Source organism: Carassius gibelio, chromosome B13 (genome assembly GCF_023724105.1).
Source record: "Carassius gibelio isolate Cgi1373 ecotype wild population from Czech Republic chromosome B13, carGib1.2-hapl.c, whole genome shotgun sequence".
Lineage (NCBI taxonomy): Eukaryota > Metazoa > Chordata > Actinopteri > Cypriniformes > Cyprinidae > Carassius > Carassius gibelio.
The window spans coordinates 12309788-12365709 of record NC_068408.1 but is presented as its reverse complement, the minus strand read 5'-3'; the positions used below and the strand labels follow the sequence as shown (position 1 = coordinate 12365709).

General features: G+C 36.8%; 2 protein-coding genes and 1 long non-coding RNA gene across 5 annotated transcripts in view; 1 reads left to right on the top strand and 2 right to left on the bottom strand.

Moving 5' to 3' along the window:
* The window catches only part of LOC127969905 (fibroblast growth factor 8), a 5727-nt gene extending 4597 nt beyond the window's left edge, over positions 1-1130 (bottom strand). The window contains exons 1-2 of one of the 2 annotated variants that reach the window (XM_052572057.1): positions 482-1130; positions 359-395 (exon numbers count right to left, since the gene is read on the bottom strand). In XM_052572057.1, coding sequence (XP_052428017.1) covers positions 359-395; positions 482-513 — 69 coding nt within the window. In that variant the 5' untranslated portion in view covers positions 514-1130. The remainder of the gene's footprint in view (positions 1-358; positions 396-481) is intronic. The other variant, XM_052572056.1, reaches the window with a different exon arrangement.
* A 27353-nt stretch (positions 1131-28483) lies between these two features.
* Positions 28484-42217, bottom strand: LOC127969873 (solute carrier family 2, facilitated glucose transporter member 5). 2 transcript variants are annotated; one of them, XM_052572000.1, is made up of 12 exons: positions 41988-42217; positions 40892-40990; positions 39214-39374; positions 37405-37529; positions 37169-37314; positions 36911-37043; positions 36144-36331; positions 32806-32916; positions 31924-32025; positions 31698-31773; positions 29964-30091; positions 28484-29802 (listed from the first exon to the last, which is right to left on the bottom strand). In XM_052572000.1, the coding sequence occupies exons 1-12, from the start codon at positions 42030-42032 to the stop codon at positions 29548-29550; spliced, it is 1569 nt and encodes a 522-aa protein (XP_052427960.1). In that variant the 5' UTR covers positions 42033-42217; the 3' UTR covers positions 28484-29547. The 2 variants fall into 2 exon arrangements, with proteins under 2 accessions (XP_052427960.1, XP_052427961.1); XM_052572001.1 differs by lacking the exon at positions 41988-42217 and having other exon boundaries at positions 39214-39262; positions 39345-39374; positions 40892-40975.
* Positions 42218-42258: 41 nt separating this feature from the next.
* LOC127969874 (uncharacterized) lies at positions 42259-52939 on the top strand. The gene is made up of 3 exons (XR_008156382.1): positions 42259-42407; positions 52464-52644; positions 52734-52939. It is a non-coding gene; the product is annotated as an uncharacterized LOC127969874 (long non-coding RNA).
* The last annotated feature ends 2983 nt before the right edge of the window (positions 52940-55922 follow it).

Sequence of the window (55922 nt, the reverse complement as noted above, 5' to 3'; positions counted from 1 at the left end):
CTCATGCCCACGCGCCTGTGCCAGTATGTTAGTGTTACCTGCCAGGTTACGGCGCCCACTGTGATACCCATCTGATAAGAACATCCTCTCCCATCGCATCCTATACCTTTTAGTGCCTTTTAATTTAACGGCTATACGTGCATTTCTATGCAAAACAACTGTATATTTAAATAGAATACTATATATCTTAATTTAGGAGAGCGGCGCACTCTGTAGCTATATTATTTAGGCTTAGTATGAACTTGATATATTAGAGTAATAGTGCTTTACAGATTCTCTAACAAAATGTGTAATCAAATGAAAATAAGAAAGATTAAAAAATAACAGTTAAAAGCATATTTAAAGATGTTGAACATACCTGAGCATAGTAGCAGAGCGCAAAGAGGTGAAGGAATCTGCAAGAAGAGACAAAATCTCACATTAGACTCTGAAAGCGAAGCTGTTAATGTGTGAAAACAAATATTAAAGGAAATATACTTACAGATAACTCAATCGTGATGGTATGAGCCTCATGTTGCTGGAATGGAAGGGCCTCACAGAAGAAAAAAATGTGTGTAGCCTTATTTGCAAACATAAAAAAAAAAAAAAAAAATCAAGTTTTCCCGTTTAAATGTATAAAGTCCTGCGCTGGTATCCAAACTGTGACTCGCAACATATGATGAACAGATTAACTGGCAAATTACGAGATCTGCTGCTCAGAGGCAGAAAAAATATCCAGGATTGTTTCCAGACCGACACCGGTGACAAGTATAAGCACTTACTGGATTTCCTTCATAAGAACGAAAATAACAAATAAGTGCACTTAACGCAAAACTCACAGCATGTAAACGATTTACTTTTTAAGTTTTAGCGAAAAAGCTTCTGATGCACCTAATCATAGAGACTCAAGTCCCGTGCTCCATGAAGGTGAGGAGCGCTGCAGAAATAGATCCTTTGACGTTTGATCCAGTCTGACTCCTGCGTGAATGTCAGTCAGAGGAGGAAGGACAGTGCATCTGATGAGCTTTCTTCAAGAAGCAGTGCAGCTGGACTCTCTTATCCCCTCCTCTTCTTCCATTGCCAGTATGTCTCCAATGTCAACCCCGCTCGCGCTGACACCCCTGGTTAAAATGGTAGGGTTGGTCCTGGAGGAACAAGCCCCCTTTTTCAATAGAACAAAAGCAGGGGGGTCTCACCCAAACCCCCGTCCCGAACCCATTTTTAAATAGGCTATGCCTTCACCTGAGTCCATAAGCACTAGGAGGAGTTTAGAGGAGCGCGCTTTCATCGGTTAATAATAAAACGTCAAGTTATTTACAACCATTCATTTAGGACTTTACTGAACAAGCTATGACAAATAAAACATATAGGCTATATAAACAACAACATAATAATAAAATATATATTCTCATCCAAACCTACAATAATCAAACATCAAGTAGTTAAAATTTGTGAATTCTGATTTCAAAACTGAAACCAAGGCTATTGTGCAAGGCAGTAGAACTGGTTTGCCACTGACTTGTGTATTGCAAAAGGAAAGTGTGAGACATATTAAAAGGATTACAGACGATTAGCGTTTTTTTTTCTTCTCAGAAGAAAAATCCCTAAAACATCAGAAGGATAACACAGGTGTGAAGTGTCCCATTTCTCGTCAAGCACTGACAATGCACTTTAAACTCACATAAAAGTCTGCAAGAATCTGTAATTAAATGGCATAGGCTCTGATATGTTATTTCATGTTAGGCTACATTATATTATAAATCAGACACAATACTTACTAACAACTGATCTGAAATGTAATTTAAATGCATTTAATGTGTCCTAAATATATAGGCTACTTCAAATTATAGTCTAAATAAAAAAAATCAGTAGCAAACAATTAGTAAAACAAATAATAATAAAAACATTATAATTAAATAATTAAAAAAATAATTAAAAAAGCATCAAGTCGATCAATTTTTCTAATCTGAACCAATTAAACGTCAAAATAAATCAGCCCCACCCTCCATTATGTTACTTTTCAAAACCCAACATCAGGGTTCATTCTGATGGCCCACCATCACTCAAGAGAGGTCGCCCCTTAATCGCAGGTTTTTAAACGGTTAAATGCCTTATTGCCCACGCCCGTCAAATGAAATGTTGAAGATGAAAGGGGAAATATCTACAAGTGAAACTTATTTCATCAGCAATTACTTAAAATGTCATCAAAAATGCCATAATCGTAATAATTATTTTTTTTGCGCGTGCTGTCACCACAAACACCTCCTCTTTGTGTGAATACTAAATGGACTACGAGAATCTATACTAAGCATTAATATGAGGAATATGAGCTGTGGAATATCCCATGCAACAATACTTTGTTCCACAAGAGGGCGAAACTCAAAACTGTTGCAGGTGTTAGGTACAATCTATAGCCTATATATTTTCATAAATTGAGGTCGGAAATTACAACGTTTTATGTATTTCTATATTTGTTTCCAAATATATTTTCTTTTTAGTTATTATTTCAAATGTTTAAAGTGTGTTTTTGAAATATTTTGAAGAAAAATTGATTAGCGTACTTCAATGAATTCAAGCAGAAAATGTAAAACTATTGTTTTCTATTGGTCTTAAAAGCAGTCAAATTAATAAGGAAAAAGCAACACTCTTTGTATTTGACCTTAATCTACACAATTTAGAGATTAATAATGGATTTTTAAACTAATTTGTGGCAGATAATGCAATATTACTATTTGAAAGTTTGAGTTACAGATGTTGAAACAAAATGTTACAACACAACAGTTCTTCCTATTCTACATGACTAATGAGATTCAATAAGGGATTCTAATTATATTTATATAAATCATATTAAAGTGGTCATATGATGCGATTTCAAGTTTTCCTTTCTCTTTGGAGTGTTACAAGTTGTTCATGCATAGATAAGATCGCTAAAGTTGCAAAGACTAAAGTCTCAAACTCAAAGAGATATTCCCTATCAAAATTAAGACTTGTCCACGCCCCCCTAAAACAGCATGTTTTAACACGCCCCCACATGTCTACATCATTGTGTGGGAAGATTTGCTTAATGCAGCCCAAATGTTCATGCAAAGAAAGCAGGCATAACTTTGATTCTCGCTGTTGCCGCCGGCGCCATGTTGTGGAGACGCTGTTTCTTTGTAAAAGCAAAAATACTTTGTTTTGCTTTTTCAAAAGAGGACACAATTAGAAATTAGTGATTAAGTTGTATCTACAACACTATTCCAGATCAGTTCAACCCAAATATTCAGTGTGCAGCACATTTTATGGAGGACTGTTTCCTGATCCTTGGAGAGAGGATTCATTTCCGGCTGTTCTGACCTACTGTAAGTACGTTTACATTTTGAAAGAATATGCCACTGACAATTCAAACGCAAGTTTTAAGCAGTGTAGAGTAGCGCTTGTTTGTTGTTTCTGTAATCGCAACTGCAAACATGGTTTTATGTTTACGCGCCACGATGCAATGGAAAAGACAGTATAAATCATTATAATCCGTAATTATGTCCCCACTGGATGCAACAAATGTCTCGTTTGTAATGGGTGTTACTGTTTTTGTCTTGTTACGCCAGTGTTCTGACCAGGACACGCATCACAGTATAGTTATAGCATTTCGGCCAATCAAAACACACTGGATAGCTGGCCAATCAGTGCACACCTCGCTTTTCAGACCGATGAGCTTTGTAAAAAATGACGCACTAAAAAAAGTGGAGCATAGAGGAGAAACAATATGTACAGTATGTGGAAAATAATGCGTTTTTTTAACCATAAACCGCATAAACATTTCATTACACCAAATTCACAAAAACATGTTATTTTTAGCAACATCATATTACACCTTTGAACATACCTTTGAATAAATAGACAAACAGCAAAATGTTGTTCCATAAACGATGCATTTATTTGACAAACTATAATGTCTTATTAGAACAAATATAGCCTTATGTCATATGTGCATGTCCATTTTGCCAATCAACAATTCTCTGAAGTGTTGTTTTAATGTTAATTTGTGAGCAATTGTGATGAGCAATTGATCTGTGCAGTAGAACACGGTGATATCTCTGCTTTTAAAGGAAATACTTCCTCTTGCTTTCTTCTGGTACTGTCTCGGGACATGACATGTTTTCGTTCTTTCTTTTTTGTATACATTGGGCTTGGTGTTTAAGTGGAGCGATATTAATGGAGCATTGAAAAGTCAACCATCTCATTCCATGGCTGAGTACTTCAGCACAGCCTGAGGCAGAACTGGGCTCCTGGTTAACTTTGTGTCTAACTGTCTGTTGCTCATTGCCTAATCAACTGCAGGATGACTAATCTGCAGATGAGCTGCTGTCAACCTGCTGCACACATTTGCACAAAAACATAAACACCTGAATACAAAAGAACAAACCTGAAGGAGAAAAAAATGAATTTTTGCTGAAGGATTTACTATAAATATCTCATAATATCTCTCTTTAGTGTAACATGGATTTCATTTGAGACTTTTCAATGCAGTAATCACTATTAAACAAGCACAAGATAATGCTAATTCATTCTAAATTGGATTTAAATGTCCCTAATGCAATGCTTCTGCCAACAATTTGGTCGATAGCTATCTTCTGGTTTTAAATATTCAATGGAAATTACAGTTTTGATTAGTTTTATATGACCAAACATTTCTAAAAGTGATTCAGCCCTTAAAAAATGTATCTCTTTTGATGGATTGGATCTGTAAAGAGAGAAAGACAAGAGAGAAAGGCAGATATGTGGAGGATGGAATGGCGCTCCTGGAAAGCACATAGCTCTCCTGAAGTGTTGACAACCATGTCTGATGTGGGCAAGGTGCCAGAGTGGAATTACTGGAATAACTGACATTTTTTCAGACCTGATGGCAGTCGTACATTCTTTTCTGTCATTGTTACTTGTGTATTTCCACGCATTAAATGCATTTTTTAAACACTGAGAAAATAAGTAAAAAGAAATATAGAAGTATAAAGAGAATAGTAAAGTTAGGAAATATAGTGATAGGGACAGTTCACACTGAAAATTATATCATTATTTACTCATCCTCATGTTGTTCCAAACCTGTATGACTTTCTTCATTCTGTGGATTATAAAACATTATATTTTGAGAAATCTCTCTGTTTTTTTCTTTAATACATATTTATACATTTCATTGTAAAATTAAAAACTAATCAAAAATATATTAAAAATATCAAATATATTTAACTTTTTTCTTGTCTTTTAAGTGTTTCTTTTTAAATTTGAGGAGTGACATTACTAGTTCAAGTTTTTTATTAACTTCCAGTATTATTAATTCTACAAATAGATATATTCTTTGTTGATAATTAAGATAATTGTTGATAAAGAATTTGTTGATAATGTCTATTATATACACATATTTTTATGTATATGTATTATGTATCTTTTTTTATTTATTACATGTTCTGTGTATAACATTTTCACAATATTGCATGTGAAAACAATCATGCCAATAAAGTACTTTTAAATTGGAATTGAATGAGAGAGAAAAAATGAGAGCACTGGGGGTCTGGGAGACAGAGAACAAGTGTCAGAGCTTTAGTTAAGTAGAAAAAACGATAAGTCGAAGAAAGAGGGAAAGAAAAAGCAGAGAAGAGAGAGGGAGAAGAGCAGGGGGCTGGGCTAGAGGACCCCTGCGGTGGTTGGGATGGCTGTCGATGCTCCTGGGGTTAAGAGGAGGGCAGGCAGGCCCTGTGCCTGGCTGCAGGGAGTAGGCTGCCTGCTGGGTGCCTCTGGGGCCTGATGGCTCTTCCAGAGGGCCCAGAGAAAAGTGCAGGAGGGGCAGAGTGGTGGATGAGAGACTCCCTGTACTGGAACCCCGCGCTTGTCAATCCACATCACTGATGACGCCTGTCTCGCCTCAGCCCTCGCCACGGTAACGCACGACAGCCCTGCTTACATTTAAGATTCATCACAGAGCAGGCCAAGAAACCCAGCAAGACAAAACACACCCCAGGGAAGAACACTCATTTAAGTACCAATACCACTCAGCTGTGATTGAGAGGTGGCAGCATTGTTCTCACTTTTAAAGTGTCCTTTCAGAGGGACTCAGGGTGATGGACAGGCGTCACAGCAACACACACTGGCAGAGCAAACCCAGAATGAGGGACATGTTAATTGGAGGGAGGGAAGGAAATGGATAAGCAAACACACTAATGGTGAGGAACCTCGACAGCAAAGCCACAGATTAGTTCAGTATGCAAAGAATGTAATTGGCCCAACACCAGCTAATGATCTCCAAAGAGTAATGTCATAGTGATCGCATGCGACACAGGCCGTCACATATGTTTGCATTTGTGTCGATGGGTTCGAACCGCACAAGGTGGGTTAAAGCGCAAATACGCAATCACCCCCTGCCCCAGAATATATCGATGGCTCATTATCTTATCATACCACCATGAAGGCTCTTTAAACAGTCCTGCTGAAAAGGGAGGAGAAGTCTATATGTCATATGATTGATGCAAAAACAAATCATGAATAATGTAAAATTTGTGTAACGTTTAATGAGATTAAAACTTGTTGAGGAAAATCACAAGTTATTTAGAAATCAACCGAAGCTGCCCACCACTAGAATCCAAAAAGGTCAAACTGAACCGGGTGCGATTTTTTTTTTTTTTTAAACAGAAGCATTAATTATCTAATATTCCATATACTACTGCAATTCCATTTAAATATTCATTGAAGATGTTCTTCAGTTTCTCGTATCAATTTGAATGTTTTAATGTCTCTTAGGCTCATCAAGGATGCATTTATTGGATCAAAAATACAGAAAATACTAATATTGTGAAATATTATTTGCAATTTTAAATAACAGTTTTCTGTTTTAATAGACTAGTCAACATTTAAAGTGGATAAAAACCTTTCATCAAAGTTGTCCTTAAACCTAAAAGCGTTCTTGTCTTAGGACAACTTTGATTAACTGTTTTCATCCACTACAGATGTTGACTACTATATATCTTGAAATACCTTTTTGAAGATATATCCATATGGAAGAAAGAATTTCACTGGCATCTGCTTATGAAAATCTGTACCTACACATACTACAGCAGTTTACTCCCATACTTACAGTCTGTGGTTGTTTCACAGTCCCGTTGAGTTTGACCTGATATAAGTCTTTTCTCATTGAACATATGTTACTAATACATATTCCATATGAGCATTCTGAAAAATATGGTATCAACATCTAACACTCTGCCCACTCATACTGATCGTGCGCCAGCTGTTTGTATTGAGGCACATAAGGTCTGATCTGCTGCCTGGATTGAGCAAAATAATATTTTACCTTTTGAATTTCTCCAACGTCTACTTCTTTCTTTGCATGTCACTTTAACTGTTTGGTGTGTGCGTGACAGAGCTGTACCGTGGGGTGGTGTGGGGTCCTGGGGCTCGTGTCTGGGGTGATTGGAGGTTGGCGGCTGCACTCAGATCCATCAGCCACGCTGAGCTGCAGGCAGCCTTGGGTCCTGGGTGGTAACTTAAAGAGCCGCGTCACGCCTTGTTTAAGAGACTTGGTTGGTAAAGAGGTGAAGGTCAACAGTCATCCAAAAACCAGGTTTGGGTTGTCACTGGACACACCACACACATGCAGACTGGCCTCCCAGATCACGACCGAAGAAAAGCTGTTGCACATTTTACTCCCTAGATAGTAATAGATGAACACAAACAGAACTTTTAGACATGATTTTCAGAGAATGAAAAATAAGTTAGATAAATACATTACTGTTCAACGTTTGGGGTTGGTAAGATTTTATAATGTTTTTGGAAAAAGTCTCTTGAATTGATTCCTGTAATGCCAAAACTGTTATCAGCCATTACTAGCCTACTCCAGTTCTTCAGAAAACATAATAATATGTTGTTTTTGTGTTTAGAAAACATTTCTTATTTTTAACAGTGGATAGGCCACATTTGAAACACATCTACCAAATATATTCCTAGTTATTCCTCCGCTTTCACCTTAAGTCATGTGACTGAAATACCATCAGACCAGTATCATCACATAAATGTTCTTCTTCTGATTCTCTCAAATTCATGGCACAGAAATGCTACTTTATCCTTAAACTGCTTTTGTGATATCACAATTGTTCACCATTTTCAACCTCGTCAGAAACAGTTAATAGCATTAACTGCAGTTCTGTTTATAAAACACACATCAACCTACCTTTTTTTTTTTTTTTTACAGTTTAAGGATGAGTTATAAAATTTAACTACTTTTATAACCTAAATCTGTGATTCGGCTGCTTTGATCACAGCCATGCAGAGCAAAGCTGTGCTTCCCATTGTTACTGTTTCATTATTTTTCACACGCCTGGTGCTGGTGTCTGGCCTCCATTTGTGAGAAAGTAACGTTGGACTCATGCCAAACATTGCCCTGCTCCCAGCATATTTATGTGTTCCATCTACCATCCATTCCCCCTGCCCTCTTCACCGACTGCTTTTTACATCTTTGTTCTGCTATTACAATACATGACCAGCACACACACACACACACACACACACAACATAGAGGCATGAGGGTCACTGCTGCTTGATATTAGCTGAGAGAAGTGACTGAATGTCTGAAATGGATAAATTTATGGCGGCATAACTGCTCAGGCTTAAGCTAGACATAAAACGACACACGCTGCCACAGGAGAGCGAGGATTCAGGAAGGCTGTTCAGGCACAGCCAACAGCCGCTCCTTCTGTCGGCGAAGAGAGGTAAAAGCGTGGGAAATTGTTCCTGGCTGGCTGGCAAATGCCATTGCAGAGCCTTGCGTGGGTTTAAAGCCACAGAGTGAAGGAAGTTTTTCACTTTTCCAAATGTATTTTAGGCTAGCACAGGCCTCCAATATGAGGTAGTGCTGGAGGCATTTCATTGATTAAAATCACAAATGTGTCTGAAGAGATTCAGTCTATCGCTTGCTCTGTAACTTTTCTAAAAGTCTGGTTAGAAACCTGGTTAGAAATATGTTAGGGCTCAACAATTAAAGTGTAGAGCAGACTTTTTGCGTGTAGACTTTTGACTCTGACTGCAGACTAAATCAGTGTTTTTGTTGCCGTATTGTTAAAGCTGCCACCAGCTACCACAGCATAAAGTTCAGCACAATGAAACAGAGGAACCGTGTAAGTTTTGAATGCAGAATGACAGTGTGGCCTGCCTGTGTGGTTTGCCGAGTTTGTCCGTAAGATCCGGTGAAGGGGGCGGCGGCTGTGATCGTGGACATCCGGAAGGAAACTTGGTCATGATGTTTGGGATTTCAGTTCCGTAGCTTTTTCCGGGTTTTAACTCCAGAGGACAGTTATAGAGTGTTTTTGGATCAGGAATCATTTGTTGACCACAAACAGGATTCTTAGTGGAATCCATCACTTAAAACGGCCTCAAAGAATGCTGAAAGGGAGAGATGGACAAACCTCAGCAAGTTTTATCAGCAAACATTCTTCTTGAATGTTTAATAAGCAGGACTCCAGACTGAACAAATTTCAAATTTGATAAAATTACAGTTGATACTGATTGTATATGTGCATTCTGTCACTCTTTTTAAAGGCAGGAATACACTATACAACTTCTGGCCAGATTTACAGTCTGGAGAAGTTGAGGCTAGTTGCCGAAAGTCAGAGCTCGTCTGCAGATCTGAGTTGATTTAATAATAATTAAAATATCATGTAGTGTATGATGGTCACAGATTCTGTTTTTTTTAGCTTCAGACTTTGATTTAATCCAGTCGAAGGATTTCCAATTTAAGGCTGGAATACACTACACAATTTTTTCCCAGATTTGTAGTCTGGAGAATTTGAGGCTAGTTGTCTTAGGCCAGAGCTGGTCTGCAGATTTGAGTTGATAGATTTAATAGAAAATAGCATAGTGTATGTTGGTCACAGACTCAGATTTTTTTTTTTTTTGGCTTTAGACCATTACTCCATCTAGCTGGAAGATATCAAACATATTTGATACTTTCAGATGATTTTAGAACACATACTTTGTTTTCATTTGATATGCTTTTCCTAGCAACAAGTAGCATATTTCTACGTGAGTTTGTTGTGATGGGAACTACTTTAAAGTCTAGTAGTGTAAGATCCTAGATCTTTGTTCAATGTTGCTTGTAGAAATCAGTGATGCGCGCTCTAAGGCCGTTACTGATGAAACCGCATACGTAACTACGGTAAAAGTTCTAACGACTGTCGCCAATGGTAACTCGGCGCAAATTCCAAACTTACCGCGCTCTTCAAGGGCTCCGTGAGAAGGGAATGCTACTTGTTCTTCTACTTCGTTCCAAGCGCAAATGAGCAAATGAATTGCTTTACGAACTTCTCTACACGTGGATAGTGAAACGATTCCTCCTATGGGTCACTTAGATGAAGTTGGCTACATTTACCGTTCATTGAGGTGGAAAACTGAGGTAATTTATTTTATATTTTACTGGGCTATAAAACCATTTAAACACAAATGGAAAATATTTCTTACGTACTTTCATGTTTGTTTTTACCAAACGCCACACACAGAGAAATTATAAGTATGCACATCCATTAACTTATAAATTGTTATATTTGATTCCAAAGTTTTATTTGTTTACACTATATTATAGTAAAATGAGCAGCAATGACATACTTTCCTCTGGCTCTGGCAAAATTAAATTTTCTGTATATTTGAACAGATTACCTTGAACAAATGGTAAGACTATACATTGAAAAATGACATGTCCTTGAGAACATCTGAACACAAGATCATGGTAGAATGGTATTTATTGTCCTCTTGGCTCTCTTTTCTTTGAACTGTTACATGGCTGCTATCTCTTGAGCGAAACGTGATTTACAGTCTTGTAAACACAACTCCATGGATTTCTGCAGAACCGGAATGTTTTTCATTCATAAGTTCCCTTGTGTGTTTGTTTATGAAATATTTGTCTAATTTGAAGTCTGCAAACAGATACCTCTTTTGTTATTTGGATGTCTTTCCTATTTTTTCACTTTCTTTCTTTACAGTCAAAACATCTCAACTTCTTTATCTTTTTAAACACCCATGTTATGCCACCCTAATTACCTGCTCTTTATTTTTCTGTTCCTCCGACCGTCTGTTTGTCCGTGACAGCCTCTCTTTCTCTCCCTGTCATACATCAATGCATTTAACAGCCGTTCTGCTGGGCTATTAAAAAATCTTGTCTTTTTAAGTGAGGACAGGGTTAGGGTGAGGGTGACTACTGCAGAATGAGAAAGAGAGGGAAAAGGCAGGGGCAAAGAAGAAAGAGATTTCAGTGGCCCACAGGGAATCCGACTCATCTCTCAATCTTCTCTGGCCAGGATGACAGAGTGAGAGAGAGAGATTCCCTTATGCTGGATCATGTTTCCGCCGGAGGCCTCTTCTCATAGTGTCTTGTCTGACACACTCTTCAGCTCATATCTGGAAAGTTTAACATACACAGATAAAGGCAGAGAAATACAGACTGTCCACAATACACAAACCATAAGACACAAGAAGAGATATGGCTGTGTTTTCCTAAGACTATAAACACCATGGTCGATAACAGATCCAGGATCGTACCGTGGCAGATCTTTTCAAAATTCTTGAAAGTTTTATGACACCAAAATACCTATTGCAGGGGATATAAGGGGGCAATTTTAACACAACGTAAATTTCTTAAAACATAAATAAGCGAGAATGATGATACTCAACACATGCTCACTAAAGTTCATTTTCTGCCTGAGATTGTTTCACTTTGTGAAAAGCATTCAACGTAAAATGGATTTTGAGATCATGATATTTTGGGATTTTTTCTGTTGTTAGCATGTATGGGGGCAATCTTATATAACGCCAAATATGAAACATTTGTATACATTTACAAATATTTACATTTATAAATACATTTATATAAATACATTTAAAATAAACAATAATAAAATGTATGTAAATAAAAACATTTGAAATATAATTATATAAAATAATTTAGAATATAAAGCCATTATTGTAATCACTTTATAATTAAATAACATCATTATTAATTAAGAATAGTATAGGCTATGTTTATAAAAGATATCCATATTAATACAATTAATAATAATATATTTTTAAATAAAACTATATTATAATCAGGAAAATGGAGATGTCTTTGGCTTGATGGTGACTCGCTTGATTCTAACTGGTGTCTACAGACATTCAAATTAACAGTTAGAAATGAATAATACTTGCATAGCTAAATTAAATGTACACACGGCTGCAGTGGATACATTTGAATGAACTGATTTGCCATCCCATATTCACAAAACAACTTCATAGTTGATGAATAGTCACTTGTCTCTGTCAAAAATGTAAAGAGAGACAAGGGGATTAGGACATCAGATTAGCCCACTAAAATAACACGAATGTGGAAAACAACCAGGAGTGATCAGCCGTAAGAAAGAAGGACAGAAATGGTCGGAAGCAGAGTTAGGGCAGACTCAAAGAATGAACAGATTGAAAAAGCAGAGAAGGTGCAAATCTTGCTGAAAGGGGAGGCAAAGTTTAAAGGAGAAAATGGCATGTAGAGAGTGCTGGTGTTTATATAGTCCTCTTCAAAGGATGTCATAATTATTTTTCCATACATAGTATGTCAGGCCCATATGCACATTTGAATTGTTTGCATTTGATGATCACTGGATACAGTTTGTAATTCACAGTGTGCCCATTTTCAGAAGCCGATAAAAGAACACATTTGTGGCCACTTTGACAAATGTCCATCTAGTAGCCACCAAAACACATAGGCTATCCGCTTTTGCATCTGGAGCTAAAATCGAGAAATAATCATAAAGCGACTGTGCTCGGGTCTGCAAAAGTGTGCACAGATGAGAGAATGGCCAAATTCTCTCATGCCATTTCAAGTCATAAGTCAGGTTAACATAACACCACGTGCAACTAACGCCAGATAACACAAATGTTTCGGCTGTAAAACCTCCAGTGTATATAGGCTGTTCTGGGGTCAGTCTCACACAAGCATGGGGATCCCCTGCCACCCTCACGCCTTCCTTGACCCCATAACCTCTGCTGTCCCTCTGCAGCTGTAAAACCACACCACACCATCATTAGCATGGAAACAAGATGTTACCTATACAGACAACCTGGGGAACCAATTACACGCCATGCAGTCCTCAGAATAAATCCACTGGACTCTGCCTTAAGCGTTAAAATAATATGTGATCATGTTTTGAGCAAGCTGAGAATTTTGGTAACTTAAAACAGGCTTGCTACCACCTACAAGAATATCTAAATAAGACCATACAAGCTCCCATGTAAACTAACAGTGTCAATAGAATGTCAAGCTAGTACAATTCACTAAACAGTGACTGTTATTGTACTTATTATTATAGCTTGTTGTTGTTATTTGCTATGTTTTGTGACAAATGGTCTTTAAGTGGACTCCCTATAGCAGTCATCTGGTTGCACTCTTGTACATATGGGACAATAAGATTTGAATAAACGAGGAAAAGGATGTGAAGGGTCTCTAACAACAGATTACAGGGACTACATAGTCAGTGAGCACTGAGGAGCTCTTATCTCCCGAGCAGCCATAGTTTGTGTGATAAAGCTGGATATGATGCGTGTTCAATTAGGCCCAATTAAGTGATATGGCTAACTAGCTCATTCATGGAGGCCAGAGATCAAGTGCTGCTGGATTGCCAACTGAACAGAGGGCTTGTTAAATTCAACAAGGACTTGTTAAATGTGTCAACACAACCCTTGATGAATGAGAACTGCTACTTTATGCTTCAGTACCTTTGTGTTCTGTTTAATTTAAGTATTTTTAAGTGTAGTTGCTGATTAGTTATTGTATATGTATATTTGCTCATGCACATATGTACATACATACATGCATGCATGCACACACACACACACACACACACACACACTATATGCTATTAATACACAGTTTATTCTCTATAAATTGTTTTAATATTCTTTCAAAGTTTTTTTCTTAAATTGATGTTGGCATATGAATGCTGAGGATTATCAAACTGATAATTAACTACAAAAACATAAAAACAAATGTGAAAATGGTTTTCTATATCAGCTTTTTAATATATTTGTAAATTAGCAATATATTTAGTAATCAGTATTTATCAAAAATTAAATTTCAAGTAGATAATGAAGAAATATTTGTTTCTTTTGTTTATATTTAATGCATATACATTTTCAAGTGGTAGAGTATTGTGTTAACAGCGCAAGGTTGTGGGTTCGATTCCCAGGGAGCAAAATTTAGGTAAAAACTGTTAGCCTGAATGCACTGTATGTCGCTTTGGATAAAAATTTAACATTTTTAATTTAAATAATTGCTTCTCTAATAACCATATATATTTACTATTTATTATAATATTTGATTACACTTTATGGTTAGGATATGGTTACTTATGTAATAATACAAAAAAAATTAATATTGAAAAAAAATTTGCATGAGAAATACACATTGTTTTCTATGCTAAATTCTATTTGTATAATCTAATTTTATAACCTAAGTAAACCAAGCAGTTTTTAGTAGCCTACCATCAGAAATGCACCTAGAAGGAAGGAAAATGCAAGACACTGGAAGGACAGGACTGGGAACGACACAGCATTCCACAAGCATTCCCTCTCTCTCTCTCTCACCCTTCATATGTCAATCAGTCTTGTTATCTCCCTGGTCTCACCCTTGTGCCTGCCTGCTTTCCCGTTCGTGGCTGTCGATGTGTTAATCACCCTGCTCTGCTGACAGAGGGTCCCAGATATTTTGACGTCCAGATAACCCCGTGCAGGACCTCCATGTCCTTTTCTCCTTTTCTCTCTCACACTGCCCTGTCTCTGGATCTCAAAGCTTTCTCCCTTTGCCACCTCCACCCCCAACCAAAACACTCTGAGACCTTCTTATCAAAGCCCCCAGAAATAGACACCAGAGGTCAATGAGAATCTTTGCTGCCACTTACTTTGCGGCCACCTCTGAGAAACAGGGCCATGTTGTCGCCACAAATATATTGTTGATATTTGTATGGATGTCTATCTCAGAAGCAGTGGCAAAAAATACGTCAGTAATTAGTACACAATTATAATAATTAACTACCTCTGAGATAATAAATAAATAAATAAATAAAAATGTATATGCTGAAACAGTTTTTCCAACAACAGAGCAATAGTTGATGAAATTCTACATTTTTATGCTTGGCTGCTTTCACTATGTGAAATATCAGCAAACCATTACAAACAGGTCTAATTACACAGCCATAGTGTATAAAAAGACTTAATTGACAGGAAATAGATGTGGATTATACCTGGAAGCATCACTGAATGAGACTCTTTAAAGTTGATGTATTGGCAGTGGCAAGAGGGAGGAGGGAACTGGGAGGGAGGGGGCCGACTGAAATAAGAACTGTTTTGGCGAGCAGTTGATACATTTGATACGGGACTCACTGGATCTTCGACACGAGCTGTCAATGTGCTAGCAGGGGAGGCTAATCAATCACTGGCCTTCTATCTGGCCTGGCTGTCCCCCGGAGCCTGGGGATGCCCTGTTTGTGTTGAACGAGGCCTGTAGAGTCGAGGGCTGTGCTGTTACAGTAACCCTGCCACCCCCCTCCCCAGCTCCCACGATCCTTTCGGCAGCCGGGTAAGGTGTAGTAGAGCGAGTCCTGGCCTCCATTCTCCTGTGTTTGTGTATGTCACTCTCCCGTCACTTCAGAGTCGCTTTCCGACCCGGTATGGCGGAGCAAAACGTCTGATGTCTGCACTGTCGACGCGGCGGTTCACTGCACTAAGTTTAGCCTCTCAACTGGAGTGTTGTTGTTAAGTGGGGTGAGATGTTGATGTACTGGTATGTATGAGCTGAATTCCGCTTAATTCATTGGAGTAAGTATATGATGGTGTATTTGCTGCTAGTTCTCGTGCTCTGTGTGAATGATGCAAGGGTCCCGGTCCCACAGCTGTGAATCAGAGTGGTAGGTGGCTTTGGAAAAGCTTTAGGGACGGAGAGTCCCGGCAGCCCGCCGGCAATTGTTTAACACCCGCAGAATGAATATGTAAAGTGCAGCTAGCTCATAAATACAACATGAAAAGGCTCCTGCTGGGTATAAAGACATGTTATTAGCCTGACTTTGAAAAAGACAACTGGGAGTATTACAATGAGACTGTATATTCTTTGGGGACATGTCCTTGGCCACACAATGGGGACAGATCATTAAATTAAGGAGAGGAAAGAAGTGATAATTTGGTAGATTGTTAAGTTCAAATATGGGTGAAATAATGTTTTCCATCTACTACTGGGTTGTTTTGACTGGCTGAACAGAGAGATCAGTGTGAAACGCAAGCCTCATCTGCTGTTTGGGGGTCGGAAAGAGCCTAAGGGCCATTTCAATAGCTTAAAAAGCATTATCATGTTGATCCTGAGAGCTGATGATAAACAACATTTCAATTTGATGACATGCTTTCAATTGTATCCATGAAAAAAAAGGTTTTATTCTCTAATTAGAATAAAGGAATTAAATATGTTTTATATATTCCATGACTGGTGTATACACTGTATAGAAAGACTCCTGATTGATTTTATTGTATTTTTCTACTGTACACTACAAAGTTTGTGGTCAGTAACTTTTTTAAAACACAAATGAATACTTTCATTCAGCAAGCAACATTGATGAAAAGGGACATTTAAAAACATTAAAATGAATGCTGTTCTTTTTGTTGATTAGAGAATCCTAAATTCCGTATTGTGGTTTCCACAAGAATATTAAGAAGCAAAACGTTCAACATTGATAATAATAAGAAATGTTTCTTAAGCACCAAATCTGCATATTATAATAATTTCTGAAGGATCATGTGACTCTGAAGACTGGAATAATGATTGTTGAAAATTTAGTCTTGCCATAAATTATATCTATTAAAATAGAAAACTGTCATTCTAAATTGGAATAATAGTTCACAATATTACTGTTTTTACTGTATTTTTGATCATATAAGTGCAGCCTTTGTGAACAAAGTCTTACCCATAAGCAGCTTTGGCTGCATGACAAGCAACAATACAATTACATTTCTGAAAATATTTTTAATTTACATTTATTATTTCGCACATAATTTATAGGGCTCTCTGGTCCCCAAACAGTAATCTCAACTGAAGATGAGGGGTTGTTTCTCTGTGTTCCTCTCCCTTTGTCAGCTGTTTCAAAACTTGGAATGATTAAAATGATTTAGATGAACAAAAAGAAGGAAAACCGGCAATTCTGTGGTCTTTTTTTATTCTGGGATTGGATTCCCAGCTTGCTCCAGATGTAGAACGGTGGACATTATCTCCACTGAAAGCCACTGTCACAACTGTCCTAAAGACAACCTGCCTCGTGCCATTCAAGTGTTGAATGTCCAAAAAAAATGATTTTGACAAATTGTTTGGAGGTTTATCTGACATGTTGAGGATGATAAACATCTGGAACTCACAGTCAAAAATATGTCCTCCACACCCCTTTACGGCTTACCGAAGTGTGACTTCAGCACACTGTAGCCGACACTCATATCAAACAAGTTTCACACACTTTATTATTTTTATGCTCTACAAGTATATAGATCTATAAGGTGGGACATTAAACAAGTTGAGCAGCTGCCAAGCTTCCCAGGTGGAAGTCGTAGGATATGTGCATGTGAAAATGGATTTTTCAAAAATACTTAACTACTTTTTTCTTAAGCGCGGCTCCCTGTGGTGCATATTACTCTATGTGTGGGACTGATTTACAGAGATGTTTGTAAGTCTAGCTAAGTGTGTGTTTCTGTTAATACAGTCACTTTCTAGGGACTTCAACGAAGTCTGGGTGGTGAACAGAACAGCAACAGCTTTCCCAGCCATTCACTTAATTCCCAAAAAAGTCATCCTGTAATGTGCTATGTAGTGAGAAGTACTCACTGTGACACGTACACCCACAAACACACACGTACTTATCCAGCAGATGATGTCCCTCTCAACACAAGCCATTCATCGTCACACAATTAGGGCATTTTTTCAGCACCTGCTGCACTGGGAATGCCCGTTTGCCTGTGTTAATTAGAGCCAGACTTCACTGCTCCTCTCTGAGAACATGTTCAGAGCTGCAATCCTGACCACCACAGTGTACCCACTTATCACTGCCACTTGCTCGTGATTGTGCATCTAATGCCTCAGGAGGGAAATAATCACAGGAGACTCTTGATTGGCCAAAAACAATCATGTTTTAAAGGGATAGTTCACCCCAAAAATAAAATTCTGCATCATTTCCTCACCGTCATGTTGTTACAAACTTGTATTGACTTTATTTTCTTATGTGGCAGAGAAAAGAAGATATTATCTTTTAATTATTTGTTGTTTTGGACCACATTGACTTTCATTGTACAAGCAAAAGCAGTTGAAAACAAGAAAAAAAAGTTAATACAGGTTTGGAATGACATGAGAGTGAGTAAATAATGACAGAAGTTGGATATTTGAGTGTAATTAACATTAAAACCTGTATTCGGTTTTAGTATAACCTGTATCTGTACAGACACTTTTTTGTCCGTGCAGTGTTGTTTTGGACACCATTCGCTTTCATTGTAGGGCAAAACCTTTGAAACAAAGACAGTCATACTAGTTTGGAATGATGTGTGGGTAAATTATAACAGAATTTTCATCTTTGGCAGAACTGACGTCAAAACCTGTATGAAGTTATTTATTTGTGTGTGTTTGATTGTTTTTTTGTCTACAGTGTTGTCTTGGACCCCATTGACTTTCATTGTACAGGCAAAAACTGTTGAAAACGAGAAAAAAAGTCATATACCTTTGGAATGACATGAGGTTGAATAAACAATGACAGAAGTTTCATATTTGAGTGAACTGATGTCAAATACTGAATCAATTTATTTTTATCATATGGAACACAAAAGAAGTTAATCTGCTTTTTTTTGTCCCCGCAGTGTTGTTTTGGACCCCGCTGATTTCATTGTAGGGACAAAACTGTTGAAACAAATACAGTCATACAGGTTTGGAATGACGTGAAGGTGAGTAAACAATGACTGAAATTTATTGGGTAAACTGTCCTTTTAATACTTAATGTGGCTCTCCATGTGTGTTGGAGAGTCTTTGAGGTAATACGAAAGCGTTTTTGTCCTGATTTTGATTAGATGACCTGCACCGTTAAAGGTTAAAGCACTAGCCTTCAAGAACACTTAATAACTCCTGGCTGGTTACAGCTTCTCATTGTTTTCACTTTAAAGAGCTGTAAAGTGCCACCTATGGGGTGAAAGAAATTCCCTGTCTGACAGAGAAAGAATCCAGCTCACACTCGCTGACTACAGGCCACAATGCAAACTGGGAAATTGTGCTTATTGTCATTCGTAGAGGGCAGACATTCAAGGCTCTTTTCTCTTCAGCTATACTCCGCCATTACAGGTAGTTGCGACCTATCACTGCTTGTTGAATTTCAGGCCCACTACACAAAAAGAATGGAAGTACAATGACTTCAAATAAGTTTCTAGGTAAACTCCCTTTAGAGCCATATAAAAGAGAAGACTACTCAGACACATGTACCTTGCGTATTCTAGCTGTGTATTGGCTTATTGTTTTGACGTTGTAAATTAGGACAGTAAAATGCGAATGAATAAGGTTGGGCATCACTGTTTTTTTCATGACCCTTCAGAGAAAGCTAACGCTTCACAAGAATTTTTTAATATTACCATTTGCCAGTAGATTCAAGAAGTAAGATATAAGAAGTAAGAAGTAAAATTATGATAGAAAGCAAATTCTACAACTTTTGATAGAATTTTAAGGTGCTATGAGCATCAAAGCAAGGACACTGATCACTGAGAGAGTAAAAATTGGTGATGAGTTTGAGCTGTTTTTCTTTTCTTTTTTCTTAATTATTATTCTCAGTTTAGTATTTGACAGCTTTACCGATAGGCTATGTTCAGAATAGCTAAATACCTATTCATTGTATATTTGAAATATGTAGGCTATATAATAAGCGGAATGCAAATGAAATGTATGCATGGCTAAATTGGGAACAGCATGCTAGCATAATACTATTTCTAACAAATAAAAATATGGCAGAATTAGTATGTAGTATGCTATTCTGAATATAGCGCATGGAGTATCTACTACATCTACTACATGTATTAAACATGCAATGAGATCAGTTCATGGAACAACAATAACAGCATACTGTGTATGGTTTAATATACTAAGTAGTATTAATAACCAAACAGTATTATGTAAAAATTTCATTTCTATCCCTGTGTCCCAATGTGCATACTATCCACCCTATCTGCCCTAAATAGTATTAAAAAATTACTAATATCACATGGGATTTAGGATGCATAGCATGCACATTGGGACTCAGACAAACTGTCTGATTTCCAGGGATAGAAACATTTGACCTTTGACCTCCCTTTAGTTTAAAGAGTGCTCCCTGAGCTCCCTCTAGTGACCAGTTGGGAATGACACAACAAGAACAAAAATAATATTCACAATAATAAATTAAATGTTAATCACTGCAGTTTGAGACAAGTGTCTCCCTATTCAAAAAGAAACATTAACACATCATTAGAAGACCAGCAAACGCAGACATGAAAACCAAACAGACTGAATGAAGTGTCAAGCTCTTACTTAATCTGAAACGTGTGACAACTTTGGATTTAGATTCTTTGTTAAAAGTAACAAGTGGTGTTTTGCTCCATAAACGATCAGTAAGCTAATAATGCTGTGAAAGCATGCACTTTACAATACCTACAAAGCAAATGAAAACAGAGAGGCATGTTAGGGTGTTTCCACCTTGTCAATCCTTCACAGAACCATGAAATGAAATCAAGACCAAGATAAAACTAGAAATGTTAGTGCTTCCAAGATGTGACTGATAGCATTGCTAATAAGTTTCTGAGTTCTAATACACAACAGATGACCAAACACCAAAGAAACCGGTTTATATCTTAAGATCTGGATCACTACAGGATCAGAACAAAGGCAAAGCTTTCTCAGGTAAAAAGGCAAAAGAAATGCCCATTAAGAAACCAGTCTCAAATGTATATTCAAATTATCTTTCAAACATATCTGCAGGAAACCAGACGTGAATGCATATTTTACATCAAGAAAACACATGCATATGTATTTTCTGCTTAAGAACTGTCTCTAGGAGAAATACACAAGATATTATAGGTCTCCCGGCTAAAAACCTGGTGTTCCTCACACCGATTTGAGAGTTGTCAGTGAGTTGTTTAAGAGACTTAGCAGCTAAGTAGCAGGAACGTGTAATATTTGACAGCTATCTGCTGGCATGTTGACAAAAAGAATGGTTGAGGATTGAGTTTTAAAACATGCAAATGAACAAGAGAGACAGAGAAAAAGGAATGTAACACTCTGTGTTGATGTTCATGGAGTTTCTGTAATTTTACATATTCATTAGTTGCATATTCATCACTATTAGGCCTACTATTTGCTCATGTTTGATTTCTGGGAATTAAACGCACCAACCTTAATTCATTGTGTCACTGTGGTCGTGCTTAAGAATGACATTTCAAACTCTGCTTTTTAGGCTAAATATTTTCTTTATTAAATTAAATCACATTTTCTTCAGAAAATGGAAAAAATTAGTTATTTTTTAACCTGAGTAACCAAGGCAGTTATTTACTAGTACTTTTCTGGGTTAGTTTGTTGGGGAAGAAATTTTTTTCCTTCTTTATATTTCAAAATAATGAGTAAAAAAAAAAAAAAAGATCTTTGCTATGTTTGTCTTTGATTTTAACCAATCATAAATAAATAATTAAGAATAGTGTCCGGTAAATACTTAAGGCAAATATTTAAGAATTCAATAAAATAACGTAATAATGAAAACTCATTTTGACATTAGTTGCACACAAAATAAAATGAAATTTATACTAAAATGAAATATATATATTTATAAATATAATAAATAAAAGAAATAAGGTTGGAGCTAATCACAGTCATTTGATCAACAAAAACTAGGTTTAATTAGAAACAGCATCTTTAATATAAGCAGCCTTTGAATATAATATGTTCACAGTACAATCAGATCTTTGTGACAGTACGATGTCCTTGATTTTAACCAATCATACCTAAAATTCAGTTTAAAAAATGACACCCAATATTTAGTAGTCCACTGTAATACATCAACATACAATTTTATTGTTATAAATATTATAGCTCTATCAGTTTATAATTAATTGATTTATCTACATATCATCTCTATAGAGGACAAAAAAGTAGCTCTAGGTTATCTCTTTAGTGCCCAACTGAAGTAATAACACTTTGGTGTTGTCATTGAGAGCAGACTCTAGGTGGCACACCAGACAGCCTTTGTGCTCCATTTCCCCTGAAGACTTATGCACTTTTGCTGGGACTGCAATTAAGACTTGTGCTGCCCCTGTATTGTTGTTTTGCATATGTATATGAATGCAAATGTATATTTACAACACATTTTCCTTCCTTATTATTAGTCCTGTAATATTTAAGCAACAGCAACTACTGAATTTGCAATAAATCGAACACAGAAAACCTTACGTTTTCCATCTTTCAAACGACCTTCTCCCATTTTCCTATTCCTAACTAGTGACTAATGAATCATCATACAGATACAACTTCACATAATAATGCATAAAGACAGGTGCAGGGTACACAAATACATTTTCTCACACAGAAATGCGCACAAAGATACTCAGAAAGCAGCTCTTCTAGCTCCTTGTCTATAAATACCCTCTCCTCAGTGATGTCTGTCAGGGCCTGTAACCTTGGCTTCTCCACTAGTGCATTGATTTATGGTGGGGCTCGAATGAACCAACCTTGCACTTGGTCTCAAGCAGTATAAGTAATGGCGGGTCATCAGCGCCGAAACTGGCAGACATCTTAGGCAGGGCTCGTCTGTTGCGCTTGTCTCCATTTCTCAGTGTAGCCTCTACCCCGGGCATTGCCAAATGGACATGAGTGGCCCCCTGCTTTTGTGGTCATCATATAGAGAGGGTGAAATGAAGGCTTAACTGCAGTAAGGATCAGACTGCGGTCAGCAGTAGCTCGCTTTAATTTCATGCCTAATTTCTCCCTGTGCTCAAAGAATTGATCTCTGTCCTCTGTCTCCCTAACCTCGGCCTGGCTGTCGGGAGCTCCAGCCGGACGGGGGCGAGGTTGGGGCCAGACTGTAGCCATCCATCACACACCTCCCTAGCCCTGGATTCACAGCTCCGCTCTGAGCAGAGCCCGAGTGATGAAAGCTAAGCCACAAAATGAGCTTATTAGATCATCATAAACTCAACAGGCCAGATTCATCAAACAAGCGCATGTTGCTCAGCGAAATTCATTCTCTCGACTCGGAATGAATCACAAACCAGAATTTCCTGATAAACATTTGCATGCAAAATACTTGAGCCTTATTTGCCTCAAAATACTTGAGGCATATTTGACATACTCACAGATGAAAGGGTACACATTTTTATGTGGAGTATTTCTGTAGTTTCTTGTAGCTTTGTTGCATAGCTGCTAGAACATGTGCTAGCAACACCAAGGTCATGGGTTGAATCCCAGGGAAGGCGTGCACTATACAGTATATAAAGTACATTAATTCACAAGTTAACTCGCTTGTAAATTCAAGTAAATTCAAGTCAATTTTCATAAAAACATTTGCAGCTTTACAGCTTTTTTTTTTTTTATGAAACTCCAATTTAAAAATAAATAAAAAATTTTAAATAAAATACTCAAAAATCTAAACCCAATTTTTTTTTTCGGATCAATAACACCAATAAAATAAATTAAACAAAATAAAAGTATATCATATAAAATGTAAAAAAAAATATATATATAAATAAAAAGACAAGGTTGAAGCTAATAACAAACATGTCTTTAAAAATATAAATGCAATTATTAAAATCTATAATAGAATTAAATAAAACAAAGTGCAATCAAATATAAAATAAAGAAAACTATATTTAAATGTAAAGGTTTGAGCCAATCAAAATTATTTGTCAATCACAACAAAACCCTAAGTTTAATACAATAACAGCAAACACTTAAAGTAAAACGGCAGTGAAAATATTGGTTGGTCACAACCCCCTTTTCATGTCACTAAGATCTGAAGGTTCTGTCAAAATGACAAAATGGTTCCCCTCTGGCTGCACAGCTCAGATGAAAACTACAAGCTTGGCACAATAAAACCTCCTATATCATTCAATGAATCCTCAGGTCACAGAGGAGCCATGGAGGCTTCTCTAGAGAGTGAGCTGATGGACAGTGCCTTCTTTTATAGGTCAGTCTACAATTTTCAGATGGCAGGCTTCCAGAGGATCCGATGCTGTCATCGGGACAGACGTGACCTAGTTACAAATGTTCAAATCGACGGTAATCAAACACAGGCCTATCAATTTTGAAGTCGACCTAATGTGATTGCGAAAGGATCTTTTTAGAAGGTGGGCGACCCTCTTTGCTTAACCGCCACAGTGTCGTTCACCACCTAATTTTCAAGAAGTCCTTGAGGAGCATAACAAGCATTCAGTGGTAATGAAATCAGTGGGCACACAGACACCAGTGAAGAATGACGTACTCGGAGCCCACCACTGACACACAGTCAATCCTTATTTACTTAATTGCATGGCAAGCGGCTCACATGGAGCTATTTGTCTCTCTGTCTGTCCCACTGTTTGTCAGGACGTTTCATCACTGACTGGGTTTGCGTCTCTGCTCCCATCTGTGCCCGTCTGTATGCGGGAGCTGGCATTGAGACAGTGCTCCCCACCACCGGCAGCGCAGTCTGCATCCCCATCTTCCAGCCATAAATCCTGAAATAACGGAATGCAAGAGCGTTCGCTCCAGACTGCGCTGCCACGAGTGAGAGAGAAAGCAGGCGTAGCAGCTGAAGAGAGAGAGAGAGAGGAAAGAAAGAGTAAAAGAACAAGAGAACGCCTTTGGCTTCTCAGATCCAATTAGTCGGTCGTGTGTAGTCGCTTCTCTCTCCCTCCTTCTCCTCGCCATCTTAATTGGAAGCCGGAGAGACCAGTCGAAATCGCATTAACAGAGGTCCTGACAGAGAGGACCATCAATCTTTTTTTATTACGGTGTAATGGGGGTTCTTGGGAGCCGCAATTCGATTTGTCACTGGCCTCGTTCGCTGATAACAGGCATTTGTCATCACTTTCCCTCGCCTTAATGTTATCATCTCGGGCTTGACAGCTGCCTCCATCCAGGGAGTCCCAGCGACACAGCACATCCGTCAACATAATATTTCCACGGCCAAGGGGACTGCTACAGCAATAAGCCACATTAAAGCACTTATGAGAAGAAAATCTGTTGTCATTAATTAAAATGTTGGAGCGAGCAGCAGGTCTTCTGTGTGAGGGTACTGTGTGTGTTTGTTTCTTTATGAGGTGACAGTGGGAGTGGGAGTGTTGAAATATTCTCCCGCTTCCTGCCATTGTCATTATGACAAAATGTCTGCTCGGAAGTGGGTATTCTGCTACCACATCTTGACACATGCATACGGTGCGCGCATATTGACGGTTTTTGTTTCTAAATATATGGTTTATTGTCTAATAAATGTGTTCGAAACGCTGAAGAGGATCATGTGCCTGTAAATACAGCATACCTTCACATTCACTTGCCGTAGACACCTCGAGCGTCTTCCTCTTCCGGACAGCAGAGGGCAGAGTCGAGCCTGTGGTGACAGGTGTTGGGCCGACAGAAGATTCTTCTGCTGCTAATTAGACCAGCATCCTCTCCTCTTGCTGACCTACAGGACACAGACACTCATTCCATCAGGGGAGTCAATTCACAGTGAAATATGAGCTGCTGTATTTAGAGCTGCGCAGGGTTGGTGACGACTTAAGAGATGCTTCATTCTACAAAACTAGATTCAGCGGGCATTATCTTCAGTCAGTGCAAGTCAGTGAATGAAAGTTCAAAAGTAAGTGCTATCTGCAGCGGTGCAGGTTCTTCAAAGTCATATCAGTGGAAAATAGTGACGCTCTGCCTTGTGGGAAATAAAACAGACCTGGATCAACAGGGACATGCTGCGACTCTGGACCACCCAGTTATGAGCTTGGCCCTCCCCTATAACTGAGAGAGAGAGAGAGAGAGAGAGAGCGGATAGATAGATAGATAGATAGATAGATAGATAGATAGATAGATAGATAGATAGATAGATAGACAGACTTGTAGATATATAGAATGATAGACAGACATAGATAAAATGATATATATAGAAATATAAATAGATATATAAAATGATAGAACAGCAGATAAAACAATAGGTAAAATGGTAGATAGATAGAATGACAGACAAATGGACAGATAAACCAATAGATAGATAGAACAATAAAACAATGGATGGATGGATAGATAGAACAAAAACAGATAGAACTATTAGATAAATGATAGAACAATACAAAGATAGATAGATAGATAGATAGATAGATAGATAGATAGAATGTAAGATAGATAGATAGATAGATAGATAGATGGACAGATCGAATGAAAGAGAAAGAATGTAAGATAGATAGAACGATTGAACAATACAACTATGGATGGATGGATCGATAACAACAGATAAAACTATTAGATAAATGATAGAACAATACAAAGATAGATAGATAGATAGATAGATAGATAGATAGATAGATAGATAGATAGATAGATAGATAGATAGAATGACAGACAAATGGACTGATAGAATAAAAGACAGACAGAATGTAAGATAGATAGATAGATAGATAGATAGATAGATAGATAGATAGAACAACGACAGATAGAATTATAGATAGATAGAATGACTGATTGACAGACAAATGGACAGATAGAACAATAGACAGAATGTAAGATAGATAGAATGACAGACATACAAATGGACAGAGAGAACGACAGACAGACAGATTGTAAGATAGATAGAACAACAACAGATAGAATTATAGATAGATAGAATGTAAGACAAACAAAAAGACAGATAGATAGATAGATAGATAGATAGATAGATAGATAGATAGATAGATTCAATTCAAAGAACTTTATTAATCCCAGGGAGAAATTGCTTTCCATGTTACAAATGCTCTCAGAAAGAAAGAGAGAAATGAACAAAAAAGAAAATAATAAAATAAATAAACATATGCTCATTTATCAATATATTAAAAATGAATAAGACATACAAATAATAATATAAGACTATACCAATAAAAATACTAGTTTAGATCAAATGTAAAATTATAGGTGCAATAGACTGTTGTGTATATGTCCAGTGTGATAATGTTAATTAGGTACATTAGTTTTATAGTATATATATCAGACTAATCTAGTATTAATAAATAAGCAATAATTATAAATTGTATTGCACATGAAAATCCCTTATTGCACATACATTTTTCACAACTTTGCATTGCACAAGAAAAATGTAACATGTATTTCACATGCATAACTCATAAATGTCCCATCACTTATAGAGAGGATTTATACAGCCGAATGGCCAAAGGTCTTCTGTGATCTTCTGAAGTGCTCAGTGGAACACTTGGCAGTGATCAGTCTCTGGCTGAACGTGCTCCTCTGATCGGCCAGCACACTATAGAGTGGATGAGAACGGTAGATAGATAGACAGACAGACGGATGGATGACAGACTGATCCTCAGAAAGAATGATCCTCCACAGCGAGAACGATAAAAAATGAAAGATAGAATGACAGACATTCTGTCTGAGATATAAAGCTTTAGATCGTGTACAAATCATTTAAAAATATATTACATTAACATGACATTTGGAATAAAATATCAGAAAATTGTTTAGTAGAACAAAAAGAGGTATTAGGCAATTCACTACATTGCTGACTTTCAGCACTGTAATTTCTCTTAAAATGAACTGGGAGAGTACAGCTGTGCACAATGGCCCATCGAGATCCCGTTTAACCGGTGACCTTGAGCTCGGTGTTTGAAGACTGACCAAACAGAAAGCCAGACACAATTCAGCTCACAATTTCTCTTCTAGGAGCGGTAGACGCAGGCGTATGATATCATTAGTCTGTGTGGGTCTCTTCTGGGGAGATCTGGAGAGGCTCACACAGATGGAGAGCACCGCCCAGGGGCTTGATAGACCCAAGAAACCCATTCATACTCACACAGGCCTGGGATAACAGAGGAAAGACAACACTACACATGCACACAGCTCTCTGTACAGATACATATCAATGATCTGATACATACCTTAAATGCAGTAACACAGGACCCTTCAAGGGCACTATATTAAAGGTGTCTCAAATGTGTATCTGAATATAAATTGCCATACAGCTGTTTGGGATCCATAGGGAAAGGTGAGAGACTCTTCTCTTTAATTAAGCATTAAATCTGCCTCTTCAGTGAGTTAATGAAGCTCTTCTCTGACTGGCAATGGCGCTCTTTGGCAGAAACCAACGGTGTCTGTATTCAGATCCTGCTTTGTAAGCTTTTTTCACTCCGCACCCTGATGTTCTCAATAAATGTGTTACCACAGACTCATTTAAAACACTTTTATTTGGTGTGTTATTAAGGTTTGAATACTCTAAAAAATATTTTTAGTACATGTGAGGTCAAATACAGTTATAAATATTCATATAAATTAGACTGAAACTCAGATATCATATAATATTTAGATAATATACAGTATAATACTATGTATGAATAAAACCTATACCTTAATACTCTACCATTCAAATGTTTTGGGCTGGTAAGACCTTGAAATTGTTTTGAAAGAAGTCTTTAATGCTCCCAAGGCTGCATTTATTTGATTTAAAATATTATAAAATCAGAAATACAAGTATGTATATATATTTTTTTTCTGTGATGGCAGAGCAGAATTTTCATTTTTGATTTGGCCCTCAAGTAACATTATTATTATAAATGTTGAAAACGTCTCAGTATTTGTATTTTTCAACATTCTTTGATTAATAAAACATTAAAACGAACAGTATTTTAAATATAAATCTTTTGTAACTTCCTAAGTCTTTAATGCATTCTTGCAGAATAAACATATTCTTACAAAAAAACAACAACAACACCTTAAACTTTTAAATGGTAGTGTATATATACTAATAAATATTTACAGCTGTAGCAGTGTTCGAAATATATAAAACAGTGATGTCTGAAAAAGAAAAGGAATTTTTAAAATAAGTTTGATCTCAGCCCATTTTAAAGTTTCTGATAAAGTGGTAAGTTAGCACCTGAGCGTTACTAAATGATCCAATGCCATTTAACACTCACAATAATGTGCAACTAATAAATGTATATATGTATATATATATATATACTCTCACAATGATAAAAATATGTATAAGGCCTATATACATGAAGGAATTTCTTTCATAACACAAACATGACAAATGGTGAAAAAACATAGTTTGTGATTTCTCAGTAACAATATACATGTGGTAAGATGTATATGGCACTATTCTTGCATACAAAGTAACACAAAGCTGTAGGTGTTTAAGTAGCTTCACAAAACTAAGTAAGAAACAGACCTTCTGTTAGTCTGAGCCCACTGCGCACAAAAGATTCACTTAACTGCGCCTTTCTTAATGCATGGCTGATAAATGATCTAATTCCTAAACCTCAAATGCATTTTTTGCTTTTCTTCTGAGTTTAAGGACAGGAAGAAGAACTGTCGAATTCAAGTGAACCATTTTCAAGTGAGCCGTATCCGTTCATCTTTTTCAGTTTGAGCTGGTCCGGGTGAGTGAGGGCCTGGCTCTCTTCCACAGCCTCTTTTGTAGCAAACATCTGACTAATCTCTACAAACGTCTTATTTTTAGTTTCCGGAATAACAAAGTAGACGTAGATGGCCACTGATACACATATGGCACAGAACACCAGATAGCAGTAGGACCCAGCAGACATCTGTGGCAAAGAAATACAACTTTTTAAAACTACATGAAGATGATTGAATTTCACAATGATTGACTCTGACTAATGTTTTGGCGACAACAACCCTGGAAAACCCTTTTTCCGATTATACTCGGTGTATCTTTGGCTTTAGCTGCATTGAATGGATTTGATACCTGAAGGAACGGAAAGATAAAGCCGATGGTGAAGTTCGACACCCAGTTAAGAGATCCTCCCACGGTGTATGCGGCAGGACGATGGGATTGCTTGAAAAGCTCAGCTGTGATCAGGAATGGAACACCCGCTAAAAAACAGACACATCCGTACTAATGATATATTATGACGTCATTTATATTTTTCATGTTTAATCGCCTACCTACTCAGAGAAAAAGTGCTGTGAAACCTAGAGCGGTTATATTTTTTTAGCCTATAAAACACAAATGAGTGCATATTATGAATGCATTTTATGCACATGCATGTATGCACTGCTCTTCTGTAGTGCAACAGTTCTTGGAGGGAGGATAATAAACTAGCTTTATGAAGAGCTCATTATCTCAATATGCAGGAAGCAGAGATTGTTCCACTGCTTAAGTTCTAATCCCTTTTGGTTACAAGTGAAAAATAAGGAGGCACAAGGTGTTATTTCAAATGTAATGAATTCATGAACAAGCCAAGCGATGGCTTCATTATTTGTGCGTGATAATTGCAGCAGGAGGCGTGCTGCAGTTAAATTGATAAGGAACTCTGCTTGTAATTCATTGTTCATGCAGGATTTTGTCTTAAAAAGCCATATTCATCATTGTTTATGAACAATGAGCCATAAAAAATCCTAATTAAAGACGTAATTACACCGATTGAAACTGGGGCCTGAGAATGAATTATAGATTTTGGAGTTGGGTTGGATAATGCATCAACTCAGTAAAGCACTTGTAGTCTCATTCATCACTGTAGCAGAGCTACTCCTCTCTGCTCTTATTGTGTGCATAAACTATGAGTCTAATGCTCATGCAGCACTAATAGAGGGAAGTACACACTTTAACTTCCATACTTGGATCTTTGAAACTCCTTAAAATGTCAATATCTTCTGTTCAACAGCACAATTGATCATTATATCAATTTAATGCAATTTAGTCAAGACGCATTTAATTTCCAAGGCATCTGTATCCTGTTCTCTGTCTTGTCTTATATATTTTAGAATAATTCATCATTCATATATTTTGTTATATATATGTATCATTCAATTTTTTGTGTAAACTAATCATCTCATCAATTTGTCTTAGTGCAATGAAGTTTCTGTGTACTCACAAAATAAATGATGTAATATGTAAGTTAATGTTGTTTTTGAAATAAATGAGATAAAATGTTAACTCCAATGTAAGAAATCTTATTGGAATAATCATGCTTGGTAAGCATAGATAAGGATATAGAGAATTAATCTTAATAAACTCTGAAAGTTAGTTATTTTTTAGTAAATAAATTTGAAATTGTATAAATTCTAAAAATAATTAACATTATATAACATTACATGTTATAGAAACATATCTCTGAAAGTTTGAGCGTCTTTAAATTATCCTGAACAAATAAATTATGACTATACTAAATATAGACATATGTCTGTAAAATAAATCCATATATGTAAAAAACCTAGTGCTCAAATAAATACAGAGGTTTACAATGAACTGCAGTTGGGATTGTTTTTCCAAAATTCTACCCCCAGGTGTCGCTATTTTACTATTTGAAGGCGTCATCAGGGACTTCAGGGTCAAAGAGCAGACTACTACTCATCCGATTGAAGCAGTTCTCTACTGAATGTGCCTGAGCATGACTAAAAATGACTGATGCAGCCATGTAGATCACTTTAATAAATAGATTAAGAGAAGAAGAAAGAGTGACAGACACAAAGAACTCACCCGGCCCGATGCAGAACCCAGCAATGATCCCAACCACACACCCCACACTCACGTATTTCATAAAAGGCACATGTATCTGAAAATATGATAGTAGCAAAAGGTGAAAAAATATATATGTTATATCACTTTATCACTATATTAGTTTCGCCAACAGTTATTTCAATTGGCAGTGAATACAAGTTTGATTATAAATATTTTTCTACTTTATTAACGATATTTCGCTTACTTGAAGAATGAGGGACAGTGTTATCCCAGCACAACACATTCCCATAACACCAAAGCCTCCAATTATCAATGGCCTTCGCCCGAGACGCTCAATGGTGAAACACTGAATAAAAAAAACAAACAAGAGACATGAAATGCGAATGTTCACAACAGGCGCTTCCTTTTTGTCTTGATCGGATTAATTAGTAACCACTGTCTTGAGAGGAAGACTTTTTGGTGCTTTTTTACAAGCAAATGTCGCAGAAACATAAAGTGGAACCTTGTTTTTTCATTAAGTGCTGCTGAAATTGAGTGCTAAAGCTGTGCACTGTTGACTTAAAGGCGGGTGAAGCTGACATAAGAATGAATAGCTGTAATTTTATAACCAATCTCTAGCCTTCCTCTCGTGTGCCATTTGCCTCCCGAGTGAGGGCCAATTGACACTGACAGCAATGAGTTCTTCTGACTAACAGCGTGCCTCTTTCTCTCCGGTTGCTGCTGGTGCATCACTAAATCCCGGCTAAGCGACGCAACTGGGAGAGAGAGAGACTGTATCTGGCCTTCATTACAGCTCTGAGATGTGACCCAAGAAAGGAGGTGGCAAAAACAAGACACATCAGTCTCTCTAACACTCATCTTATACAGTGATTTTTATGTCTGTCACAGCAGAAAAATACACAACGTGAGCTGGGAAAGATTGAGGGCAAAGCTAAATGAAAATGATTGAGATATGAAGAGACGTTCTTTTTCAAATGCAGCGGCTCTAGTGAAGTAATAGACCAAGTGATGTCTAATAAACTATTTCGAGTCACTATATAACCCTGTCAGATAGCCTTTTACCACTATCAATAATTGAAACAGACAGTTTTCACATTGGAAGCGTCAGTGGAATATGAAAACTCACCCCTATGAGGCCTGCAATGATCTCTATAGCTCCAGTTCCTACGGTCGTGTACTGGATCTCAGGGGTCGGGATTCCGGCGTTCTCAAAGATGTCGTTGGTGTAAAACCAGATCTGGGGTGAAGAGCGAAAGCATAGTGATTTTGACTTGTACAGGTGGCATATCGTGACTATGAGTGGTTACGGCGTACAACACTTCAGATTCAATTTGAGAGCTGGAGGGCTGTGTGTGAGGTTAGGCAGGGGGGTAATCAGAGGGAACACAGACGGTTTGAGAGCTGCTGGGACCGTAGAGGACACACACGGCCTGCCTCTCTCCTGCTGCTTATGCTGAAGTCAGCCAAGACTCACCACCTGTCAGCCGCATTTACACTGAATACACACACACAGACGCTCACAGGGTCACCTGCCACCTAAGGGCCCAACAGTCAATGTCATTTAATATTCAAATTTGATATCGAAGCCCCACAGGGCAAACATGAAGAGTCCTACTTGGATTTGACATCAGTAGCTCACGTACTTTGACAAGATGTATTTACGATTTGGGAAGTTAAGGCTATGGTTAAGGCTGATTTGTAGCCTGATGAGGCTGTAAGGAAATGCTGGGAAATGCTTGTCTCAGGTCTCAAATCTAAAATGAGAGGCTCAGTTTTGTTTATTTTCAGAATCAGTTGAATGAATGTCAATGACTGTAAATGAATTAAATTGAGGAATCACCACTGAGATAATGGCTTTTATTTATTGTTTCGTAGTTTGCCGTGGAAATCCGATGGGGGAAAGACATGACAGAAATAGAAATTGCAATTTGACAAACTCTAGATGAAATCTGAAGCCTCTTTTTTTCATTTTGTGGCATAATCTGTGGACTTCTGCAGAACGTAATGTGGTAAACAGAGCTGAGAGTACTGCACTGCTAGCCAACATCAAATGAATGATTAAATGAACGTCAAGCAAGGAGTGGGGAATATGCAGAAGTTTGCGAATGATGGCTGTTTGAATTCTGCTGAGCTCTGGGCACACAGATTCCGTGTGGGCCTGGTAATGAGCTCTCTATTGGTCTTTATCCTCATTATTACATGAAGAATTAGTCTGCCATCCACACAACATTTCAGAACAATACAATTTATATAAGACATTCCTATAGAAAGAAAAAAATAATAATATACACAGTGTGTTATACTGGTAAAACCTTTTAATATGATGCTAGAAACCTTTGCAGAATTCATTTCTGAGAATCTATTTAATAGCACAGTGTGTTTTTGTGGAAATGCATAAGAATTCTTATTCATAACCCTGATTCTGATCATAATATAGATGCCATTAAAGAGCACTGCAGTGGCAAGTATAAAGGAATGGTGTCAGCTGACAGGTCTAACTTAAACACTACCAGCAGACTACTATTTGGGAAAAATATATATATTTTCCATAATCACCATCTTAACGATGTTACAATTAAAAAATACATCTAATTTGCTTGAATAATAGCCTTTATTTATCACTATAGCAGGGCTGTGCAAATTAAACTGCATAAACACTTAAAAAAAGATTGTTATTGGTTAAGCTCTGATGGATAAAAAGTGAGGTGTCTGTCCTCCGTGCTCTTAATCATCTGAATAATTAAGCTGAAGTTAAAACTAAACTATTCCTGAAGAATACAAAAATGAGAGCCACTTTAAATTCAGGTGCATAGCCACAGCTCTACTGTGCAGGTTGAAACCACTGTTTACCTGCTGTTTATTTGATGTTGGAAGAAATCTTGTGAGGCTTTAGAGGCTAAATACTTGTCATGCCCAGATCCAGATGTTCATATCATTACCTTTCCCAGTGGTGTAGTGGTGCCTGGAGAAGTGGGTATACTGGCAATTTATGGCCCCAATTTTTTTTTTTAAAGAAACCCAGCAAAAGATGAACACCACGTTTTATAAACAGTTACATGTTAAACTAGTCTTCTATATTTAGTTCAACCCAAAATGGGCCAGTAGTATTTGCATATTGTCATTTAACTTCTGCTGCTTGACTTCCAGGAGTAAGGATCATTATGAAATTAAAATTAGCCGTAGAAGAGGTGCAGATTTTGTAATTATTAATGCACCAATTAACATTTTGCCAGAACCTCTTGTACATTACATGCTATTTTGTTTAGCTGTCTGTTCGTAGGAGAATCATGATCTCTATTTAAAAACAACAAACAAAAATATTTTTTATCCAGAATGTATTCCCCCTTCCCCTATCCCCACGTCCTTTTTAACATAAATAAGCACCAGTCAAGCAACAGGACCACAAGAAGATGCCAAAAGACCACTAAACCTGCTGTCTTGATCTTACTGTACATGCATTAAGAATAACTAGATCAGCGCATAATCTAAAACACCTTCAGTCACCATCCAGTATAACACTCGTGCTTTTAAACCAAATACACGCTGAAAGACATCTAGACTTAACCCTCCACAATCTCTGATGAAACTGGTTGGGTTTTCTCTGTATTAGAGCGGTTTTGAATTTACGGACCCACTTTATATGAAGTGGCCTTAACTACTATGTACTTACATTTTAATTAATAATTTAGTACAATGTACTTATTGTGTACATACGTGTTTTTACATTGTACTTATATTTATAAAAAAAACTACATGTAATTACATCTGTATTTAATTTCTGTAATTACATTTATAATTACACTGTTGACCCATGCTTTACACCTTAACCCACCCTTAAACTTACCCATACCTACAACTCTCTCCCTAACCTTACCCCTATCCCACCTCAATAGCAGCAAAAGTGTTTTACAATACAATATGAACACAGTAAGTACATTGTACTTATTTTTTTATGTAAGTACATAGTAGTTAAGGCCACCTAATATAAACTGGGACCGAATTTATTGTTTGAACTAGGGTTGCCACCTTCAGCGAGCCAAAATAAGGGACACACATTTACGATTTGCTTAAATTAGGACTACATTAAACGTAAATAATTTAGTTTTTTTTTTTACTTTTTACAATGTCAAATCATATATGACATATATTCTTATTTATTATGTATATGATTCATATAAATTAATAAATAGGGTAACATTAATTATAATGTATTAATTAATCGGTCTACGGTCAACGGTGCAAAATACTTATTGGTTGATTCAGCTTGTTGGCCTTATATAAAATACAGGACAAATCCCGTTTAATGGGTGTTTTTAGGGAAAATCCAATTGATAAAGAAGTGGGTATATGCCGTATACCGCGTATACCCTCCACTACACCACTGACCTTTCTATTACAATGGACTCAAAACTCAAATCATGCAGTGTAGTCAGCTCTATATGTTAACCAGGATGTTGATCTTACCGCATCGATGCCAGACAGCTGCATACCGATGTTGATGACCACCACCGACAGGACCTGCCAGCGAACAGTGTGATCCAGTATCAGCTGCCAGACAGACACGGTCTCCACTGAGGACAGAGAGCGTTGCTCCTCCTGCATCTCCTCGATCTCTGCCTGGATGTTACATTTGGCTCTGTACCATTTCAAGGCTGCACCAACAAAAACAACATAAACTGTTGGCTTTAATGTTCATCTGTATCAGGAGCCAGCTGATAAAGTTTTCAGTATGAGCTGCCTGTATCACTTTGCAATATCCCACCAATACAATCCGTTCAAGATGACCCATGAACTAACTAAAAGAAAAAAATACTTACTTAAAAATAATGCTTTTAAAAACCATCACCATTATCTGGTTTTCTAGTAACAAAATAAATATAATTTAATTATTTATAAACTTACATTTACTTCAGAAGGAAAACGGTACAAGATAAAAGCCTATCAGAGAATAGGCTGATTTATGTTTATTTTAACCCATTAATTTTTTTTTTCTTTCTTTAAAGCAAAATTTGTATTTATTAATATATTATCCCTAGTATTTCTGACAATTCTTTTATAATTTTTAAGGATGTTTACAAAAATGTTTACTGATAATTAAGACGATAACATGATCTATAACATATACTGTAGTATTTATATAATAAAAAAAAGAAAAAAAGAAAACAGTAGATTTGATGTTTTGATGGTTCTAGAAAAATGGCTACAATCGAAATCAAAAGCATTTCTCTCACCGGTGATAGTGGCATGAACATTGTGCTTCTCAATCAACAGGTAGCGTGGGCTTTCTGGAAACCACGGTAAGAGCATCAGCTGGATAAAGGTGGGGACAACCACAAGAGAGAGAAACAGGGGCCAGTGCTCTTCCTGTCAAACAAAACAGCACAAGTTAAAACAGAGTACTGAACTATTTCATAATTATTATGAATATAGATGAGCAATGTAACTGTACGGTGTTAAATTGTTCACTGATCTTAGGTTCCCTGGTGTACCTTTCCTAAAAGTTCATGCAGGCCCAAGACTTGAGCTAAGAAAACCCCAGCACAAATGAAAATGCTAGGCATGAGCCCCAGGAAGCCTCTCAGATTTTTAGGAGCGATCTCTCCCAGGTACATTGGCACCACGCTGAGAGAGATACCTGGAAGTTGGAGATGAGCAAAGCATGTCAGAGTCTATTCACATCGAGACTTACTTCGCTATACCTGCTTATTTTTCAGCTGGGACATACCTGAATGTATTCCTGTTATAAAACGACCAAAGATGACCATTTCGGGTGAAGCGCAGATCCTGCTGAACCCCATGAGTGATCCTGCCAAGAACACCAGTACAGTGGAGTTGACCAGTGTTCCTTTCCTGCAAAAGCAAACACTGTGAAGTTCTGCCCTGGCACTGCTCATTAAGCTAGGACAGTCATGCTTGATAGCCGGCCACCTGGGTGTTTAACTATCGAAACCAGATAACTGATGTTCCATGACAGTGCTGCTGGTGAAATAGCTGCATTCTTTGATTAGTTCTATCAAGTTGTAAACTTTCCCCCTGATTTACAGATGGCTGCACAGTGTTCTGCATTATGATCACCTTACTGCTATAAAACATTTTGCTGGACTGAAATTGATTAGAACAATAAATAGGGTCATGAATCATCGTCTTTCATTTGCATTTAAATGTCTGCAGTCAAATCTTGTGGCGGTCCTCATAGACACTCAGAACAGACTATACAAGTGTACTTCCAGAGTCCTTGGAGAGTACAAAACAGAAGTTTAAGGTACTAAGTTAGGAAATGCACAGTGGTTAAGTAAACAGTTTTGTCACTATACACTATACAACAATGTTATCACAGCCATAAAAATTAGGATTTTGGCAATTTCATTATTAAATGTTTTTTCTTCTTCTAGAAATTCAAGCTTGTTTGTTACACATCCTCATGTTGTTCCAAACTGGTATGACTTCTCTTTTTAAAGGAAGAATTACAAAAATGTACTTGCTCTTTTCCATGTAATTACAAATAGTGCAGACACGAGCTTTAAAGCTGCAGTAGGTAGCTTTTGTAAAAATATATTTTTTACATATTTGTTAAACCTGTCATTATGTCCTGACAGTAGAATATGAGACAGATAATCTGGAGGAAAAAAATCAAGCTCCTCTGGCTCCTCCCAGTGGTCCTATTGCCATTTGTAGAAATACATCACTCCCGTTAAGAAACAACCAATCAGAGCTGCGGTCGGTAACTTTGTTTGTGTTCAAAATGTAGAAAAATCTATATAATAAGCGAGTACACCATGAATCCATTTTCCAAACCGTGTTTTTAGCTTGTCCTGAAACACTAGGGTGCACCTATAATAAGTGTTTATATATGGACTATTTTAGAATGCTTCGGGGTTACCGCGGCGGAGTAACCCAGTACCTTTGTGATTCTTCATAGACATAAACAGAGAGAAGTAGTTCCGGCTACGATGTTCTTCCGGAAGATGCAAGCAGTTCTGTTTATTAACCGCTAGAGCGTCAAAAGTTACCTATCGCAGCTTTAAAGCTACAAAAAAAGACACAAAACATCAGTAAATTATTATAAAAGTGATCCATATCACACAGATTCATCCATCACACAGATCACTTTGTTGACACTTTTGCTGATCTTTTACCTTGTTTTTGTAGCTTGAAAGCTCTATTCTCTATTAACAGTAACTGTATGCAAAGAACACGACCAGTACATTATTAAAAAATTATTCTTTAGTGTTACATGGAAGAAAAAAATTCATACAGTTTTGGAACCACATGGGGGTTAATAAATTATAGCATTTTTATTTTTGGTTTAACTAATCACCAACAAAGATGTCTGAAACTAACTAAGTGTGTCCTCTTTTCAGAGTGCAAACAAGGCCATTTACAAGGCAAAGGCAAAGTCGTTCAGTTTGGTCAGAGAGGTCAGGTGAGGTGACAGATGAGGAAGAATCTACCTCGATGGCCTTGACACTGACACAGGATTTCCTGGCAGAATGACCACACCATGCCAGATGTTATGGGTCTCCTCCTGACTTACCTTCCAAATCTGGTGACCAGAGTGCCCACCATCAAAGAGCCGATCAGGCCTCCAATCGCAAACACAGAAACGGTGAGTGAATACATGAGCGTCAGGGCCTCCTCGTTTAATCCAGTTCCATTGCGACTTACCACTGTGCGGTTATAGAAGTCTTTAATGTACTAGTGAGAGGGAGACGGACAGACAGACAGAAAATTAAAGTGAAAAGTTCACCCAAAAATACTGTTAGCATTTACTATTGCTCCATGATTTTTCAGTCAAATTTAAAGGATATCTTGTGCTTTTTCATTTATTTCCATTCATTATTATTGAAATAAAATGGGACTGCAAGGCTACAAAATAATAATAAAATAATCTGTATAAAAATATGATATAAGTAGTTTATATGACTACTTCTCACATGTCCCAACTTTATCACCCTAAGAATAAAGGTCAGGAACAACATGAGGGTGAATTTATTAGTGGGTGAACTATTCTTTAAAACTGTGAGACTCAAGAAATGCATAAGGAAAGACATCATTAACAGGCATTCCCAATGTCTTCAACTTCCTTTTTCTTCATATTTCAAATCTCAAAGCTTCTATTCAGTGACACACACCTCAGCATGGACTTACATGCCTCTGTCTCGTGACAAGCTCTCCTCTCTCTCTTTTTATGCAACTCTATCTGTTGCCAGTGCTTTAAGGTCACAGTCTAATTTAATCAGTTTACATACCTTTTCTATTCTAGCTTAAAAGTTGGAACAGTGCGGTATAATTTAACAGACTTGGGAAAACTTAACATAGTCTTTCAGTTTACTCAACAATAGATTCAACTGAACTAAAACTGAGTTTAGAAAAAAAAAGTGGATTATTGATAACATCGACTGAGCTTCTGCTTCAAAAAATAAAATAAAAATAAAAAAAATAAATAAAACACCAAGCAACGGTTTCCAGTTGTGATTTTTGGATTTCTATGTTTGAATCCTCTTCATTAGCACATCATGTTCCAAGAAAAACAGAACAAAACAAAGCCACTTAAGTAGGGTATATAACAGCCAGTCAGGAGACCAGACAGGAAAATTTAAATATTTTTGTCATTAACAGGCTAATGGGGCAGGGCAAATAGGTCTCTACTTATATACATGAAGAGCTGCTAGAGGCAACCACTGCAGCACAAAATGCCTGACAAGCCAAGATGAACAAATAACATTGAACTGACTCATCTACCAAAAATGAAAATAAGGCTTCAACACTTTGTTTCTTCAAGTTTCTGGAGAAAGTCTAAAGATAACTTTCTCTTTTTGTCCCATATTGATTTCCATATCTTAAAATTATGATTTATTCATGATATATTTAAATCTAATATATAAATACTAATACGAAATGACATAACAAAATATAACATTTATATTAATATTTAAATGATTCCAGAATTCCTTGTAGAAATCACACTTTTACAACAAGAATGTATAGAATGCACAGAATCATGTAAAAGCAACATTCCCTGAGATCTTGCTTCAGGAGAGCCTCTGTTTAAGCCACTGTGTTTATTTCAACCTCGAGCCTGACGTGCATCTCTATACTGGAAGCCACTTTAAGAAACTTTGTGTTGAATGGAACTATGTTGGCTATGTTATCAACTGATTACATCTTTTGATGAGCAGTTTTGGCAAGTGAGGTACTGATCGAGCTCTTACCCCAGCAGGAGAGTTGACTACAGCTAAGTTGTACCCATACAGCATTGAGCTACCAAAGGAGGTGAGGAAAGCCACTGCCAGCAGAGATGAGGTAAGATGCTATAAAAAAGAGACACAAACATATTTATGGCATGTAAGCTGTAGTTTTCCTTATTTTTTCTTAAAGTGGTACATTTTGTTGTTTCCTTTTCTTCAAAATTCTGTGGTTGAAACTATGAGCCCCACACGCAAGAGCCAAAGAATAAAATTTATAGTGTTTCAAAAGAACACATTCAGAAATTAAACATAAACATACATTTTTTAAAATATAGATAAACAGTGCTTAGTACATAAACAATAATTTTACATTTGTATGTCCATTAATATGAGTTGGACTATACAGTATTAAAATCCCATTAGACACACATGAAAATACATCCATATATCAATATATTTAGTCTTACGAACAAATAGATTTATTTTATACATTTTATAAACATTCTATTCTATTCCATTCTATTCTATTCTATTCTATTCTATTCTATTCTATTCTATTCTAGTGATCTTAAAATGTTGAAGCAATAGTTCAAGTCAGAAGAGGAGAGAACAGCTTTCTCATGGTGTGACTTCAGTGGTCGTTACACTTCAGATCATGAGTGGAAAACTTAATTTGTCCCACTAAGTGGTCAGATACAGTTGCTTATGTGTAGTCCTACACGTGAGGGAATTTGCTGGGAAAATGTCTTGTGACATTAACTTAATGCCTTTTCTTTCTTCTTCTTTTTTTTCAACACACCATATAGTACAAAATGAAAATGTGACATTGAATATTGCATTACTAAATATTACTGATATTACAATAGCTTTTGAAACCTGTTATTACACACCCTTCATCAACCAAGATTCAACAGCGTACTAAAATTAAACTTTAATAAAGTATCATTTGAGTGATCATGCTTAAACTAACTACTATTGAAGATCCTTAGATGGCAATCAATAATACGAGTTAAGAGAACGATAAGAACGAAATTAGAACGAAGCAAATAAGTAACAAAACAAACGCAGATTTGTAACAAAGTGACACATCATTTAAATAAAGTAAAATTTGTCTACTTACCGATGTTATTTTGCCTGGACTAAGAATTAACACTTCTTCGGCCATATTCAAGTTATTTTAGGCTACAAGACTTCTTGAGATAAATATGAGTTAAGTTTAGTTAGTTAGTTTCTACTGGCCGTCTTTCTGTGCTGCCGACTTCATCTTGGAGGTGAGGGTGTGGTCATAGCGGACATGAGGGCGTGGTCACAGTAGATTGACAGCCAATGTATCGTATGATTGACAGCCAAGCGGCCTCTCATCTCATCAATCCTCGCGCTGCTCGCACTGCACTTCCGACCGAGGCTCGCGTTTCTTAACAAGACCAAGCGTGTACAATCACATGATAGTCCACAACGTGATCCCTGCTGAAATCAATTATCTAAGTGAATTTGCAAAGTCTGCGGTCGCTAGAATGAGGGGACTACGGAGAAGCCAATAGTGAGTAATCCTAAAAGACAGCACAGAGGGCAAAAAGAAGATATTCATAAACGGTTTGGCGTATCAATCGCGGTAGAATGAATGAATACATTGAATGCTATTAGTGTCAGTTCAGTGAACTCAATGAAGAGCTAGTTTGTTAAACTTTAAAAAGCTCCTCTTTTGTGAATTAGGCATGTTCTGTTTCTTATAATTGTGGTATCCAAGGGAAGTATCATAATGATATTAGTTGTATAGATGATGTTAAACATGTTCATTAGGATTATATACTGGGAGACTCGTGTGAGCTTAAAGTCAACATGAAATTAATGTAGGAAACGTTCCCTTTCTGATGATATGAATAATTTAGCTATTTTAGCCTGGTCTAGGCTAATCTGTGTTTGCTCTAGCAAGTAATGCTTCTCCTTATCCACTGAATTTATGATGACTTTATTTTTATGCACCAAAAAAAAAAAAAAAAACAGTTCACCCTGTCTGTTTTGTCAATGCATATTAGAGGTCATGTGTTCAACAGTTCTTAAATGAATTCTTTTTTTAAAAATGAGTTTTAATGTTTAATCAAAATTTGTCTCAACTGACTTCCAGTAAAATGACAAACTTCTTTCTGGTGATGTGTTTGCTGGACTTCTCGCCGCCTCAAACGCTAGTTCATCAGCATTAATTTTTGAGTGCAATTTTCACTCGTGTTAAAATCCAGTCAGCAACCAATGCATAGAAGTTCCTAACCTACGGTTTTTTATTTTTCTATTTAGCATAGGTGTATAACAATTATGGAACAGTAGATCTGTTGTCACTTCTGTTTCATGGCAACTTTAAGTCCTGTGCTGTATCTTTTCTTGTTAAATATTCAGGTGAATAAGTAGTGAAGACAAAGTAAGATGCCTCTCTAGACACTTCCTAAATGTTTTACATTGCAACCAACAAGTTGGTTGTCTATGAGGAATGACTGGTTTTGTTAATTTTTAGCTCTGTATAGCAAAACTGCAGAATGTTTGAGTTTTTGAAAATTAATGTTACAGTTTGAGTCACAAGTTATAGCTGATACATTAATGTTACAGTTTGAGTCACAAGTTATAGCTGATATAATCAATGTCAGTTGAAGTGTGGTGATGATAATGACACATTTTTAATGCATGAAACTCAAAGAAATTCCAGAGATCTTCCTCACTGGCCTGTGTTTCCCTCGGGGACTACAGGATCTGTCATAAGACTTGTCAACAACCTCATGCTGCTTCATTAAAATCATTTGTTTTAAAATAAAACATCAATACTAAAAGGGGGCGTGTGTCTTAGGGGCAACCCAAATACGAAGATATGACATTTGGTATGAAATATTAATTCACCTTATCTTACCCAGTCAATACTTGTAAAATCAAATCAGAAAGAAATGTTTTGTCATTTCCACGTGGATTCAAACCTGGTTTTATTATTGCACATGGAGTCTATAAATGTATAGAAACTTGCTCTTTGCATTCTCATCATTCTCTCTCCTTCACTCCTCAATCCTCATGCTAGCACATGTGACCCTGGAGTATAGATTGAGCTGTTCTAGTTGATTGCTGTTGGTGTGTTGGTCTAATGTTGGGTTGGAGAGTGTTGTGTACTTGATCAGGTTAAGAATGACTTAGATTGATGGCTGCCCCTGAAACCTAATATCCTTTCCCTCTATGGCTGATTCTCTGATGAATGTAATCAGGGACAGCTACTCACAAGCTGACAGCAGGTTAGATTTCTCCAGATCAATGGCGATGTCCTCTGTCTCTTAGAGTCTTTCTTTATAGCCAGTCGCTGTTAAAAATCACACCTCATTCACTCAGCTGTATTTATTGATTAGAAAATAAGCACTTGAGCTAGATAGATAGCACTGCTATGTAGGAAATTAGTTGCTTATCAGCAATTAAATAAAATATAATAAAATAGTATATAATACATTTCTCATAATGCTCCCCAAGTCTGCATTTATTTGATCGAAAACACACTAAAGAAGTAATATTATGAAATAATATTATTACAATGTAAACTAACTAGTGCTGGGCAATAATAACAATAATCACATCCAAAATAAAAGTTTTGGTTTTTATATATGTGTGTGTGTGTGTGTATATATATATATATATATATATATATATATATATATATATATATATATATATATATATATATATATATATATATATATACATTTTGGACAATGGCCTGGTGTCAAGAAGTGCAGCAAAGAAGCCACTTCTCTCCAAGAAAAATGTCAAGGACAGACTGAAATTCTACAGGAAGTACAAGGATTGGACAGCAGCAGGCTGGTGCAAAATTTTGTCTGATGAAGCTCCCTTTAGACTGTTTGGAACATCTAGAAAATTGATTGTTTAGAGAAGAAAAGGTGAATGCTACCATGAGTCCTGTGTTGAGCCGAGAGTGAAGCATCCTGTGACCATCCATGTGTGGGGTTGCTTTTCAACCAACGGAGTGGGCTTTCTCATAATTCTGCCCCAAAACACTGCCATGTATAAAGAATGGTATCAAATGTCCTCCAAGAGTGACTTCTTCCAACGATCCATTAACAATTTGGTGATGATCTGTGCATTTTCCAGCATGATGGAGCACCATGTCACAAAGCAAGAGTGATAAAGTAGCTCGAAGATCATTACATTAAAATTTTGGATCTGTGGCCAGGCAAATTTCTGGATCACGATGCCTTAGAGAACCTGTGGTCAGTCCTCAAAGTGAGTGGACAAGCAGAAGCACACAAATTTTGTTAAACTCAAAGAACTAATAAGGCAAGAATGGATGCCATCAGTCAGGATTTGGCCCAGAAGCTTAAATCCAGCATGCCAGAGCGAATTGCAGAGGTCATGAAGAACACTGTAAATATTGACTCATATTTTTTTTTCTAATAAAAGCCTTTAAAATTGATATGCTTACCATTGTTTTTCAGTATACCATAGAAACGTGGAAAAATAAACTACAAATATTGAAGCAGCAAACTTTGCAAAACACAATTTATGTCACTGCCAAAATTTTTGGCCATGACTGTGTGTGTGTATATGTGTCCCTGGACCACAAAACCATTCTCAAGTCGCTGGGATATTTTTTTAGCAATAGACAAAAAAACATTGTATGGGTCAAAATTATAAATCTTCTTATTATGCCAAAATCATTAGGATATTGAGTAAAGATCATGTTCCATGAAGATATTTTGTAAATTTCCTACCGTCAATATATATCGAATTGTAATTTTTGATTAGTAATATGAAGTGCCAAGAACTTCATTTGGACAACTTTAAAGGCGATTTTCTTAAAGTAATTAGATTTTTTCTGTTTCAAATAGTTTTATCTCGGCCAAATATTGTCCTATCCTAACAATCCTTATTTATTCAGCTTTCATATGATGTACAAATCCAAATTCAAAAAAATTTAAGACCGGTTTTGTGGTCCAGGGTCACACATATATTTGTATGCGTAAATACTGTGTGTGTGTGTATATCTCACTTATATGAATGTAAATACATGTAAATATTTTCTAAATATGTAGGCCTACTGTACGTGTGTGTCTTTATATGTACATAATAAATATACACAGTACACACACAAATAATAAACAATAACTTTTATTTTGGATGTGATTAATTGCGTTTAATCGTTGCCCGACACTACAAGTAACCATTTTGGGATTTATTTATTGAATTGAAAGCAGCCTTTATCACTGTTGAATACCACGTATGAGAAGCTTTGTTGGCTGAGTGCTGTTTAGCACACGTTCAGCGAGGGCGTCGCACAGGCTCATGCGAGTGTGTCGAGGCACAGAGGATACATACAGGGGCTTTAAAAGGCTCTAAACTCAAGCTGCCACATCTGCGAGCCTGCATACATCACTCTGTTTATCGCCACAACTGCTAATTGAACATAGGCTCACAGAATGGTGCCCCCATGTGTTCCATAGCGCCGCACTGCCATTGGCTGTTGTCGCGGCGACGCAGCCATTAATGAGACAGGGCCGGGAAGATGGATTACCCAGTGCCATATTGCCCATCATCCCCAATCAAGAACCACCCATGGAAATTGATTGTTGTAATTTGCTCTCATTATTATTATAATACCCGGACAAAATAACACACACGGCTCGCTGTCAAAGCTGTGAAAACCAGCCATTAGTTATGGGGGAGACAGCAAATGCGTTTTATGAGTTTCGCAGTTAGTTGAGACGTTGGATGCAAACACATCTTAATCAGATTTCCACTCCCTCCATCATGGTGATATAGCATCTCATTATCTCCACCTCAGAGAGTGGTGGAAGAGAGTACACATTCATTTATACTTTAATGTCAGTGTCACAGTTTTACTTCGTGAATAATGCCTTGAACTTTCCGTGAACAAGAACAGTAGCGATTGCCGATCCAAACAGCAGAGCGGAAAACAACATCACGCTCTAGCCAGGTTGAAAATTATTACCCTGGAAACAAATTAGGAAAAAAAAACCTGAGGTTTAATTTGTGGACTTTGCCGTAGTCAGCAACTTCATCCGCTTGTCTCTCATAAGAGTTCTTGTTGTTTTTAACACACTCATCAGCTTTCCTCGGACAGTTGAGAGCTGCTCTTCGGGTGCTTAGTACCCCATCTAACCAAAAAGAACAAATGGTCAATACCTCAGGATGTGTCATGCGGGATGACTATAATTAGTCCTTCCTCCAGTTCAGCCAATGATGTACATCATAAACGCTTCGTCTCCAGAGCCAGATTAAGACTGCAGCCCAGCGCTGCTCCCAAATCCTCCCTGCTTACACTGCACTCTGTCTGTCTCCCGAGTCCCTCTCTTTACATATGCAAGAAGTTATAAGGCATGGAAATGATCAAAGCAGGATACGATTATGCATCCCTAATCACAAACTAGCCCCACGAAACCTCGGCGGTCTCGCCCTTTTTATTGGGCGATGGTGAGGAAACGGCAGGTAAATCAGTTGAAGATTACACCTCGGATAGTTTTATGACAGAGCCAGGAGTCCCATCAGGGAGGAATTTCTAGCGTGGTCAGCAGCATATGAACGGTGGGGGACATCGTCTGGAATTAGGGCTGTAATTTAAAGCACTCTAATTACAACAATCACTTACATCCAGGCTTTTACTTGTGTCGCAACGCAATACGATTAGGAATGCGAGCGGAGAGCTTCCATATCCTCTCCAAATCAGACCAAGTATGGTGTCATTTTGTGTCCAATTTGAAGAAAATTGGTGAATTCCAGAAACCGAGCTTTTGCATATTTGATGCAAACATTTCTGAGGCCTCTAAATGATCAATGTGATTAAACCTTTTCAGAAAAACCTGTTGTTTACTTAATCCTCAACATGAATGGATCCTCAATTTTTAGCAAGTAAAATGGCATTTAAGAATAATTCTAAAAACATCCCACTTTTGGTCCGGTCAAGTGTCCTTTTGCTGTAAAATCTCTACTAAACCTAATATCTTTTTATATTACTGTATTATTTCGAGGTGAACTCTGACCGGACTGAAGTGGTTTTCTTGATTATCCGTATGTCATTTTTGTTTTGTTTAAAAAAAGAAAATAAAATCATATTTGTACATCTCTCAATCATTGTATTGCATTCCTCCCCACAATTAAAACTGCAGAGCTTTGATCATAAAACTAATCAAAAATATGCATTTTATAAGTAGTTTGCTATACTGTTCTCAAGATTTCATTGCTTTATTATCAACATTTATTCACTCTCTGGCCATTAAAGCTGAGGTGTTTTTTTCTATATTTTGAGCTTAATATTGTCATAGTATATGAGCCATAAAATCATGATGTATCAAATATTACACTTTTTATTTAATATTTTGTCTTAAGATTCATAAACTCAAAAATTTCTCAACAGTTTTTCTGATTTAAAGTGATGCCATAAAGTGAAGCCTGTCTCTAATTTATGAACACCATTGTTCATCATAAAGTATTATCTCTGATCATAGTAACAGCAAAAGTTTCTTTTCTGAGTATCTTACATTAATTTGAGTTGTTTGATTGATTCATTTATGGGCGTGTGTGTGTGTGTGTGTGTGTGTGTGTGTGTCAGCCCGTGGGGTGTGAAGTATGGTGTAGATCCATCGCATTGTCCCATTCTCCTGTTTTTTCCCCGACAGGGCCCAGTGTAACCTTCAGCCCTACAGGGGAGAGGCTTGTAAATTACCACTGGAGTTTTCCCCCTCACCCCTGCTGTCATCATTTCATTAACCCCATCCTGATCTCCTCCGACCTTGACTGCTTGCTTTCACTCACAGGGGAATGGCCTCTCTCTCCACCCTGCTTTCTCTCTTACTTTGTGCCAAACTGTGTTGAGCTGCAGCCAGTACATATGTCACCCACAGAACCATGGGCTTTTAGCTAATGGTGTCAGACGATAGACTGTAATTTTATGGGGAAAATATATCAAGTTCACAGATGCCATGTAAACATCAATGTGAGATCAAAATGAACCTGTCTTGGTCAAATATTGCACCTGGTGTTATTTTGAATGATTCATCTGTGCATTTCATTTTGAAGAAAATGGTTGTTTTCTTTTACACTGATGTTACTTATGTTGTGTGGACACCTGAATATTGTTAACCAGTTACCGAAGAGATATTGTTTTTAGCAAACTCTGCATTCTAGTACAATGGTTCTCAGCCAGGGGACCATTAGTGGGACTCAGTAAACTTTTGGGGAGGCCCTAATAATGTTTGGTTATAAAAATCTAAATAAATCATATTTCTGAGTTTAAGCTATTTTTAGTTAAGAACCAATTCAAGTTTATACAATATAAACACTACAATTCATTCTCAGTGGATATCCCCTCACACACAATAATGCCTTATTAAAAAGGATATTTAAAAAATCCTGTTTTGCTATGAAATTTGTCACATTAAGGAAGTAGCAAATGCAAATGTGAATCTGAACATTTGTGGTCCTATTTCCACTTATGTGCTCAAAATAAACTGTGTGCAGTTTCATTAATAATCAAGTGTAGTGTTGGTTCTGGCAGGTCATGTTAGTGTGTGCATGTGTGTGTGTGTGTGTGTGTGTGTAGGCGGAAATCTCGGGGGGACAGGACCCCAATCTGAGGGTTGTCCCCCCAAATATATGATCAGAAACAACACTTTGTATTGTAAATAACTATGTTTTATACTTTAACTTTGTAAGTAGTAAAACAAAACAAAAAGAAAATGGGGCAAAAAAAAGTCAGGTGAGAGAGAACAAAGTCAATAATTGTGGAATTCGGCTGTCAAGGCTATTTTATTCATTTACACATCGGATGAAGTGATTATTTTCTCTTTAATACAGATGATGACGTTTTATTTTTCGATGAGTCCACTATGATAGCAATAAGAATATTACCTGCTTGACGGATAGTAATGTCTACAACGGACACGAGCGCTGTTGCGCCACGACCACAACAGCTTGATGTCTCCCTGCTGCACTAATATTAGTAAGGCTTTACTCTGTGTAAACATATCCTTACAAGTACAATTTTAGATGTATTATTTGTGTCTCCCTTGAAATTCTCCGGCACCATGCCGGATCTCCGGCGTGCAGCATTTGGCTGCGGAAAAAAAATATTCCTCTGTAAAAAAAAAAAAAAGGTTGATTGTTATCACTTTCGAGTCCATGAGTTTGCCTACCAATGGTATGAGAGAAGCACAGCTTTCACTCTCAACCAAACTAACATTACTAGCCAATAAGAATGTTTTGCTATTGTATTGTGTATTGTCACACCCCTAGTGTTGATAAGCAGTGATCTAGCTCATAATTTTCCAAGTGTATGAAACGGCTTTCATTCTTCAGGTGTTTTTTTTTTTTTTTTTGCTTTAATTCCTGGAAATTTTATGTTTATTGTCCGACCCTGCTGTTAGACAAAATGTATGCCCCTGCCTATCACAGCACCCATATATAAGGTCCTTCAGTATCATTACCAGCTTTTGCGTTGCTCAGTAGCTAATTACCCTCCTCCATCCCCAACTCCTCTTCTCAACAGTCAGGATTCAGCCTTTTGATTCTCCTTGAATCAAACTTAATTTCTAAAATGTTACAATGTGTTATTAAACTTTTTAATATCTGCAATATATTTATGTTGCTTCTGTTCTGTTTACCCTGGAGGGTTATTGTTGCTCTCTCTGCTCTTTATCCGTGCTAAGCTGCATGGATGCACAGGGAGTTCTTTTCCAGAACAGAACTATAATGCCAATCCAAACTGTATGTTAATTGTCAGTCATCTTTTACAAAAGTTGTCGTGACAGAAGAATTTTGAGCAAATTAATTTGTCAACGTTGTTGCACATATATAAAGTTGTAATGGTATGGTGTTAAATAAAGATTATGGATGGTTGTATCAATTACTGGCCCTTTTGTTGGTGACTGAGTGATTATTCACATTTTTGTTGTACGAAGAAATAAGCAGAAAGACACTGAGGTTAAACAATATGTCTTTGTAGCTTGTCAGTTGCAGTCTTCTGATTTACATGAATCCTGCACTGCTCTCTACAGACTACGCAGGGAATATTTCCATAAGAGCAACTTCAAATTACTTTAATTATAATAAAAAAAAGAGTTTTGTTGTTTTTACCTTTATTTAAGGCTATAAAGAACAGGCAGGAAGCAAAGTGGGAGTGGAAAGCACCACAAGTAGGGAGTCAAATTCAGGTCACCAATAGCACTAGCATGTTGCCAACTAACGAGTTTTCCAACTACATTTTACTTGTATTCAAAATGACTGTGGCTTACTGAAGTTATGTATTTTATGTGTTCATCAAAATATGTTTTATATGTTCTTCAAAATTATATATATGCGTGTGTGTGTGTGTGTATACACATATATCAATAAATATGTTCTCTATGACCTTGAGTTGCAAATATCGGAAGTTTTAATTAATATTTAATTATATTGTATACCTGTGTGAATACATTTACACTACTATTCAAAGTTTGGGGTCAGTAATAAAAAAAAAAAAAAAAAAAAAAATATATATATATATATATATATATATATATATATATATATATATATATATATATATATATATATATATACACACACACATACTTTTTATTGACCAAGGATGCATTATTATTAATCAAATATACACAGTCTTTGTGAAAAAAGTTCACTACTTTCAAAACGCCCCGAAACCTTTGAACAGTAAATGTGAATGTAGTATAAATTGCTAATGTATGTAATGTCTGTTTGTATTAAAATAATATTTTAATATTTTTAATTAGTATTTATCCCATTAGTTCCCATATGTTCCCCTATATTTAGCCACAGCTGACTTTAATATTTAACAATACTGTAGGAAGTATAACCCTAATTGTTTTATAACCCCATTGTCATAAATGGGACTGTATTTTGTTCACTTTAACCATGCACAACTGTCAAGGAACAACTCTTGAGGTCAATTAAGCTGAATTTAAACTATTTTGTTTCTCAACTCCTTGGCCACTTGGCCAGTCTTCATGTAGGTTGTGTGTAATTTTTAATGGGTAACATTCACTTTACTTACACACTTTCCCTAATCAGTACAGTTTTCTACTGCAATAGGCTCCCTGCAGTACTATTTGAAAGGGCACTTGATGGGCTGATCAGGTGTGAATACACAACTCCTCAGAGACCTTGTTTTTTTACTGTGAGCATGCAGCTGAAAAGCTAAGGATGTGGATCCCCAATCCTGTTATCATTATCTTATCTGAACATCACGAAGACTGGAAGCAGGTCGGAGTGTAAATGTGAGAGATCTTGCTGATGCTGCTAACTCTCTGCCCGCAGCTGCTGCATCCAACCCTCCTTCGTTCCTTTAGAATTTATGAACTCACTCAGCAATGTTATTACAAGTCAGAGTTTATTGGGAAATTGTTACATTATGTGAAGTGTCTAACAAATTGCTTATGCTCCTGTAATTGGGTTACAACAGGCGTGCTCTCCCATTGGTGAGATTAGGCAGGCTGGGCTCCCACCGATCTCACAACCCAAGCAGTAATTTTATTTGTCTTGCCTCGCTCTCCCTCTCCTAACAACATGGCTTTCTCTGCCTCCTTGCCAGATGTCTGTTTGGAGGAGCAGGCTTGTTTTTTGGCCCCTGACAACACAATTACAGCCCCGTCGATTGTCGTGTGTGTGCATTAAGTACCTCCCCCAAAATGAGGCCGATTAATGAAGGGGCTCCTCGGGGCCGAAGAAGAAGCCCCAGGCACCCACACAGAGGAGAGGAACTGTTGTTACGGGTCAGGCTGCTACACATGCTCCATACTGTATTATGCAGGTGTGTATGTGTATGTTTGAAACTGCATTGCATAATGTGGCTTGATCACAGGATAGGATGCTACACTTCAAGGACACTACAAGATTCCTGCCTGTAAATAGATCCAGCAGATCCATCCATCTACATATTATCAGGATTAAATATTTGTTATAATTTACATTTTTATAATGTCATTTTAAATCATTAAATTATTATTTCAATTATTTTAGGTATGTTTTATAAAAATAATACACTACCACAGATGGAAATTGGTAATACTAAAAGGAAAATATATTACATTTGTTGCATCCTGTATGTCTACGCATATTCATGGTTTAGGCCCTATGATGATATCCTTCTTAATATAAAGGTATCTATATATTTAATATAAAGACCCATAGTGTGAAAATATATTATTTATAATATTATACAAAATAAATAAATGTATTGAAGCGAAGGCAAACAAATATACAACTTGTATTAATATTATAGCAAATCTTTTTTTTTCTACTCATTGTTAATGTTGGATGCATAAATAAAAAAAGATCTTCGTATGAATCTATCAAAAAAATAAGAAATTCAAAATTTTGCACAATTAATGTAGTTCCATAACAGCATATTAAATTATGTTGTAAACAATATTGTAAATAAATATTCTAAGTGAATTCGGGAAATGCGACGACCATAAGAATTTAGAAATTTGAGACTATGGGTCAAAAACGAAAAAGGGTTTAAGCATAAAAACGCTAAGTGAAATACTTTAAAGTAGTTGTCGTCATCAGCCACCCCCGCCCCCAACCCAATTAAAAACTTTTCTGTTTAATTTAATTGCAATTTTGTTTTTGTTTTTCGGAGCAAAAAATAAATATCATAAATCTTCCCTGATTTACAGAAAAGACCCACTAAAATGTCATTCAGTATAACAGTCTTGTCAGGCATATTTACAACAAAAATCTATTTATGACACATTAAAAGACTAATTTCTTTCAACTCGTATACTAATTAGTTGTAATTTTACATTTAAACAGTTTGCCACTAGGTTTTGCCCATTGGTCAGTAAGAATTATTTACTCATTTAAAACACCCCAAAATTGTATATGCTTCTTTATTCTGACATATTTAAATATATAAAAGAATAAGCATGTTTTTTAGGATTTTTACATAAATATTGTTACATATTTCAACCAAATTTAGACCCCCCCCCCCCCCCCCGTGAAACCTTAAAACTAGACACTTTACTTACATTTAATGTGCTTTTCATGCAGACATCTTAATGTCTTTGCCCCCTACACAAATGGCATATCAAAATAAGAGATGGACTAGTTTAGCTGAGGCAACTTGCAGTGTATTTAAACAGTGTATTTTCTTTTTTGTGATCTGTTCAATGGGAGAAGAACCCATAATCATGTTGTTTTTAACCCCATGCTTTTGCAGTTGAGTTACAGGAACACAATATTCAGTCTTTATGTACAGTGCATCAGCTGAACGTGATTTATTAGGCAAATTGTACTAAGCAGGTCAGTGTCTGTGCTTTTTCAGTATATATAAAACAAATAAAGAGAATCGACCCTGTCTGTAGGGTATGTGAAGACTGAAAATGGCTTAATTTTTATAATGTTCCCCTGACAAGAGATTATCCAACATAGTAATGGCAAATCAATAGGGACTTAAGTTGTCAGGAGAAACAGATAACATACTAAAAGGGATTGATTAGATGAATTTTCTCATTTTATGAGAAAGTCTATACCGAAGGTAGCTGCAAAGCTTGTTAAATAGAGGGCATACTTATCCTTGCAGATAGAAAAAAACATATTAAAGAGCTGAAGGCAGATTGTTGAAGGGAAGAGAGAGACTGAAGGGAAGAAACTGCTGACCTGTGCTTTTTTTTGTCTGACGTTGAGCTGATTTATAACGATGGATAAGCTTTGTCTAAAGGGGGAGTGAACGATGTCTCCATGTAAATGATCTTAAATGAGATATCACAGGCTGTTGTCACAGCGGGAGCTCTTGCAGTGTGGAAACGGAGGAAGCATCATGGGACTTTTTAGTCCTTTAAAGCATGAGGATAATTCTGAACATCCTAGGCTTTTCTTTACACGTCTTTTTCTACTTTTATGGTCATTTAAACAACACAAAGCAATTGTTTAATGTTGGAATTAGGATGTTTAAAAAGACAAAACAATAATCATCGTTGGTTCTTATATTACAAGATATATTCTTGACAATTAAAAAAAATGTCTAATGTAAAAGCACACAGAGTCTAATGCAGTATTTTAGACGTAGCATCATGATTTAATCATTGCAGTATCACAATTATACACACCTCTCCTGAGGAATAGTGCATTCACGGTATTTTTTTCTGCTGAAAGCTGAACAGCTGTGTTTCTGAAGTGCTTTGTGTAAATGTCTCAGGAATTTGGGTGTCAACAACTGTCACCAAAACACGCTGCCACTGATTGTATTTGGATGCACAGATGTTTATATCCTTATGTGAAGGGCTTCTCATTTCAATGAAGCAATGAGAACTGTGGGTACTATTTCAGCATTTCTGCAAGAAAACTAATTAGTGGAGGAAAGTCTGCATGAGGATTAAGGTTTGGACTTCTCTGGTCCGCTGGCTGTAATTTAATATGTAATATTTACATCCTGCATTGCTGTAGCGCACCTTAGAAGATGTGAGCTGTTCAGTCATAAACATATAAACATATCCCCCTTCATGGTTGTGCTCAGTATAGTGAATGGATGTGGTATTTGGGTGACATCTGGTCCCTGACTGTTCAAAGTGTAGCAGCTGTTGCTCCCCATGATGACGTTCATCTTCCTCACAGCCATGTGACACTTTAAATGTTCTTGTCTCTATTCCAGCTTCTCAAAAACTCTTTGAGCTGTCACTTACGAAGTCTGCATCTCAGGAAGTGCTTTGACCTTTCATTATGTATTATCTGTGGGGTCAGAAACCAAGTCTAGCTGTTGTTTTGTTTTTAGAGAGTAATAGATAGATGGTTTTGTATACGAAGCATATTCTGCAATGTTTAAGAGGTCAGCATTTTGATGTAGATGTTGAATAACAAAACTAGGACCAACTCTTATTCAGAGGAAAAACTAAAATCTGGAGCCGAATGATTTTTTCGTTTAAAATAATTTCAGTTTGGATATATTTTAATTTGCAATTCATTCCTGTGATCACAAAGCTGAATTTTCAGCAACCATCCATTCTTCAGTATCACACGATCCTTCAAAAATCATATGTTGATTTTTTGC

What these genes read in the sequence shown, in the direction of transcription:
- LOC127969873 (XM_052572000.1), bottom strand. Translation starts at nt 42,032, where the DNA reads ATGGCCGAAGAAGTGTTAATTCTTAGTCCAGGCAAAATAACATCG. An exon ending in CTGGTCACCAGATTTGGAAG is followed by an intron (nt 37,530 to 39,213) that starts GTAAGTCAGGAG and finishes TTGCTTTTGCAG; the next exon opens with GAAAGGAACACTGGTCAACT. An exon ending in TGGGTTCTGCATCGGGCCGG is followed by an intron (nt 30,092 to 31,697) that starts GTGAGTTCTTTG and finishes TCTGTTTTTTAG; the next exon opens with CGGGTGTTCCATTCCTGATC.